At 41.2% G+C, this 72089-nt stretch overlaps 3 protein-coding genes across 3 annotated transcripts in view; 1 reads left to right on the forward strand and 2 right to left on the reverse strand.

Moving 5' to 3' along the window:
- Positions 1-3623: 3623 nt before the first annotated feature.
- On the reverse strand, positions 3624-32073 carry VPS35 (VPS35 retromer complex component). The gene is made up of 17 exons (XM_021705843.1): positions 31971-32073; positions 24993-25091; positions 23652-23748; positions 22095-22218; positions 21330-21512; positions 19436-19649; positions 18364-18447; positions 17207-17316; positions 13618-13714; positions 13363-13511; positions 11432-11639; positions 10864-11019; positions 8823-8945; positions 6635-6814; positions 5890-6129; positions 5255-5398; positions 3624-4593 (listed from the first exon to the last, which is right to left on the reverse strand). The coding sequence occupies exons 1-17, from the start codon at positions 31971-31973 to the stop codon at positions 4414-4416; spliced, it is 2391 nt and encodes a 796-aa protein (XP_021561518.1). The 5' UTR covers positions 31974-32073; the 3' UTR covers positions 3624-4413.
- A 402-nt stretch (positions 32074-32475) lies between these two features.
- On the forward strand, positions 32476-39073 carry ORC6 (origin recognition complex subunit 6). Its single transcript, XM_021705844.2, has 7 exons — positions 32476-32596; positions 33904-34033; positions 35235-35398; positions 35618-35707; positions 37208-37320; positions 37803-37871; positions 38511-39073. The coding sequence occupies exons 1-7, from the start codon at positions 32532-32534 to the stop codon at positions 38636-38638; spliced, it is 759 nt and encodes a 252-aa protein (XP_021561519.1). The 5' UTR covers positions 32476-32531; the 3' UTR covers positions 38639-39073.
- Positions 39074-45519: 6446 nt separating this feature from the next.
- The window catches only part of MYLK3 (myosin light chain kinase 3), a 35254-nt gene continuing 8684 nt past the window's right edge, over positions 45520-72089 (reverse strand). The window contains exons 4-13 of the mRNA XM_021704900.1: positions 68438-68889; positions 66254-66359; positions 65625-65718; positions 65107-65216; positions 64039-64180; positions 57046-57116; positions 49120-49248; positions 47804-47956; positions 46531-46663; positions 45520-45579 (exon numbers count right to left, since the gene is read on the reverse strand). Coding sequence (XP_021560575.1) covers positions 45520-45579; positions 46531-46663; positions 47804-47956; positions 49120-49248; positions 57046-57116; positions 64039-64180; positions 65107-65216; positions 65625-65718; positions 66254-66359; positions 68438-68889 — 1450 coding nt within the window. The remainder of the gene's footprint in view (positions 45580-46530; positions 46664-47803; positions 47957-49119; positions 49249-57045; positions 57117-64038; positions 64181-65106; positions 65217-65624; positions 65719-66253; positions 66360-68437; positions 68890-72089) is intronic.

The following is a 72089-nucleotide window of genomic DNA, read 5'->3' on the forward strand; positions in this document are numbered from 1 at the left end:
TTCAGCCCTTTTTGTTTAAAAAAATACGTTGTATAATCTTTTTTTCACTACAAAATGTCATCTTTATCATAAACTACATTCCCTATATACATGCTCCTAAATTCTGCATTTTGCTTCATTATTATATATTTTGATTCCTGAACCACCTTAACACTCTATTATAATATTTTGATACAGAATAGGACAACTTTCTTCAATCTTTTCTCAAAAATGTCTTGGCTGTTTTTGTGCATTTTCCTTCCCATGTGAACTTTCCTCAACAAACTTGTTGGGATTTAGTTGGGATTGAATTGAATTTATGGATTAATTGAAGAATTTTTTTTTTAAGTAGGCTCCATGCCAAACGTGGAGACCAATGCAGTGTTTGAACTCATGACCCTGAGATCAAGACCTGAGCTGAGATTAAGAGTCAGACTGAGCCACCCAGGCTCTCCTGAATATTTATTTATGTATTTATACTATTGGGTCTTAAAAATGAGGAAACATTTGTCTCTACATGTATTCAGTGGTTCTTCTAAGTCTTTCAATAAAGTTAACATTTTTTCTTCACTATTCTTGCACATTTCTTGTTAGGTTTATTCATAATTATTTGTGGCTTGTGTTGCCATCATAAATTGGATATTTTTTGCAACAAACTTCTAATTGGTTATTGCTAGCATATAACAGAGCTATTGATTCCCATACATTTTTGAGAGGGACAGTCATCTCCCCACTGGCCATGTCTGTCAGCATCAGTCTGGAACCAGTTCTGTTCAACTGTAACTCCCTGGATGTCCTTGATTGAGTCTCTTCCAATTCTGGCCTGTTTCCCCACGTGTAAAATGAGTGGGTTCAACTAGATTAACTAGATTACTGTTTTTCAAATGCAGGTTGAGAGCCAGTTGAGGATCATGAAATAAATGATAATAAGTGATCTGTATTCCATATGGATGTGGGAAAATGTCCAGATTTATTATTTCGTGGGAGAGAAAAAGCAGATTATACGTTAGAACAGCCAAACCCCATTTTTGTTTTTGCAAATATGTGCGGTGTTTTTTGTTTTTCTGTCTAGTTCTGTGGGGGAAGGAAGAGTTGGGGGAGGGGGTTAAAAAAAGAGGTCTGAAGCCTGGAAGGACTTAAACCAAAATGTTCAAAGAGGAAGGAGGAGATATGGTAGAAATTTTACTTCCGATGCCCTCTATATTGTGTTTTACAAGTGCACATGTTACTTTCACGGATAAAACATAAAATATAATGAAACAAAATTATTCCTGTTATGGCGGGGCGGGGTGGGGCGCGGGGCAACAGTAGTAACAACTTACTGGGAAGACAGTTCTCCCCGGCACCCTCCCACCTCCTGCCATCCCCGACTCCTCCCACCTCACTCCCCTAGCAAGGCCCACTCCCAGCAACCCCCTCACCGCCCGCCCGCTGTCCCCAGTCAGGGCGCCCCGCCCCCCGCGTTCCGGACCCGTCCCAACGGCGGTCAGTCAGTGGAGCATCTTGACTCTTGATTTCAGCTCAGGTCATGATCTCAAGGTCCTAAGATTGAGTCCCATGTTGGGCTCCACGCTGAGCATGGAGCCTGCTTAAAATTCTCTCTCTCCCTCTGCCCCTCCCGCCCCCTGCTCATGTGCACTTTCTTTCAGAAAAACCGAAAAACTAGAAAAAATAGGAGGCCAGGGGAGCAGACATACAAAACACGAGCCCTAATTCGTTAGATTCAACAGACATAAAATTGCCAAATTGGTGTTAAGTGTGTCTATTCTTAGTCCACATTTCCTTTGTATTACAAAGGAAACTCCTCATTACAGACAGGTAGGAGTTTAACTTGCTTCAGTCCATGGAACACTCCTGATAGCCTGGCTCCAGCTATAAAATATGGGACTGCAGGTCAAGCATTAGCCTCACAAGGCTAAAAAAAAGGCTGACTGCCTGTGACTTGAAGTCTCATGAGTATTCATAAAACCCTCTCCAGGCTTTACTCCAACACCCCTAACCCCCAAAAGTCCTTCTATGCTCTCCTGGAAATATTATCATATTCTATTACTGCTGGTCTGTCTTCATACTCAAAGCTAGGGACCATATCTTGTTCACCTTTATACCCACTGCCTGTGTCTGGCATAGCAAGTGCTCAAGTTTTGTTCAATAAAGAAATCTGCAAATTAAGATTAGCAGAGCTCTGGTTTAAAAAAAAAAAAATTAGTAGATTTTTGGTTTCTCAAATCTGGTCTCTTCACTTCACCAAAAAAATATGATATACTTTATACCCTGCACTAACATTATTTTACCTCTAAGCTTAAATTCAAGTATTCTCAAGTCACATCTTTACCCTTCCAGCTGTATTTCACAGAACATGTACATAAAATGAACATGTCAACTTCCATTCCACAATCAGGTTTACACAAAGTGACACCTGCAAAGTAAAGAAAGGGTTTGCTAGAATCAGGTTCTACAGAAAAGCTTAGCATACTTGATTTTAATGGTACCAATTCTATAACTTTACAGACACTTGTTCCCATAAAACCTGATGCCTGTTCAGGCTGCCATAACAAAATACCATAGACTGAGTAGCTTATAACAGAAGTTTATTTCTCACAGTTCTAGAAGCTGTTAAGTCCAAGAGCAAGGCACTAGCCTGACTGAGTGAGGGCCCTTCCCCAGGTTGCTTACTGCCAACCTCTGTGTCCTCACGAAGTAAGAAAGGGGCATGCAAACTCTCTGGGGGCTCTTTTATAAAGACACTAATCCCATTCATGAGATTCTACCCTCACGACCTAAGCACCTTCCAAAGGCCCCACCACTCAACATCTTTGGGGGTTAGGATTTCAATATGAATTTGGGGGCCCGGGGGGGGGGGGGGGGGGGGGGGCACAAAAATTTAAACCCAAGTATATAAAAAATGGTAGGGACTTATAAAAGGGGGGGGGGGGAGACAGAGGTGTTAAGTGAGGTGGTCATTTGAAAATGCCCATAAATTTGCAACTTCTCACTTCAAGAGGTGGAGCTGAATTCCTCTTACCATCGAGCATGAGCTAGACTTAGTGACTCCCTTCTAACAGAATAAGGCAAAAACAACAGTATGTCACTTCCAAGGTCAGGTCATAAAAAGGCATGTGGCTGCCTCCTTGCCCTCTCTCGTATGGGTCACTCTGGGGAAGCCAGCTGCTATGTCATGAGGACCCTCAAGCTACCCTTGTAAAGGCCTACAAGGAGAGGAACAGAGGCCTCCAGGTAACGGGCATGTGAATGAGCTTGGAAGCCAGCCTCACTCACACCTTCAGATGGCTATAGCTACAGCCAGAATCGTGAGACACGACGAGCCAGAACCATCAGCTAAGCTGCTCCCAAATTCCTAAGCCAGAAAACCGTGACATAACGGTTTGCTGCTTCAAGACACTAAGTTTTGGGATAATTTGTTAAACGAGCCTTCTGAGAGTTTACGTGGACACCATGCCTAGGAGAACAGGATAAGGCCAAGGAAAGCAGATGGGTATAAACCAAAGAGGAGATGGTGTCTTGCTCAAGAAGTGCTTAAACTGAGAGCTGAACAAGCAAGTGCTGTAACGTAAGTCTATTAAACTCCACAGGCATTCTATTAGTTCCTTCTACACATCTAGTATGAAAGGGTAAAAAGTCCAAAATCGTTAATAGCAACTTTATTGTTCCACTGGTGCAAAAAAAAAAAAAAATCGTAATGATGCATTTCCCCTTAAATTTACAATAATGAAGGTTATACATAAATTATATCGATCACAAATTTTCTATTTTATACTATTTAGAACAAAATTATTTTGATAAATATGCCCAGAGGATAACATAGGTTCTTAATGGATGATTGAGTCCAAATATGCAAAATATAGCTTTTGGTATTGACCATGGTGTTTTAAAATTCTCAAACATGCATTAATATATTCTAGTTTTAGGGAAAATATTACACATGGCCTTATCTTGCATTTAGGGAAAAGCCCAAGCTGAATTTCACATACAGTATCCCTTTCCTCTAAATTAATCTCAAACTGGACTAGAGAACAAAGAGACACACACTTTAAGGTTAGTACTCCCAAGTAATGAAGGAAATTACACAACCAACAAAACGAAATAAAGGAAGAAGAGCTTCATTATTAGCTGAGATAAGTGGTGGTTTGTTTTTGTTTTTTTTTTTTTTTTTTTTTTACAGACCACATGAGTTTTAAATAGCAGATCAATCATGCTACCTGGGGTGATCAGACAGATTGAACACTTATGAAGTGAATAACTTTATTAAGGTCCTGAAGGTGAGTGTCCAGAGGTGCTGGGTAAAACACATCACAGGTAAGAATAGGAAACCTACCTCAGCATTTCTGAAAGGCACAATCTATGGAAGGGAAACCTAGTATAATAAAACCCTCACTGGATGTACATGGAAAAGATTATGGTGAGCCTGTTTCCTTTTTAAAGGATGAGACCTTCATAAATTGGCCCCTCAGATTCTGGTGATTCCCGCCTCAAACGCAAATGCTCCAGTGTGTTATGAAAATGTTTGTTAATCTGCTCTGTTTCTTCACTGGACTCAAGATTTGGGAGATCTTCTCGAATCTTTTGGATAAGCTGGTTCAAAACCTGAATTGTGACCTACAAAAGAACATGTACAGTACAGTTACATAATCAAGCATGCACCATATAAAAAATATAATTCAATAAAAATGTTTTGAGGATCTTGTGTTACTCTCAAGAGTCACCAAAGTAATTATAAAAAAAGAGAGATGAAAACATGATTCCTGGTTTGAGCAACAACTACTGGCAACTCACCAATAAATAAAACAAAACAAAAACAGTAAGGGAAAAAAACCCAAAAAATAAAAAATAGAGCATCATGAACCAATGAAAGAAAAGCAAAATTTTATTTAACCTATAAATCTTGACCAACACTGTATTATTGCTAAAAGGATATTCCATTTAGGAATTATTCTAAACTTGTACCTGATGAGCAATCAGCCTACTATATTTGTAAATTATTCTGTGTTTTTCAACAGTGACTGTTTTTATAAAATATTCATGAACAAAAGAGATGAGAATTTTCTTGCAGATAATGAGTTCTTCCCTTAGAGAGATGCATCTATAGACAGAAAAGGATACTAGGAATGAAAGAGACTAGTAGGTGCATTCTCCAAACTCTGACCCTTATAAACAAAAAAGAAAGTATCAAGATGATAAACTTCTATGTATCAAACCTCTGAAGAGCAGGAAAGGAAAATATTAGTTCACTAACAATATTTTATTATAGTTTACTTACCGCATCATTTTCCTTTTCATAAAAATAGATATATCTGTTCAGGATTTCTATAAAAAGTTGCACTTGTAAAGAGGGGTCCATGCACTGATTTGCTATTTTCAGAGCTTTCTTTAGGCACTCCATTACCCTCTTGCCTCCATGAAGCTAGAATAAAAGGGCGAGGGGATTGGGCGGTGGGGTGGGTGGGTGGAGTATTGAAGAGATTATTGAATTACAAATGTCCCACTTCACACAAGAAATAAACATAACCCTACAGTGGCTCTTAAGGCATACAACAAATTTAAATCCTCTTCATTTTTTTTTTTTTTAAGCAAACAGCTATACTTTACAAATATAATTTGTTTTATATGTTTATATGTAAAATGTTTTATATTTATTATGTATACTTTTTAAAGGCAGTGGTATAAACTTGCTGTATTACAATATCCTCAAAGTGGGGCTTCACCACAGGATGTAACTATACATTACACATTACTGTCCATTTCATTTCTTTTAATAAACAAAGCAATTTTCTTTCTCCAGTGTTTCTTTCTTCCTCCAAACGTTTCACCTCTAGTACGCGAGGGCCATGGCAGCTATTCCCTGCTAACGATCCCCTTTCCTATAACATGGTCAGGAATGACTTCCCTCCTTACCTCCTCCCCATTTTTGTCTGTGTTTCTGCCAGACCAGAAGAGATGTGCACAGGTGCTCACAGCTCGGCCCTGATCGGGTTTCTTCAGAAGTTTGGATGCAGCAAGTGCACACTGAGTCCTCAGAGGTTCATGATTCTCTTCACTGAAGCACTTCATCCTCTCAAAAGTACCAATGATCAAGGTGATGGCAGCCAGCTGTGCTTTGGAATCACTGATTTCATCTTCATACAAAGAAAATGCCTGGTGAACAAGAAGCAGAAGAGACCTTTTCTACCATCTATTGGAGCATTTTCTAAAGTACTTCCCAGCAAAACCCCTATCTTGTGAGATGCTCCATAGTCCCCCTTCAGATCACAACATACTGACCCCTCCCTTGGAGAGCCAAAAGACACAGCTGATACAGGAAAGATATTGACAACTTGCAACAAGGAAGCTTGTTTTATCTTTTGTTTAACCCACAGTTCTCAAACTGAATTAATAAAGGAACTTTTCACTCCATGAAACACTTAGACCAAGACCCACCTGTAAATCTTAAATCTCATTATAGCACCTAGTAACTGATCCATCTTCCTGCTCCAAACCAATCAATGTGACTACAGTATTAAGAAGGAGTTCCAAGATGGTGGGAAAGGGGTAGTCACAAATTCAGTGAAGAGAAAAATCCATGTGCACCACCACCATAACTACAACAGGTGACTGCACATAGCAAAACTGATTAAACACAGAAAGGAGAAAAGACCATCACCTGGGACATAAATTCGTATGCTACTGTTTCATGATTTTCAAAACCAATTTCTCCAGCAGCTAGAGCCCCTTGAAGAAAAAGTCTTAAGGGTAATTCTGCCAGCTCTGCTTTGATCAAAGCACTGATAGTCTGGTGAGCAAATGAAAAAATCTTCTGGCATTTCTTTTCCCATTTGTCATCCTAAAAGAGAAAAAATAGTTTAAATTACCTTACTTTCAAGATTAACTTGCTCAAAAATATTCATTTTATATGAAACTTCTATAGAACAAACAGGGAAAGCAGGAAAGCTGAGCTCAAGGTTCTCCTTTTATTGTCCTCCTCCTCCGTCTCATTTATGAAGCACTCAAGTAAATCAGGCACAGTATCTTCTCAAAACATCCTTTTGTGGTTACTGGCTTTGTAATTTTTGTATATTTGGCATTTTGTTTTTTCTCATGAGAAAATCAACACACACCCCAACTGGACAGAAGTAGGAAAATAAATGAATTTTAAAACCTGAAATCATCCCTAAATCTACCATCCAGCAATAATCACTAATAACATTCTGATGTTAACACCTTCTTTTTTCCTATGCAAACGCGATGAACTGGGATCTCTAGTCTGGTTTTGTTTTCTACTTTATAGTAACTCACCAGAAGAGTTAAAATGGGTTCATGCTGCATATTACTTGCATCAGACTTCTTTTCCTTCACTTATTTTGTCATAACAATTTTCCTCATGATACTAAGCTACTGGAAATCACTTTAATGACTAGAAAATATTCCACACACTGGATGTAGCATAATTTACTTCACTATTTCCTTTTGGACATAATCTGCAATGCCACAATGAATGCTAATGCTCTATACACACAAAGTTTTACTGAATCCCTCATTATTTCCTCAGTATAAATTCTTAGAAGTGGAATTATTAGTTCTTTCAAGGCCCTACTTACATACTGCCTGTTTTTTAGAAAGACTGTAGTATTTTACATGCCCATCATTACTAGATGAGAATGAATTCTCATTACACCACTGCCATCGCAAACCTTTTTCTTTTCTCTTTACCAGTTTGATTTCTAAAACAGAGGTTCACTGTTGTAATTACTAGTGAGGTTAAATATTTTATCCATGTTTGACCATCCAAATTTCTATTAAAGCAATCAGTTCTTTACATTTTTAAAAGACGGTAATCATCACAGACTTGCTACAAGGATTAAATGCAATAATCCAAGTATATAGATAGTCTTTGGCATACTATATGCCACATAGTGAATGCTAGTTGCTATTTCCATTGTTACATTCACCAAAATCTATGCATAGAATGCTGGAAAAGGGACTAAAAGAGCAGGTGTCATAATAAAAACTGGCCAAAAGCTGCTATGTCAGGCTGGCACGTATACTGAATAAATCTTGTTTCTCCACTACTGGAAAAGTAAGTTCACTGAGGTTTATTTGTTAACACTAACCTGACTGTCCAATTTTCAGGTACATCAGATTAAAGTATTTTCTATAAAACTATTGAAGATTTAAGTCATGATTCTGCTTAAGGAATAAGTGCATAAAAAATATACACAATTCATAAAATTATTCGTTTTCAGGCTTTTGGAGAGAGATTATAATGCAATGCTAGGCCTCTTCATGAGGCAAAACTAACTTGAATTAGATCTCACCTGTTATGTACTTGCAACCTCTACATGAAATTACTGTATCACTTTAGAATTGGTAAAGACTCTAAGAAAGTAAAATCATTCTTAAACTAAAGCACTCTGAGCCAATTTTGTCATAAACTTATCAATGTCTCACAAGTAATCTTTATTTTTAAGATTTTTAAAAATTTATTCATTTGAGACACAGAAAGAACAAGTACACGTATGATCAGGGGAGAGGGAGAGGGAGAAGCAGACTTCCCGCTCCACACCCCCTCCCCGACACAGGGCTCGATTCCAGGACCCAAGATCATGACCTGAGCCGAAGGCCCAACCATCTGAGCCATCCAGGTGCCCCTCAAGTAATCTTTAAATACAGGAAAACTTTTGGCATAAATCTAAACTGTTTTTAATCTTTCATTTCTAAGTGTTTTTATGTGATCCCTTAGCTAGTATATGCAATACCATTGTCTATTTTTGTATATGTTTGAAATTTTCTATAATAAAGAACACACACACAGAGAAGGAAAAAAGTAGTGACATACTTAAAAGTAAACCCACCACTTTAGAATTCTCTTTGTAGCGAAATGCCAGCTGGTAAGCTGCAAACACCAAGGGCGGCAGTGTGAAGCGAATCCGCTGATTTCCACCAGCTCCAAAATGTTTTCGTGCTGTGTTTAAAATCTGACAAAAAAAAAAAATCCCCCCAAAACATTAATCTTTCCTGCACTATGATTAATCATTTATAAAATTAAATGAGGGTTCTAATCATGGTCATTGCTACCATTTTTGACTACATCTGATGTACCAGGCTTTATAGTAGATGCTTTACATTATCTCACAGAGTCAATATAATCGACATCACAACCAAGACAGAGAGTAACCCCATTTCAAAAATGAAGAAGGCTGAGGTTCAAAGAGGCTGCATAATGTGCCCAAGGTAACACAACTAGTCAGGGTCAGAGACAGATATTAACATATTTCCACACACATATGTACAAAGTCTGCTATGCTGATAAAGATTGCAGGCTCTGAAGACAGACATATTTAAAAGTAGATTCTAACACCTACTACCTGAGTGACGCTGAGCAAATTATTTACCTTCTCTTAGCTATAAAAGTTTCATTTGAAAAATGCAGTAGTGGTGGTTGTTTTTGTTGGGAAGATCAAGTAATACATGTGAAGAGTTACCAGTACCTGACACAAGGCAAGGGTGCAAGGGCTCAGAAAATGCTGGCTATTACTAGGATGCAAAGCAGCTATGTGCGTATTGCTGGTATGTCTTACCTCCTGATTCAGGAAAAAAAGACCATTAAAGTAAAAGGAAATGGCAATATACTTTAAAAGAGCCACTCTGAAATAAACATCAGGTTGTTTAAGAAAAACCACAAGAATTCATGAAATACTTTTTAATATGTGTGACACAATGTGTGACATATTCAGGTTTTGTGAATTTCTCTGATATAATAGACAGATAAGAGAATGCATTCCCCCTTGGGGAAATCAGAGCTAATGATTCTCCCTTAAAGGTCTCTCGGTGCATAGATATAATCAACTGGCTACATGTGGAAGACATACTTCCTACTAATACATTAGGACTGCAACAAAAAAAAGAAAACACATGTAGGCATGTGTGTTATGTGAGACACAGAAACGTAAGGGAATCAGTTAAAATATTTGAACAATAAGCCAGTCACTGTGTACAGATCACACACAGTGCACCAAGTGTGACACCAGAGTGCCCAGAATGTTTATCAGTAAGGCAAGGCAAAGACTATCACACTGCCAACAGAAGTCAGCTTCTTTTTCACCCTGCTTATGAAGGAGTACAAGAGTGTCAACTATAACAAAGGAAGTCACCAGAAGGAGAAAGTCAGGACTCAACCTCAAATAAAAATGTTCCTCATTATATCAGTCTAACAGCCTATGAATCCAACAACAGTTAAACTACACTTTGCCCAAAGAATAATTAGACTGCCATCTGTGCTACCTTTCATTAAAATAAATCATCCAGATCAGTCACCAACATTCCTACTCAGGCAACATGTTATTCATTTCACAAAGATTTATTGAGACTAATGATAAAGAAAGGGAAAACCTTAACTGATTGTTCTTTGCCATGAAAAAGGGGTTAAAAAAAAGACAATTTGAATTTTAAAGTCTTTTCACATATTTTCAATGTGACAAACACATACAACTTATATTTTCAAACCTTGGAAACAAATATAACTGAAGATAAGGATTGTTGCTTATACTTTAAATTTTATTATGATAAACAACTGGATAATTCTAAAAGCAGCAGCATAGTTCAAAAAGAAAATGAACATGGAATGAGTACTGAACACCCAATAAAGGAATACAGGTTTTCTGCAATTCTTAAGAAGTCTTCAAAGAAACTAGAGCAACCAACTTGTTTCCCATAAGCTCACAATTATGCTTTTCTATATAAAGTTAAAGTCCATGAATGTCACTTAATCTCTTATTCAGATGCAATTTTTTCAAAACCTTCTAAGACCACAGCTGCATCAGACCATTTGAGGCACATCTACATGGGATTTCACTAGGAGCTTTGAAGGTGTATGATAACTGAGTTAACTCATACCAAGTACTGCTGGTCAGGGTCCTCAGACCGCAGAAGATGAATGAATCTGCCCACAAGGCTCTGCTCATCAGCAAAGTCTTCAGGATCAGGGTCTTCTATGGGCTGATCTGGCTGATCCTGAATCAGTGTGGATACCAAATTCATTATGGAATCCACCTGTAACATGAGAGATGCAGAAACCCACTGAAGTGAAACCATCAGCATATAAAGTCACTGTCAAAAGTGTTTCCAGCTGTGTAAAGTTACCAAACAGTATTAACAACATAATTCCTTTTATTTTAAGAAAGTTTATGTATGCTGATACACATATAGATAAGAGTCTGGAAAGAGATGCACCAAAAATTAATTAATAGTAGTTATTCTCTTTCTGGTGGGATTATAGTTTTATAATTTCTTCTTTATAAACCTCTAATTTCTAATTTAGAGTAATGATGAGTAAGCTCATTGTAACCTTTTTTTAGTATTAAATTACCCTCTTCTCCCATTTCATGTGTGAGTCTCAAGATCTAAATCATTACTACGTTGTCTCTGTTTTCCTAATATATATAGCATGTTGGTATGCTCTTACCTGGTCTTGAGAAACAATTTCTGTGTTATAATCCAGAACATTACTAAGCACGTAACAACTCATGCTCTTTCTGGACTCATAGTCAAAGTACTCAAAAAGTGGGTGAAAATGTTTTAATTTCAAGACTGTTAAAATGTTGTTGTAAGTGTCAACAGGTATCTTCAAAAGTCTGGTGAGCTCCTTTGAAACTGCACTACTGGTAGCAATACTACAAAAAGAAAAACAACAGCCCTTTAATGAGTAAAATTAACTTTCTACATATACAAATACACTAATTGCATAAAAACTTGAAAATTTTCATTTGTACATTAAAGGAAATAGGTCAGGTGGATTACACCATCTCAAAATACTCCAATGACCTCTTTCTGAGAAGATAAAGATGCCTAGTTAAATACAAACATGTACTCATCTCTTAATGTTCTATTAATACAAAATAAGATGTAACAACATCGAAAAGGTTGTACAGCTGGAGGTAAAATGACTGTCTAGCATTTGACATTTTTAGGAAAGTATTTTAAGTGGTCGTTAAGTTCCTGGACAGCCAATAAATACTGTATATTCATGATGAAAATAAGTAGGGAGAAAAAAATCTGTGCAAAGCTAGCAACTCCACAAAATAGAAAAAAAAAAACCTGCTTCTTCTCCATCAGATGTTGGTGATCAAGGAAAAGCAGGCTGAATTTAAGGTAGCCTATAGGAGCATTCTGTGGAGATGAGGCATACCTGGGGTATTTATAAGACCTATACAGGTCGGGATTTCTAATTCTTTGTCTAATTTTACTTTAAAACTTACTTGGTGGGGGAAGATACAGATACATAATTTAATTTTCTCTCAAATCTGGAATGTTTTTCAGTTCACAAAAGTGGAAGTAACTAAAAGAAGGGGCGATGGTGAATAAAAAGAGGTAAAGGAAAATAAGAAATCTTCCTGATGCGGCTAAACCACAAGAAGGGAGATGAAAAAGAAAAAGATTATATGAGGTAAAATTATGAATAATAAGGGTAAAGGGAGAGGGGCTGGCTTGACCCCATGTTCAGATGCAGTGCAGGACAGGACAGTAAGGGGACTGCCGGGGAAAAGGTAAAGGGATCAGAATTGCACACAGTGGCCACTAGAGGATGCCACAGACTAGGACAGCACAGTTGAGGCTCCCAGCTAGGCAACAAAATACTTTGATGGTATCAAAATCAAAGCACAAAACAGAAAAATATTTTTAAACAATTTAATTTCCACGCCTTAAATATACATATGCTCCTAACTTTTTACAACTTACTCATCTCTAGGAAACCACTTCCTACGGCAACACTGCTTAATATAAACACAGTTGACCCACGAACATGGATTTGAATTGTGCAGGCTGACTTACACATGGATGTTTTTCTACAAATACAGTACAATAAAATGTATTTTCTCTTCCTGTAATTTTTTAAATAACATTTTTCTCTAGCTTACTTAATTGTAAGAATACAGTATATACTATGTAGAATGTATAAAATATGTGTTAATTAACTGTTATCGGTAAGGCTTCTGGTCAACAGTAGGTTATCAGTAGTTAAGTTTCAGGGAATTAAAAGTTATAAGCAGTTTCTCAATTGCACGGAAGGTCAGTGCCCCAACCCCTGTAACACTGTTCCAAGGTCAACTCTTAATTTCCTTACCAGTATGAAAACTCATTCATATATCAAAGGGGTTTGAAATGGAGAGACTCTGGTCCACAAAGACTACTTATAGTCCATGAGTGCCATGACTTGATCAATGTACACAACCAAGAAATTGGATGCTACTTTCTGCGCTGATTAACACCAAGCATATCAATCTAACAAATGCTTAAGACAAATGCTAACATTTCAAAAAGCAATTAAGAAAAACAAATCTAGGATTAAAAAGAGTGCTTTATGAGGGTTTTTATAAAAATGTAACTTTGACTTACTGTTCAAGGTTGAGCTTATTAAATATTTCCACTGTAGTTTCTAGAACTTTGTCAACATAGTCCACACGATCAGGGTAACACTTCATAGCGAGATTAATGAGAGAGACTTGTAAAGATACAACATCCTCTGAAGGCATATCTTGTCTAGACTGAAATGTTGAGAAAACCACAGAATTTATTTTTAACAATCACAAAAGGATCTACCAGCTGAGAAGTTTCAAAGTTCTGAGAACTTAGGAGAAAAGCCATACAAACCTGTATTACTGTAGCCACCTGCTGTGAAAATATGTCAAAAAGTTTAATATCTGCTGGGATTCCAGGTCCATCTTCACGGTGAGCAAATAAAGCTAATCTGGAAAATAAAATAATCTTTATTTTAACAAATACAGGAATTTTTAGGTAGTGGGATCATGGATGACTTTTTTTTTTTAAAGATTTTATTATTTGACATAGAGAGAGAGACAGAGTGAGCACAAGCAGGGGGAGTGGCAGGCAGAGGCAGAGGGAGAAGCAGGCTCCCAACAGAGAAGGGGGAGCCCGATGTGGGACTTGATCCCAGGACTCTGGGATCATGACCTGAGCCGAAGGCAGTCGCTTAACCAACTGAGCCACCCAGGCGCCCAAGCCCTTGGATGACATTTTATTCTTTATACTTTTCCGTATTTTCTACAAGGTATTTCTCCTAGAACATTAAAAAAGATTTTAAAAAAGGACATGGACTGGAGCCGATCATGCCCTCAATTCATTTTTTGATTTAAGGTTTTAATTCCATTACAGTTGACAGTGTTGTTAGTTTCAGGTGTACAATATAGTGATTCAACACTTCCACACATCACCCAGTGCTCATCATGACAAGTGCACTCCTTAATCCCCATCACCTATTTCCCCCATTCCCCCAACGACCTCCCCTCTGGAAACCATCAGTTTGTTCTCTAGAGTTAAGAGTCTGTTCCTTGGTTTGTCTTTTTTTTCCCCTTTGTTCATTTGCTTCTTAAATTCCACATGAGTGAAATCATCTGGCATTTGTCTTTCTCTGACTTATTTAGCTCAGCATAATACTCTCTAGCTCCATCCATGTCATTGCAAATAGCAAGATTTCATTCTTTTTATGGCTGAATAACATTCCATTATTTATATACCACATCTTCTTTGTCCACTCATCTATCCATAGACACCTGGGCTGCTTCCATAATTTGGCTATTGTAGGTAATGCTGCTATAAACATAAGGTTGCATGTAACCCTCTGAATTAATGTTTTTGTATTTTTTGGGTAGATATCCAGTAGCGTGATTGCTGGATCAGAGGGTAGTTCCATTTTTAAGTTTTTGAGGAACCTCTACACTGTTTTCCACGGCAGCTATACCCGTCTGCATTCTCACCAACAATGTTAAGAGGGTTCCTTTTTCTTCACATCCTCGGCAACACTTGTTTTTCTTGTGTGATTTCCATTTTAGCTGTTCTGACAGGTGTGAGGCGATAACTCATTGCAGTTTTGAGTTGCATTTCCCCTGATGATGAGTGATGTTGAGCATCTTTTCATGTGTCTGTTGGCCATTGGATGTCTTCTTTGGAGAAATGTCTATTCATGTTTTCTCCTCATTTTTAAATTGGATTATTTGGTTTTTGGATGTTGAGTTTTATCAGTTCTCTATATATTTTGGATACTAACCATTTATCAGATATGTCATTTGTAAATACATTCTCTCATTCAGTAGTTTGCCTCTTAGTTTTGTTGACCGCTTCCTTCATTGTGCAGAAACTTTTTATTACGATGTAGTCCCAATAGTTTATTTTTGCTTTTATTTCCCTTGCCTCAGGAGACATATCTAAGAAAATGTAGCTATGGCCAATGTCAGAGAAATTACTGCCTGTGTTCTCTTTTAGGATTTTTATGGTTTCAGGTATCACATTTAGGTCTTTAATCCATTTTGAGTTTACTTTTGTGTATGGTGTAAGTGGTCAATTCATTTTTAACTGAACGGTTTTGTCAATGAGGTCTTATTTCACTGCATTCTTACTATATGCCCTATTTTATACCATATATAAAAAGGTTTTCAACAGCCTGATTCTGCCATATTCTTTGAAGCCTAATCAAGTACATCACAGATAAAAATTAAAGTGACAAATATATTTAACAACCATGATTTTAAAGAGCAATCTTTAAAAGATAAATCCCATTATTAGCTTCCATTAAGAGTATGCCCAATTCGGGGCACCTGGATGACTCAGTTGGTGAAGCGTCTGCCTTTGACTCAGGTCATGATCTCAGGGTGCTGTGATCGAGCCCCACATTGGGGTCTCCACTCAGTGGCGAGTCTGCTTCTCCCTCTCCCTCTGGGATCCCTCTCCCTCCCTGATCACTTTTGCTATCTCTCAAATAAATAAATAAAATCTTTAAAAAAAAAAAGAGTATGCCCAATTCACATATAATTCTTGCTACCCATATCTAAACTGGTGATTTGGAGAATTTGCTACATAAATTCTTAGACTTTAAACTAGTAACTTAGGTATTTAAAATACAAAAAAAAGTATTTGCACAAATAAATCTTTATTTAGGTTCCTCGTTTCATAAGGTCAATGATGTGTAAGCTAACAAGAAGGACACATATCATATACTAGCACTCAGCACAGTTGCCAAGCAGACACTCATTAAAGCCATTATCAAAGACCCAAGTTTTATACTTTTAACCAAGACCAATGTCTAAAGAAGTAAAATCTAAACCTAAACGGGATTTACTAAACATATTTAATACTTCGAAATTCTTCTTTAAAAAAATGTGATGATAGAATGATTACCCGAACATTCTTTTTTTTTTTTTTAATTTTTTAAATTATTTATTTATTTATTTCAGAGAGAGAGAGAGAGTGAGCAAGAGAGAGCACAAGCCAGGGGAGGGGCAGAGGGAGAGGGAGGAGTAGACTCCCCGCTGAGCAGGGAGCCTGATGTGGGGCTCGATTCCAGGACCTTGGGATCATGACCTGAGCTCAGGGTAGACGCTTAACTGACTGAGCCACCCAGGTGCCCTTACCTGAACATTCTTTTTATTTTATTTAGACATAGTGAGTGAGCAAGCGAGAGAACATGAGCGGGAGGAGGGGCAGAGGGAGAGAGAGAAGCAGACTCCCCGTGAGCAGGGAGCCCGACATGGGGCTCAATCCTGGGACTCCAGGATCATGACCCAAGCCAAAGGCAGATGCTTAACTGACTGAGCCACCCAGGCGCCCCCCCCCTTACCTGAACATTCTTAATCATCTATATCTAATGGCTACTTGATAAAAAAAGATTCCAAATCAAATCAGTTCCCACTAAAAGGTAACTTTCATTATTATAAAAAACAAATCTTGTTCTTTGAATTTGTAAGATTTAAATAATGGATCTGTATGACATAGCGGCACCTGGGTGGCTCAGTCGGTTAAGCGCCTGCCTTCGGCTCAGGTCATGATCCCCGAGTCCTAGGATCGAGTCCCATGTTGGGCTCCTTGCTCAGTGGGGAGCCTGCTTCTCTCTCTCCTTCTGCCCCTCCCCCTGCTTGTGCTCTCACTCTCATTATCTCTCCCCTCTGTCAAATAAATAAACCAAATCTATAAAAAAAAAATTTTTTTTAATAAACAAATGTCTAGATTAAAAATATTATTTCCATGCCTCCTGCTAAACCTCTTTCATGCCTAAGCTAGGCAAACACCTGGTACATACTCATACTTACAGAACAAAGCTGTTCATAGTGTAATTGCTTTAAAATCATTAATATAATAAAGATGTAACAGAAATAAGTAATTCACTAAAATGTTTTAAAGTCATTAGTCCCCAGTCAGAACACTGCCCTCCAGTGTTGGAAGCACTTACCTATCAATTAAAGCAATGATTATGTTCTTCACATTTACATTTTGGTGTAACTCAGCACAGGCCCGGAGAAAAGGATTCAAAGTTTGAAGGTGGAATTCATCAGGGAAAACCTAAAAATCAAATAATAATTAATTGACACAAGTAAAAGTATTTCACATTATATTCTGGACTTACGGTAAAGTTCATATTTGTGGAATCAATCGTTTAAATCTTACACAACTAAATTCAAATACATTACTTTTGAGCCTCTTTCAACAAAGTACATCTACAATTAAACTAAAACTAGTAAGAACTAGAGAACTTGGAGGCTACTCTTTCCTACATTTTGGGGGGGGAAAACAGATCAATACAAAGACCACATTATCAGTAAGAGAAAATAATTCTTTACTCAGAACAGCTTATTTTCTTTTCTCTTTTCTTTTTTTTAAAAAGATTTATTTATTGGGGCGCCTGGGTGGCTCAGTCGTTAAGCGTCTGCCTTCGGCTCAGGTCATGGTCCCGGGGTCCTGAGATCGAGCCCCACATCAAGCTCCCTGCTCAGTGGGAGGCCTGCTTCTCCTCTCCCACTCCCCCTGCTTGTGTTCCTGCTCTCGCTATCTCTCTGTCAAATAAATAAATAAATAAAATCTTTAAAAAAAAAAATGTATTTATTTTAGAGAGAGAATGCGGGTGAGCATGTACATGAGTGGGGGGAGGGGCAGAGGGAGAGCGAGACCAGCAGACTCCCCACTGAGCCAGGAGCCCCATGCAGGGCTCGATCCCAGGACCCCCAAGATCATGACCTGAGCCAAAATCAAGAGTCAGATGCTCAACCCATTGACCCACCCAGGTGCCTCAGGATAGTTTATTTCTATTCTATCAAGATTTTTTTTCAAAACAATGAAAATTAATGAAGGATAAAATGAGTCTTTTTTTTTTTTTAAAGATTTTATTTATTTGGCAGAGAGAGAGACAGCAAGAGAAGGAACACAAGCAAGGGGGAGTAGGAGAGGGAGAGGGAGAAGCAGGCTTCCTGCCAAGCAGAGAGCCTGATGTGGGACTCGATCCCAGGACCCTGGGACCATGACCTGGGCCGAAGGTAGACGCTTAACGACTGAGCCACCCAGGCGCCCCTAAAATGAGTCCTTTTAAAAGGTAAAATAAATGTCCTTACTTACCTGAATAATACACTCCATAAGATATTCTTGAGCCAAAGCATCCCTGCAATTCACAACTTGCTCCAATATGCCAGTCAAAACAATCTAAAAGAAAAAGGTAAGAGTTAAAACATTGTTTTTAAATCCTAAGCCACTCCTCTAATAACATATTTAAGCTATTAATTTGAGAATTTTATTTTAGATTTTTCCAACCCATACTTACTTTTTAAATTAAACTTTAACATTTTACAGAAGAATTTTTCAATAAAAATTTAATTCTGGACTTCTACTTAATAAGTCATTTAGGATGAAGTTGATTTTATCAATTTTTTTCCTGATTTGTGCCTTTTGTGTCCTAAGAAATCTTTGTCTAATCCAACATTATAAAGATTTACTTTGTATTTTCTTCTAAAAGTTTTATAGTTTTAGGTTTTATATTTAGGCCTCTGATCCATTTTTTGAGTTTTTCTATATGGTATGAGAATGGGTCATAGTTCAAGGATCTTGTTTGCACACAGATGTCCAACTGTTCCAGAAACATTTGTTGAAAAGGTTACTATTACACTTTTATCAAAAGTAACTTATTACATATGGTGAGCCTATTCTGGACTATCTTTTCCAGGGCTGAGCAAATCTAGCTCAATGTCTGCTTTTGTAAATCACTTCCATATTGTCTGTTGTTGCTTTTCACTACAAGTGCAGAGTTTAGTAGTTGCAGACAACATGGCTTACAAAATCAAACAATCTTTACTATTTGGTCCTTTATAGAAAAAGTCTGTCAATCTCTGCTTTATTCCTCCCATTGATTTATGTGTTTATCTCCTCCACCAATATCACATTCTTAATGCAGCTTTAGAGTCAATCTCAATTTAAGAAAAATTAGTATCTTAATAATATTGAGTCTTCCAATCCACAAACACAAACTGAAAATATATCTTTCAATATACTTGTCTTTAATTTTAAAGTGGTTTTCAATGTAATATTATTTAATAAAAATATTTTAATTGAAAAAAATCAGGCTTCAATTTATATTGACATGTATTGTCATGAAGTCATGACATAAGAAAAGGTGACAAGTAAAAAGGATATACACCTGTTTGTAACGTTCCACATTTACACCTTCCAATTGACTGAGGCGCACCAAATTTGTTCCCACTAAAATTCTCAGTTCTTGTCTTTCTCGTTCTCTTTTTTCTCTATCTCGGCTATGTCCCTGATGCTGCATTCGCACCCAGAGCTTGTTCATCTCTGCAAAGTTAAGTAGTACAAAATCCATGGAATCACTGATATCGCCAGTTGTTTCTTCACTGCAAAGAGAGTTGAAAAAAAATCTTTACATACACTATTTACACTATAGGACCATCTTACTGTTAGCGTTCTCCTTTGTGCGTTTCCTTATCTCTTTAATACATCAATGTTTTATAGAAGAAACTTTCAACTTCATTGGCTTAGTGTTCAATTTCAAGGGAAAGAGACTCAAGAGAAAAAAAAACACCAGGGAGAGGACACAGTACAAGTGTAAAGGAACAAAAAACTTTCCCTCATTCCCTACCCTGGGTCAACTTATTCTCACAGCAACTCCATTAATTCAAAAAAAAAATGATACTTATAATGTACTAACTACGTAATTTTTTTTAAAGATTTTATTTATTTATTTGAGAGAGAGAGAGAGCACGTGTATGAGCGCACAAACAGTGGGGAGGGGCTAAGGGAGAGGGACAGGGACAAGCATACTCGTGCTGAGCACAGAGCCCGATGCGGGACTCAATCCCAGGACCCTGGGATCATGACCTGAGCCAAAGGCAGATGCTTAACCTACTGAGCCACTCAGGCACTCTAACTATATCCTTTTACTGTTGAACATTTTACGTTTTCAACTGGAATATAAGCTTTGTGAGGGAAGAGACCATGTATTTCCTGCTTATTTTTCATCTCGTAGGATAGAGAACATAGTTTTCAAAATTTTTTAATGACTGCCTAATTAAACGCTCAAAATTGACAGTCAAATCATAATAAAACAAATAACCTCACCATCTTCTCAACACCGTTAAATTTTTACCTTTTCTATACCATTTAACTTTATCACAGGCATGGTAAATTTTTATATTTTTTCTCTTAAAAAGGAACTGATACAGATATACTAAAAACTACTGAACTGTACACCTTAGAAATAAATGAATAAATGAACTTAAACAAGGAGTGCGTGACTGGCTCAGTCAGTAGGACATGCGACTCTTGATCTCGGGGTCCTGGGATTGAGCCCCATGTTGGATGTAGAGATTACTTAAAAAAAAATTTTTTTAATAAATAAATAAACTTAAACAAAAGGAATTAAGTTCCTCAATCTAGGAAATCTGCACATAAATAGTTCACCTAACTGGTTGCAGACCACAGCTGGCTGACCATCTACCCCTATGTGGAATTTAAGTGCAATGGACGTGGATACTGGAACACTGGTCACACAAGAGACAGGGCTCTCATTCAAAGGCTTTTGTTTCTTCTGTTTTGACGTTAATATGTAATTCGTGTATAGAGATAATGTAAATCACTTATATCCAGGGTATCTGGCAGTCCATAAATGACAAAAACTGATTAAGACATTCAAGAAACAACACGAAAATTAGCTAGTTCATAGAATAAGTTAAGCATATGTCAGTACTTCATCACAAATATAACTTCAAAATATAATTCATTTAAAAAGTCCCATCGTCAAAGAATACTTAATGTAATGGAAAAATGCTCTCATAAAATTACATTTAATGAAAAAAGCAGGTTCTAATAAGTAATCCACAAACACAATTTTTATAAGAGTATATTTTGCATCATACCACATATGCTGAAGGAAATCTCTACATGAAATGCTACAAGTACTGCCTGTGGGTGGGAGAAATATTGGTATTTGTTTTTTTCTATACACTTGTCTATACTTCTTATATATTCTACAACAAAAAAGTATAACAACTAAATCAAAAAAGAAAATCACTTACTCTGTTGGCTCTCCTTCATCAGGCAAGATGTTTCTGGTACACTGAAGAAGATAGTTCCGAAGAAATAAACCTCTCAAGGGATGCTGCACACCACGACACATTTCTACCAAATCTTTCAAAATATCTTTCCTGGACTGAGGAAATGACTTGACATATACAACTCCAACTGTGATCAACAGATAACTAGGGGAATTATAAGAAAACATTTCATTAAAATATTCATAAATAAATAAAATACTCAAGTCAACAATTTGATTGTCTAAACATACTGAATCCAAACATATTAAGCAAGACAGGGACCAGGTTTTTCTTCTGCACAATGAAAAAATATCTAATTTAAAATATAACAACTCACTGACCTTCCCCCAATCTATACATATATTTACATACAAACTACATACAAATATATTTACAGACATATAAAAATATATGTGTACATATAAGTATATAAATATGTACACACATACATATATACATACATAAGTATCATTATCACCTTTAAACATACTAGTAAGAAAATGTCATATTAATTTTTCTAGTAGCCAAGACATTAAACAAAATAGTATGTCTACTTTTTCTATTTCCAAAATTCTTCAATTATCCATATAGAAATAAAATTATTTATACCTTAAAACTTAAAAATCCAGAATATCTACCAAAATGTTAATTTCAATTTGTCAAGAAATTAAATAACCTTAATATTGGTTTTTAAAAATCAAAGTGGAAAATGCAGATATAAAAACCCTCAGATTCTCAATTACTTACAGCCTTGGGATAATGTTTCCAGCATACTGTACAAGTTCATAGAGATCTGCCACTTTTCTTCCTTTAGCAAATTCATCTGTCAGGTAGACTTCCAAGTAGTGTAGTTCATCAGAAATAGCCATATCTTTTAATTATGATTAAGGACTCAAATAAATCTAAGCCAACCTAAGCAATACTCTGGAACTTGCTGGAGTCATTAAACTATCGGGCAGATACCTTAAACGTTAGTCCTTTAAGAGAACATGTTTAAATGAAGACAGAATTTCAGTTGGACTTTCCTTATTTTAAAATAAGGGTTTTTATTCACTTACATGTAGAATTTAAGAAACAAAACAAATGAGCAAAGAGAAAAAAAAAGAGAGACAGACAAACCAAGAAAGAAAGAGACTCTTAACTAAGAGAACAAACTGATGGTTACCAGAGGGGAGGTGGGTGGGGGAATGGATTATATAGGTGATGGGGATTAAGGAGGGCTCTTGTGATGAACACCACGTGATTCTAATAAAAACTTAAATAAATGAAATAAAATAAAATGCTAGGGATGCCTGGGTGGCTCAGTCGGTTAAGCGTCTGCCTTCGGCTCAGGTCATGATCCCAGGGTCCTGGGATCGAGTCCCACATCGGGCTCCTTGCTGAGCAAGGAGCCTGCTTCTCCCTCTGCCTGCCTCTGTCTCTCTCTCTCTGATAAATAAATAAAATCTTTAAAAAAAATAAAATAAAATGCTAAAAAAAATAAAGTAAGAGTTTTTAAAGATGTCTGGTAAAGCGGGGCACCTGGGTGGCTCAGTTGGTTAAGCAACTGCCTTCGGCTCAGGTCATGATCCTGGAGTCCTGGGATCGAGTCCCACATTGGGCTCCCTGCTCAGTGGGGAGTCTGCTTCTCCCTCTGATCCTACCACTCTCATGCTCTCTCTATCTCATTCTCTCTCTCAAATAAATAAATAAAATCTTAAAAAAAAAAAAAAGATGTCTGGTAAAGCAAAGCAGTAAAAATAAGGATTGCCCATCAGACTACTAGAGGTTTTGAAATGGCAAATCATTGAATTCATTTTCACTTCAGAGTCCTGCATGACAAAATCTAAGCATTAAAGAACCAACTGCCTAATAGCCTCAATATCCTTCATGAAGGGAATAAAAATTGAAATATAGCAACAAAGAAGTTTAAGCATAGAAAGAGGGTTTCTGATACTAAGTTTTTCTTTTTCTCACAAAATTTACATGGAGGAGTACTATTTGGTTAAGACAAAGAAAAATAATGTAATGCCAGAAAAACTTAATAAGAAAAAAACAAAATATGGCCTTATCAAGAAAAAAGTATGGGGTGCCTGGGTGGCTCAGTTGGTTAAGCGACTGCCTTCGGCTCAGGTCATGATCCTGGAGTCCCTGGATCGAGTCCCGCATCGGGCTCTCTGCTCGGCAGGGAGCCTGCTTCTCCCTCTGACCCTCCCCCCTCTCATGTGCTCGCTCTCTCTCATTCTCTCTGTCTCAAATAAATAAATAAAATCTTTAAAAAAAAAAAAAGTATGATCAGAATGGTCTTCAACATTCAAAAGATACAAAGTTCATAGTAGCTCTTTGGTGATAACATAGAAGTCCGGAGTTCACCAAGCATATTAGAAGCATGTTTCAGAGCATCCATAAGCTTGTTTTTGTCCTACAGAAATACCAAGAGAATTGATGGGAATGTTTAATTTAAATAAACATTTAACTTGGATTTGTTACACAGTATATAGCACTTAAATTATTTTAATTACATAACAATCAGGTTTAGTTTCACCTTGCCTTCTCTCTACTGAAATAAAAAGATTCATGGTTCCTCACCTGGACTGCAAAGCTTAGTAAGTCTTATTTAACTAGGACTATAAACTTCCTGGAATAACTCTAATCTTTCCAACTTCTAGTGACTATAAAAGTAGCTCCATTAATTCACATTTACCTGCAATCAGGAGAGCTGGCATATTAATTCTTTTAAAGCAAGCTACTATCCTGACAATGGCTTTGTCATAAAGACAGAGATGTCTGAAATGACCATCCCTTACGCATGCTTTCCTCTGCACAATGCCCATGAGTCCCACTCAACACATATATGCAGACAATGCCTTTAAATACAGGAAACAATACTCATACTCAGAAAGAGACAGAAGCAAGCAATAATCAAGCTCCATACCCACCCATTTTCTCCATTCCAAGACATTTTTTTTTTTGGCAAGGAAAAAATACAATACATATAAACGGTTAAAACAGCATTTAGAAATTGTGAGACACTTTACAAAGGTAAGATATCATCATCAGAGCAACTTATAACTTGAAGTACCAGCCTATTTGGTTCCATTTCTTAAATTTTAATGCAGAGAATCTATAGTTTCTAAATAGATTACTTCCTACCCTGTCTTTCAGAATATGAAAACACAGAAATTGGTGTAAGTATAATTTTCCAGCTGGTTGCTGCAAAAAATATGTATCTATTCAGAATGGAAACAAAAGACTTGTTCAAGATAGAAAAAAAAGATGAATAATCCAAAATGAAAGCATTTAAATACATCTGTTCAACAAATATTTATTAAGCACATTTATTATGTCAAGTACTCCTCAGGTTTGAGGTACAGAACCAATGAGACTAGTAACCAAGGTCAGATATTGGTATCATGATAAAAGGTAGGGTGGTCTCTTGTCCTCGGGAAGCTTCCATTCTGATAGGGAAGACAATCCCAAATCATAGATGTAAATGCAAGTAAACAGCGCTCTCTGCTGGAATTGTTCCATGCAGTGCTTGAGGGAGGTGAGATGGAAGATGTATGCCAGAAGACACTGAAGATTACATTCAGCAGAAGCAGTGGTACTATACAACCTTACAAAACATACAGACGGCAATTTTGCCTCCCATACTGACATTCTTACCAGGCATCTCTTCATTTGGAATGACTGGACCTTCACAGCCTGTATGGCTTCATCCAAGAGCTTTTCCTGCTCATCCTGAGGTGACTGCTGTGTTGTAGGCTGAAAAATAAAAAATACTTCATTAATGTCTCATTAGCACTCTCTTCTAAAAAATCTGTTATTTCTGTAGTTCTAGCCAGAGCCCTTTTCCAAGGCTTTCATAAAAGGCTCCATTCCAGTTCTAGATCTCAAACCTATTTATCTATTTTTGACAACTATTGAACCGAGAGCCATACCCAGTCACCCAAATTAATAGCATAATAATGCTGAAAGGGGGGCGCCTGGGTGGCTCAGTTCGTTAAGCGACTGCCTTCGGCTCAGGTCATGATCCTGGAGTCCTGGGATCGAGTCCTGCATCGGGCTCCCTGCTTGGCAGGGAATCTGCTTCTCCCTCTGACCCTCCTCCCTCTCATGCTGTCTCTCATTTTCTCTCAAATAAATAAATAAAATATTTAAAAAAAAAATGCTGAAAGGGAACAGTAATGGGTAGAGAATCTCTACTCTCTCAGAAAATGACTCAACATTCTTGTAGCAGGTTGGCCTAAAAAAACATGTGGTGTTAGTCTGAATCCAACAACAGAATATAGCCATATAACCAATCTAATCCTTATGATATGTATAGTCTCACCCAAATCTCTAAAAGCCTTTTTCTCCTCTATACTACTTTTCATCTGCATTTTAGTCTAGTCTTAGATCAAGAAACCAGTTTATCAAACAATGACCTTCTCAGGCAATGTGCCACAAGAGACTAAAGAACTCAGAAATAAAATAGCTGAAATTATTATTAGTGACTGATAGTAGACCATAAGGAGTACTCTCCTCAAGTACCGACCTTATCATTTCAAATAGAAAAATCTACAGCTATAATGGACAAAATATATCTAGATACGCCTCCCTTTGTTATCAACAAAACCCTGCTTGCAAAATTAATTAGATCTACTGGTCAAACAGAATTAACCACTCCATCCTTCACATGTATAAACACTGTGTTTACACCTCTACTGCAGTATGCATTATATTGTAATTATAAATAATGGTCATTTTGATGTCCTCGGGACCCAACACATTGCCTGACACATGTTCACTGTATGAACGAATGAGCTGGTTTTAGAATGTTTAGGTTATATATTTAATAAAAAATGGCTAAAGAATCAACAGATGGGGGTGCCTGGGTGGCTCAATCAGTTAAGTATCTACCTTTAGTTCAGGTCATGACCTCAGGGATCAAGCCCCGCATCAGGCTCCCTGCTCCTCTCTGTCCCTCCCCCCCACTCATTCTCTCTCACTCTCAAATAAATAAATAAAATCTTTAAAAAAAGAATCAACAGATGAATGGCTAACTTGTGGTATACACATATATACGTATACTGGAATATTATTCAATCATAAAAAGGAACAAAGTAGTGATATATGTGATGTGAATGACCTAAAAAACATTATGCTAAGTGAAAGAAGCCAGACACAAAAGACCATGTATTGTATGAGTCCATATGAAATATCCAGAACAGGCAAATTATCCATAGAAACAGAAAGCAGACTTGTGGTTACCAGAAGAGAGAATGGGGGAATAACTACTTAATGAATACAGGTTTTCCTTTGGAAGTGATAAAAATGTTTTGGAACTGGACAGAAATGGTGGTTGTATAACACTGCAAATGTATTAAATGCCACTGAATCGTTCACTTTAAAATGGTTAATCTTGGGGGGCGCCTGGGTGGCTCAGTCGTTAAGCGTCTGCCTTCGGCTCAGGTCATGATCCCGGGGTCCTGGGATCGAGCCCCGCATCGGGCTCCCTGCTCCGCGGGAAGCCTGCTTCTCCCTCTCCCACTCCCCCTGCTTGTGTTCCTGCTCTCGCGGTCTCTCTCTCTGTCAAATAAATAAATCTTTAAAAAAAAAAAAAAAAGGTTAATCTTGGGGCACCTGGGTGGCTCAGACGGTTGAGCAGCCAGCTCTTGACTTCAGTTCAGGTCATGATATCAGGGTCCTGGGATCAAGCCCTGAGTTGAGCTCCATGATCAGCGGGGAGTCTGCTTGAAGATTCTCTCTTCCCCTCTGCCCCTCCCCCAATATTCTCTACCTCCTCTAAAATAAATAAATAAATAAATAAAATGGCTAATCTTACGTTATATGAATTTCAACTTAAAAAAATGTTTAAAGGTAAAATGCCTCTTATACAATGAAATGGAAAGGAGGAAGGCAAAGACTTACCCATAAACCTGAAAGTTAAATCTGGTCTGTTTTATTATCTAAGACAAAACAGCACTGAATTTGAGATTAACAAAAACCACATAAAACCCATTTTTTAATTAGAATCACTTACAAAAATGGAAAACTTCTTGGTCTAACTTTGGAAAGAGAAAAAAATTAATAATACGAAATGCCAAGCATCTCTATTTTTTTCCTATAGCAAATCTAGTAACCTGTGCTTCCCTATGACCACGCTTCTTCACAAACATATACAAATTTCAAAGAAAGTTATGACTTTTAAACTAAACTTAAAGGGAACCTTAATTTATACAGCAGAACTATCAAGTGTAAAATGTTGGTTTCAGAGGCAAAGACAACACCAGCATCTGAGGATTCTGACTTAATGAAATTCACTACCCATCCTGGGCTAGTCCTCTGAGAACTTCAGTGACACCAAGCTATGGTTTGGATTTTTTTGGCTTTTTATCTCTAGATGCAATAGATTTAACAATTATTAGAATCAATGGATTTCATTAAGTTCAGATGACCAACTTAGAGATAAATCAGGAAATTTTTATAATTATTGTGGTAAAATATATGTAACATATAATTTGCCATTTTAACCATTTTTAATTTTTATTTTTTTAAAGATTTTTATTTATTTGACAAAGACAGAGGGAACACAAGCAGGGGGAGTGGGAGAGGGAGAAGCAGGCTTCCAGCCGAGCAGGGAGCCTGATGCAGGGCTCGATCCCAGGACCCTGGGATCATTACCTGAGCCGAAGGCAGATGCTTAACGACTGAGCCACCCAGGCGCCCCATTTTAACCATTTTTAAATGTGCAGTTCAGTGGCATTAAGTACATTCACATTGTTGTACGGTCATCACCACCATCCAGCTCCAAGTATTCTTTCATCGTTCCCAAAGGAAACTCTATACCCATAAAACAATAACCCCCCATTATCTACTGCTACCCCAGGCAACTTTGTCTATGAGTCTGTCTCTCTGAGTCTGACTTCTCTAGGTACCTCATACAAGTAGAATCATACTCTTTTGTATCTGGCCATTTCAACTTAGCATAATGTCTTCAAGGTTCATCCATGTTGTAGCATTTGTCAGAATTTCCTTTCTTTTTAAGGCTGAATAATATTCCATCATATCTATATACCATATTTTGTTTATCTATTCTTCTATTGATGGGATACTTGGGTTGCTTCCACCTTTTGGCTATTGTGTATAATAACATTAATATAGCAAATAAAACTGTAGTTACAAAGAGACTACAGAGATGCCTGGGTGGCTCAGTTGGTTAAGCATCTGCCTTCAGCTCAGGTCATGATCCCAGGGTCCTGGGATCGAGTGCCGCATCGGGCTCCTTGCTCAGTGGGGAGCCTACTTCTCCCTCTGCCTGCAGCTCCCCCTGCTTGTGCTCACGTGTTCTCTCTCTCTGGCAAATAAATAAATAAAATCTAAAAAACAAAACAAACAAACAAAAACAAAGAGACTGCAAACAATTCTAAAAATATTTGTATAGAATCCAATAGATTCAGTGATCTATAAACAAAACCTTAGCAGAACTCTATTTTGTATCAACTGGGTTTAAAATAGAAACAAATACAAAATATAGAAAATTACAGACTTATTACAAGGTAGGCTACAAATGAAGAACTAAAGCTATGATAAAGAAATGAATTTTAATTTTTTATTTATTTATTTTTAAATTTTTATTTATTTGACAGAGAGAGCACAAGCAGAGGGAGAGAGAGGGAGAAGCAGGCTCCCTGCTGAGCAAGGAGCCCGATGTGGGAGTCGATCCCAGGACCCTGGGATCATGACCCAAGCCGAAGGCAGCCGCTTAACCAACTGAGCCACCCAGGCGTCCCTAAAGAAATGTATTTTTAGATATCACTCCCAAGACAATGTAGTTATGCAAATGTAGCCATTATGTGGCTATTCTAAGGGAGTGTCTTGATGTCCTTCCTGGGAATTGTCACATAAAGCAAAAACAGTAAGAACTGTTATGAACATGCTATCATTAAACACAAGCCAGGTAATCAACGTCTCCTCACTTATGGAAGTAGTTCTCCATTTACAAATGACTTTGTACTTACCAGTTACATGGATGAGAGAAAAATGGAAACACTAAAGAATCAAGATCAAATTAACATTTGTAACTAGGCTCACTTTAGCTTGAGACCTAGGACAAACAGTCCTCCTAAGTCTATATCATTGTAAGGTTCAGAGAAAGTGATCCATCATGGACAGATCAGTTATAAAACTACTCTCCATTCCAACAATGTGCATTCATTTCCTCTTCTATTAAAAAGGGACAATAAGAGTACTTATATTACTATTATGAGGAATAAACGAAATGACACAGATAGAGCTCAGAACATGCCTAGCACTTAGTAACACTTTATAAGTGTTACCATTATTATTATGCCCCCTCAGATACAATTATCTCCACCCATCCTAGCAACTCATTTGTTGATCCATCTCTTCACTGATATGCTGCAGATGTAATCTAACAACACAATGTAAATCAACTATAAAACAAAAATAACCAATCTCACAAAGACACAGAATTTCATCACATTTAATGAAAATACTATTTTTAAAATTGTAAGCCACAAAATTACAATTGAAGTAGGGAGCATTAAGGATGATGAGGGCTTGGGAACATATAATTTGAACACTAAACTGGCTCCAACTTTATTTACCAATACATCTCCCCAGGAATTCTATGCTGGTACACACCGTGAATATTCAGTTCTCCCAGCTTCATCTACTGGCAACACTTTTTCTTCTCCACCTGGAGAATTTTTTTAATTTTATTTATTTATTTGAGAGAGCGACACAAGCAGGGATAGGGGAAGAGGGAGAAGCAGACTCTCCACTGAGCAGGGAGCCCAACTTAGAGCGCAATCCCAGGACCCCCAGATCACGACCTGAGCCAAAGGCAGATGTTTAAACAACTGAGCCACCTAGGCGCCCCTCCACCTGGAGAATTTCTGCTTATCTTCCTCCCTGTATCAGTTCACATGTTACTTTCTGTAGTCTTTTTCAAGCCCCCTTTCTCCCTCCATGACCCCACAACACTGAGCTGACAGTGCTAATAAAGCAATCCTCAGACTGTATTACATTAAGTTCCACAAGCATATCTCCCCCTTAGACTCTTAAGCATTTGACAGCAAGGACTATGTTTGTTTCTAGTGCCCAGCAGTCCATGATATTAGAAGGCATACAAGATGCTTGATGAATTGAATTGGATCCCAGAATTTTAGGACTGGGAAGTGCCAAAGAAGCAAAAATAAATAAAATCTAAAAAACAAAAAAACTTTCGGATGCAAAAGTGAGACTCAAGACTGAATGACTTGCCCAAGTCATAGAAACAGTGACTGTGACAAGACTGATACCCAAGTTTCCTTTCTCAAAAATGTTCATGAGGACAAGACTGTGTGTCCTGCTCACTGCTCCAAACTGGTTCATCTAGCACAGAACCAAGATGTATAGCAGATCCCCAACTAAGTGCTTTCCATTATAAAACACTGTAAATAACAATTCATAAATGCAGAGAAACAGACAAACCCTAGTTAAATTTTTACACTGTCCTTATATCACTTCCCAATAGTAAAAATTCTGGGAAATAAACAAAATCATCTTGTATGGCAATACAGTATATGAAAGTAGTACATGTCAAACATTTAATCCTACTTTCTGGCATTAACACATCTAAAGTGAAGCCTGTTTCCAGGCTTACAGATTTAAAGAAACCTGTCTACATGAAGTAAATAATGAGAGAATTAAAATTGCCATACAGCACACCAACATTCAAAAACATTATTTATACACTGCAGACTATGTCAAAAGCTAATGAAATGCAAGTGACAACTTGCCTTTGTGAAAACTAGGCACATGGATTCACATTTTGAGGAAGTTCAAGTTTACAGGCCAACAGCCACACCGCGATTTGCTGCCATCACGAAGAGGCGCTAACAAGAACGAAGGCCTACTTCCAGCAAATAAAATACTTGGATTTCATCAATGGGGAGACATGTAAGAGAGCCAGGGTGTCCAATGAACAAATATTAAAGGAAACAAAAAGTCTCCTTTCTCTCTATCAGAATTAATGGATATCAGACAGCATGAGTCCTTCCAGGAAATTCACGTAAGCGAGTCCCTAGAATTCGCTGACAAACACCGCAATGGAACGGGGCTATGAGGCCGAAAAAGAGCAGGGCACCATTTAGACCCTCCAGTAGGTATTTCTTGCACAAGAAAAGGGCATGGGGCCAATAGAGCACTATCAGGCACAAAGGTGGAAACGCACGCCAGAGAAAGAGCAACCTCTGGGCGGGTCCCGACGCCACCCCGAGTCTCAGGCCCTTCGCACGCCCCCGACCCAGCCTGACTCTCAGACCCGTCCCCTCAAGGCGCGGTGGTGGCCGACTCCATCAGAGGCGGCGGCAGGCCTCCACGGAGTTCAGAGCCTACAGGCCGAGACACCCCCTCAGAAAGGCCATCCCATTCCTGGGCAACCGCCGCTATCAGGAGCCACCGCCCACCCCGATCTCGGATCAGCCCGCCTGCGGCCTTCCCCGGCCTGTCCTCAACCCGCAGGCCAAGCCCGGCTGGTCTTAGCCCTGATCGGGCTGCGGGGCACCAACTCCGCCCGCAAGGCTCCAGGGCAGTGGGAAAGCGCAGGGCTTGGGAGAGGGATCGGCCCGGGGCTCGCCGCCCCTCAACACTCACCATGGCGACTCTCCTAAACCTGCAGCAAGCAGCACCCACCCGGCGCGGAGCCTCGCGTGGTCAGGTGACGCTGCGGCCTCTTCAAACCCCGCCCTCTTTAGCCCCGCCCCCGGACCCCCGCAGGCGGCTCCTCGATTGGCCCGCTTCTAGGAACTCAAGTCTCGCGTGTTTATTGGCTCTTGCCACTTATCGGTGGACTGACGGACCTGGGTGCCAGCCAGTTTCTCCACAGCGTGAGAGGGCGGAAAAGTGCAGAGTAGCAGGGTATCTCTTGGTGGTAGGAAGGAGCCAGCAGGAAGTAAAGGCATCGTTTGAGGAATTTGTCAAGACGGGAGAAATGGAAGGAGGGGGAGGAGGACTGTTCACCGGCCCAGGAGTGTGCAGTGGTGGTGCGCATGAGCAAAAGGAAGACGAGGCTTGATTTGTGGAGCGAGAGCGACTTCTCGTCCCAACCAATCCAGATGCAGCAGAGGGGTGGGGTCTGGGCCTCACTGGCGGACGCGGCGTTTGCGCGCGGGTTTCGTCGCGTTGCAGCGGTTCGCGCGAGTCGTCTTCCGCGCCATGGAGTCTGGGCTGATCCGGCGTTTAGCGGCGCGCTTGGGTATTGCCGAGCCAGATGTGCTGAGGTGGGTCTGGTGGCGTACACCTCAGCGGCCTTGGACTGTCCTCAGGCGAGGCCCGCGTGTCGGGCGGCGGCCCCGAGTGAGAGGGGGACGCTGGAGCCGGGTGGCATTAGGCCCTATCTCAAGAACTTCCCAGCAGTGGGCTTATATCAACTGGCAAGACGGGGCGATTGTAGACGTCCTTTGGAACAACTGGCTCTGTGGGATGCACGGTGGTGGGACGGGGAAAGTCGATCTTTGGTCGTTCCGCAGATACTTACTGACGGTCTGTTTACAGCGGTGAACCACACAGGCGGGGTGCAGACCTCCTTGGAGGTCACTGTATGACGGCGAGATCTAGGAGGAAAACGAAACCGTGGTGTGCCGAGTCGAGGGAGGGAGGAGCCCAGAGCGCGCCCTGGCGGCTGCTTTTCATTAAAAACAACAACATCCTAGATACATGTTAACTAACTAGAATTTAAATAAAAATTTGAAAAAAAAAAAATCTTAGAAAGACCTCGGAAGGGCTGTCACTTGTGCTGAGACCCGATTGATAGAACGTGCCAGCCATGGGAAGATGTGGGAAGAGCGGCCCAAACTGAGACAACAGCTTGTGCATAAGCCCTTTGCATAATCCAGGGTTAGAAATAAAGCTATTGTGGCTGAAGTGTGAAGAGCAAGACTAGGCCCAGTGGCTTGCTGCTCAGTTAAGTGAGGGAAGGGAAGGAAAGCACTTGTTGAAAGAGTTGAAGTAAGACCTCCTGAACTCCGTAATCATTTAGAACAGCCATTCTCAAAATGTGGTTCCTGGACCAGCAACATCACTATCGTCTTGGCACTCGTTAAAAATGCAAAAATGCAAATTCTTGGGTCCCACTTCAGGCCTACTGATCAGAAACTCTGAGGATAGGACCCAGCAATCTGTTTTCACAAGCCCCAAGGTGATTGTCTTGTACATTAAAGTTTGGTATCACTGATTTCAAGGAAGGGGTAAAAAGAAGGAACCCTGGTGTAACTGCCAGCGTCTCTGATAAGTTCATGTTTGTCCCAGTAATGGAAGGATGAAAGCAGGTGTGTTTTGTTGTAAGAAATTGAACTTACTTTTGCTTAAAAGTACTTGAGCACAGTGGAGTCTGAAGTCAGGGCTGGTTCTGTCTTAGAAAACATTGTCCCACAACTCCAAAGGATGTGCCTTTCATTCCCACCCCCACATAAACTTGCATAGGAGTTAGGCCCAGAATGAAATCCACTCTGCTGTATTCATTGTTTACCAAAGTGTTGAACAAACTTCTGGAAAAGAGTTTCAATGAGCATGTTGCCTTTATAACCAGGAAAGCAGAGGAGTACTTGCGACTGTCCCAGGTGAACTGTAATGGCCTATCTGCACATACCACAGAAACCAGCAGTGCAGTCATGTGCCTGGACCTTGCAGCTGCCTGTATGAAGTGCCCCTTGGACAGAGTAAGTAGGTCACATTGAATGTCTAAATAATCCTCTACAACATTGAAACTTAATTGTACATTTTAATTTCTGGTTGGACTAGACTCAAAACTTCTGTGTTTTAGAATTTTCCTGGCTATTGTCATATATGATTATTCTAGATGAACTTTAAAATCATTTTTGTCGAGTTGCAGAAAATTTCCTTTACTATCTAGTTTTCTTGGCCACCTCTTTCTTTACTCAAGACCATCTTTTATGCCACTGCTAGCATCCTCCTGAAGTGAATGCTTTAAAACCAATGTGTGTTTTTTTTCTAGTATCACAGTGGTTGAGCGCACAAGCTAGGAGTCAGGAAGAGTTTGATGTTGAGACCAGATTTCAATACCACCAGTTACTAGCTCTGTGAGCTTCGTTTTCTCATTCATAAAGTGGGGATAAGAATATGCATTTCACTAGATTGTGAGGATTAAACCATATACTATATGTAACACACTTAACAGTACGTATCACATAATGATGGTATTAAAAACACCATTAGCTCCCAATGGGTTGGCTCCCCATTACTGTCAAATTCTCCAGCTTCTCTTGAACACTAACCTCAAGCTACACTATTTACTTAACAGACCATTCACTTTAATGATTTACAGCTTTGCAAATGCATTTTTTTTTTACCTGCATTTCTTTTCTGACAAGCTTCTATTTGTCTTACATGACTCTGCCTTGTTGTTATATCCTTTATGAAGCTTTCCTTGACTCTCCCAGGCAGTGTTGCTTTCCCTCAGTTGTTGATCCTCCTGTTTCCCAGTTTCCCTCTCTCCCTTTCCCCCCCACACACTCATCCTTCCCACCTCCACTCCCACTACTTCCCTCCTTCCTTTTCCCAGTGAATTACACATTGGCATTTTCCTTGAAAAACAGGTGACCATGTATGTGTCTCCTGTGTTTTTATTCACAGCTTGGCTATAGTAACACTTGTTGTTTTTTAAATTATCTGTGCTTATGCATGACTGTCTATTGTGAGCCCCTTGAGAGCAGTGCTCAGCTCTGCCTGACGTGATTACTGACTTTTGACTAAATGAAGCTAAACTTTTAGATAGAGCCACTTGCCACAGGATTAATTAATTTTGAAAAGTTGACTTACTAAACAAGTGTTTAAGGGCACCAATATATAGAATGATTATGATTATAATTTTTATGATTAGTGCATTTTTTTCTTTCAAAGGCTTATTTAATTAAACTTTCTGGTTTGAACAAGAAGATGTATCAGAGCTGTCTTAAATCTTTTGAGTGTTTACTGGGCCTGAAATCAAATATTGGAATAAGAGACCTAGCTGTACAGTTTAGCTGTACAGAAGCAGTGAACATGGCTTCAAAGATATTGCAAAGGTATGAAGCATAAAGAACCTTAATTGAAAATTTATACTGATACATAAAGCAGAATTATCTAATGTCCTGTTTTCAGTCTTAAAAAATAACTAATATGGTAAGGTGACATAATGCATTATCTTGTACATTTAAATAGCTTACAAATTCTGATTTACATTTTCAGTCTCTTTGAAATAATATTTTTTAACAAATAATTCTGCAAATACTGCTTTCCCTTAGCTATGAATCCAGTCTTCCACAAACACAGCAGTTGGATCTCGACTTATCCAGGCCACTTTTCACCACTGCTGCATTACTGTCAGCATGCAAGTAAGTGTGCCTTTTAACCTTGAGGAAAGTCCACAATTTACAAATAGATTTCCCATTCCCAAAGAGGGCTTCTAATTACAGTTTATTTCAACTCAGAGCATGTTTTCCCATATAAATAATATTAGAAATAGTGGCCGAGTGACCAGGTTCTGTTTATCCCACAATATAGCTGACAATTTGGAACCCCTATTGCCAGAAGTCTACTTGCCAAATGGCAGCTATATATATAAGCAGGGTATTCTGTTTTCAGGGTCCACCTTTTTTGTTTTGTTTTGTTTTGTTTTAAGTTTTTTATTTTCTTTAGTAATCTATACACCCAACGTAAGGCTCGAACTCACAACCCCGAGATCAAGAGTCACATGCTCTTCATCTGAGCCAGCCAGGCACCCCCAGGCTCCACCTTTTTTAAGTGATGAAATCTGTCATTGAAACTGTGGTTTGTGATTTTTCCAGTCATACATTTTTTTAAAGTACTGATTGCAACTGTTTTTTCAAATAATTTACAAAACACCAATGATAAATGTTTATATCTGGATCTTAAAATTTGGGGTTATCTTTGTACATACCGAAATGTTACCTTGGAATTATTAATAATTGTTATTTTTTTCTAAAGTTGTTTTATCTTGCTGGAAAACTCCTTAATAAAATAAAAGGTGGGGGTGCCTGGGAGGCTCAGAGAGTTAAGCATCTGCCTTCAGCTCAGGTCACGATTCCAGGGTCCTGGGATTGAGCCCCACATCCAGCTCCCTGCTCTGCAGGGAGCCTGCTTCTCCCTCTCCCTCTGCTTGCTGCTCCCCCCTGTTTGTGCTGTCTCTCTCTCTGTCAAATAAATAAATAAAATCTCTAAAAAAAGAAAATAAAATGTAGTTGGCCCTTAAAGACTGGGTTTATTACTACCCAGCCTCTAATTTTGGTTGTTTAGCTCTATTAGTCACATACTTAGGAGCGATTAATTGGCATTCATAGAAAAGGTCCCTTTGATTCAACAAAGATATGTGTATATAGAGAAGGAGTATGGCTGCTATTGGAAAAAACAATATTGACAAGTAACCCCACTTTTGAAACCAAATTACACTGAGCAAAGAAAGGTTTGACTTGATCTATTATCCTAAATAAGAAGTCTGTTTTGTATATTTCATTAGTAGTTGTTATTGAGTGGTAAGTAGTTCAGCAAATCATTAACATCTGAGATTCACTAAGAAAGAATTCTTTGAGGCATGAAGCACTAGAGCTTCAAGAGAAATGTCTTCTATGCGCCCCTTTTATTACATAGCAGATCTCATGTATATTTTGACTCAGTCCAATAAACAACTAAATAGCTTTAAAAGACAAGTTTACATAGTTATAGCTAATAATATATGTTTGGAATAAAGGGAAAACTAAACAGTTGGGAACTCTTCATAAAGCATGAGTGGAAAGGAAATAAGTTAATAATTTGGTTGGCCAGAGAAGATAACTATATTGGTCTTAAAAACAGTAATTTGTCAAATTCTTTTGTAGGATTCTAAAGCTAAAGGTGGATAAAAATAAAATGGTAGCTACATCTGGTGTAAAAAAAGCCATATTTGATCGACTATGTAAACAATTAGAGAAGATTGGGCAGCAGGCTGATAGTGAGTATTCATTCCATATTTCAAGAATGTGTCATCTGAAAATGTAAGCCAGCTGGTAAAAGTCTTAATATTTTCAAACTTGCAAAATGGCCGCTTTCTGAATTCTGTATTTAATGTAAGACCAGGTAAGTTTTTAGTGAGAGATTTTTTTGTTTTTCAAGTAAAGTAGCTTAATAACCTTTAAAACACCTGTGACTGTATGACTCCATGCTTGAAAAAACAGATTCTCTGTTAACATGCTCCAATGTTAAATGCCAGCCTCCATATACATAAACTAGAATAGAAAAGATTCTTAAGTCTGACAAGAGAAACCAAGGAAGAGAAGGGCAAGATCATTTGCCTTCTCCTTATCCTTGTATTTGGTCAGTCAAGGTGTCTAATTTTTTTTTTTTTTTTTTTTTGGTGATCCAAAATAAGCCCAACTACAAAAATTGAGAATAGGAGAAAATTTAGCCCTGATGACACATGTTTTTTTCCTTAAGGAGAGGCTGGAGATTCAGCTGCTCCACCACAGAAGAAAAAGAAGACAATGGCTGAACCTCTAGCAAAGGGTAAGGCGTACCAACACTGGACAGACTTTGAAATTAGTGCAATGGGATTAGGTGTACAGTGGGTTTCCTGCAGTGACTAGTCCTGTGCTACTTGCCTGACAAGAGTCAGGTTTTAAATAAATCAAGACAATCATTTGATAAGACCAGTTTTCCAAGCAGTCATTTACAGAAGTTAACAGAAATACTATGTAAGAAAAAAAAAAAGAAATACTATATAAGTAGGAACACATCTAAAGCCACACTGCTTAGGTTCAAATCCTACTTTACCACCCACTGGCTCCATAACTTAGGAAAGTCACTTAATTTCTGTAAGCCTCATTTCCTAATCTATAAAGTTGTGATTAATATTAGCACCCACTTCATAGAATTGTGGTGAGGGTTGAATGAGATGATGCTATTGAAGTGATTGGTACAGTGCCTCGAAGCACAGGATAAGTGCTTGATAAATGCTAACTACTTACAGGACGTTGTGGAGTGCTTGGAGTATAAGAGCAAAAAACTGATGTGTTAGCTGCTGTTTCCACTTTTCATTTCAGCATGATAGTCCCTATTTTTAATTAACTAATTAGATCCTTCAAACAAGTTTACTTGTTGTCAGCATAAGAATTTTGAAACACTTTTGAAAATTTTCTCTTACAGAAACAGAGAAGGTAGTAGAAAGTTCACATAAACTGCAAGAAGATGACGATCTGACACAGGATTATGAAGAATGGAAAAGGAAAATTTTGGAAAATGCTGCCAAAGCACAAAAGGCTACAACAGAGTGATTGCAGCTTCTAGACTACCTTGGGTTGCAAACCAACAGTACATCTGCCACCTCAATGAAGATGTGAGAGCTTGGGAATTTTGTTTGAACTTTTATAACAAGGATCCTAAGGCTGTTGCCTTAATAGCAAAGAAGCGAGCACTGCAGCTGAGCTCTTGGCGGCAGGCTGGCTGGTGACATGGGCAACAAATTCATTAGGTCAGGCACAGTGCCTGGTTGGCATAGCCTTGGCTCCCCACAGGTATGCATTCCTACAAAATGGAATTGAAGCCATTTTGCTCTTTCGTTTTAAACAAAAGATAGTTTCCTGTCCTATCCAGAATATAAAATTCAGGTTGAATGGAGTCTTAAGGATTTTACTTGGGTTTTTATGTAAGTTTCATGGTTTGACTAAATCAGTGTATGGTACAGCCTAAGTTAATAAATGTTATTTTTATATGCATTCAGGTTGCCCTTGTCATCAGTTTGGGAGTCATTGCTATGCCAAAAACTGTCTACTCTAGTAGAAAAAAGCCATATGCTGAACCATACTGCTCACCAGACCACAAACTCACTCTCAAATCAGACTTCTGGGTTTAAGACCCTGCTCAACCACTTACTACTTGTCAGACCTTGAGCAAATTAATTAACTTCTTTATGCCTCATCTATCTATAAGTAGGACTCAGAATGGTGTCTACTTCACAGAATAATTTGGAGGTATGACTGAGTTGATACATGTAAAACATTTAGCACAGTACCTGGTATAAGTAAGTACTTAGCAAATGTTAGAATATAGAAAAAAATTCACATATAAATGTCTCACGTAATGAATTACACACTAGCAGCATATTAAAAAGTCAGATGGACTGAGGGTTATTTTCTTTGAAATCCACATACTGAAGAATGTAACCTTATTAAATATTCCTTGTTTTAAAACTATAGGAAAGGGCCTTTGTGGAAGATAAGTTGCTAGGGGCTCTGAGGCATCATGCCAGGCATGATTTTAACTAAAATTAAGAATACATACTCTAATTAAATATTTCCATAAAGAATGTAATAAAGAGACTACACCCAAATTTTAAAAACCTTCAGAATGGTATCAGTAATACTAGTGGTTGCATTTTATCTGCTATAAGTAAGGCATAATACCTGCTGCATAGGCCTGGAGTGCTGAAAGAGTGATTTCTCTTCTTCCCCTGACCTTTTTAATTCTAGATACTTAGCAGCTAAGGTGAAAGAAATACCACAATCAAAGGATCCCAACACAAGCTTAATATCCAGCAAGCCCTATGGTAGAGGGGAATGAACGTGAGCTTTGAAAGCAATTACAGTGCATTTAAATTCTGACTCTGCCACTTCTACCCTATGGAAATTTCAAAACCTTAAAGAGCCTCAGTTTCCTCATTTATAAAATAGAGATATTTTCTACCTTGTGAGGATTAAAGGTAATATTTCTAAAGTACATGGCACTTAGAAGGCATTCACTAAACAGTAGCTCTTGTTACTACTTTGATCTAAAATGGATAAGTGAGTTTTTTCCTCATTTTTTTATTAAGATTTTATTTATTTGAGAAAGAGAGTGCAAGTGGTGGGGAGGAGGGTGGCAGGGGGAGGAGCTGAGGGAGAGGAACAAGCAGACTCTTTGTGGATCCCTGAATGGGACCGGGTTAAATCCCACAACCCTGAGATCATGACCTGAGCTGAAATCAAGAGTCGGACGCTTAACCAACTGAGCCACCCAAGCGCCCCTTTTCCTCATTTATTTTAAGAAAGTGTATAATTTTTTTATTTGGTGCCAGGATTTAGATTTCTGGCTTTGGGCCAAAGCAATCTACTCATTACCAAGTAAAATTGGGCACATTCACTTTTTTTTTTAATTGTAAAATGCACCTAACATAAAATTTGCCATCTTAACCATTTTTAAGTGTACAGTTCAGTAGTGTTAAGTACATTCATATTGTTATGCAACCAATCTCTGGAGCTCTTTCATCTTGCATAGCTGTCTGCAGCCATTAAACAACTCTCTGGGGCGCCTGGGTGGCTCAGTTGGTTAAGCGACTGCCTTCGGCTCAGGTCATGATCCTGGAGTCCTGGGATCGAGTCCCGCATCGGGCTCCCTGCTCAGCAGGGAGTCTACTTCTCCCTTTGATCCTTCCCCCTCTCATGCTCTCTCTCTCTGTCTCATTCTCTATCTCAAATAAAAAAAAAACAACAAAAAAAACCAACTCTGTACCTCCCTCCCCCAGCCCCTGGCAATTACCATACTGTTTATGTCTGAATCTGTCTATTCTAGATAGGTACCTCATATGAATGGAATCATACAGTATTTGTCTTTTTTGAGTGGCTTATTCACTTAGCATTATTCCTTGAGGTTCATTCTTGTAGCATGTGTCAGAATTCCCTTCCTTTTTAAGGCTGAATAGTAGTCCATTGTATAGATTCATCTGTAAGCGGACATTTGGGTTGCTTCCACCTTTTGGCTCTTCCACCTGAATAATGCTGCTATGAACATGGGTGTACAATATCTCTTTGAGACTGAGCTTTCAATTCTTTTGGATGGATATATACTCAGAAGTGGGATTGCTGGATCATGTGCTAATGCTATTTTTAAATTTTTGAGGAACCATCACACTGTTTTCCATAGGGGCTACACTATATTATATTCCCACCAACAGTACACAAGAGTTCAATTTCTCCACATCTTTGCCAGCACTTATTTTCTGAACACTTTTTATTTTCTGGTTTTTTTATTCTAATGGGTATGAGGTGGTATCTCATTTTGGTCTTTACTTGCATTTCTGCAATGATTAATGAGCATTTTTTCATGTGCTGCTGGCCATTTGTTTATCATCTATAGAAAAATGCCTACCCAAGTCTTCTGCCCATTTTTGAATCAGGTTGTTTATTTTTTTGTTGCTGAATTGTAGGAATTATTTATATAGTCTAGATAATAACTTCTTAGCAGATCCATGATTTGCAAATATTTTCTCCCACTTCTTAGATTGCCTTTTCACTGTTGATTCCATGCGAGTAAATAAAAGTTATGTTTGTGACTTTTTTTCCCCTTTATGCCTTAAAAGCGGGTGATGGTAATTATTTTGATTATCTGAAACATAGTTATTTCTTATGTGGTTAAGTTAATTGGGGTGGGGGGTGGGGATTGCCTTAAAGCAATTCTTTCGACAACAATTTTCCAACACATTTCCATTCCCAGTGATGGATGCTTACTACCCAGTGAGTATGTTTCAGAACTACTGTAAAGACTTGGTGGAAACTCAGTTCTTTAACACCTCCTCATGGTGTTCATTTAACTGATTTAAAAACTTTTTATATGAAAATTTTCGAATGTGTAGAACAGTATAATGAAACCCTGTACCAATCACTCAGACCCAATAGTTAACAAAGATTTTGCCACATTTGTTTAACTGTATTCATTTTTCCTGAAGCCATTTAACCTACATTATAACCACATTGCCATTATCATAACTCAAAAAATTAATAGAAATTCTATGTATAATTTTTTAAAGATTTATTTATTTTGGAGAGAGCATGAGTGGGAGGGGCAAAGGGAGAGGGAGAGAGAATCTCAAGCAGACTCTGCTGAGAGTGAAGCCTGACACGGGGCTCCGTCCCAGGACCCTGATCATGACCCGAACAGAAACCAAGAGTCAGACACTTAACTGACTGTGCCACGCAGGTACCCCTAAAGTTCTCTGTATTATTAAATATGCAATTTAACATTTTATTTCCCTGGAGGGCTCTAAAATATTCTTTTATTGTTTGTTTGCTCAAATCAAGGTCAAAACAATGTCCACGTGACATTGTGTTGGCTGATTTTTTATTATAAAAGCAATAGATGCTCATTGTAAAAAAAAAAAAAATTTCAATTATTCAGAAAGTTATAAAGTGAAAAGTGGAATTCCCCCCTCCCCATCACCCACACTCCACACCCTACTGTTAAGTTTCTTTCATATCCTAGAAAATTTTAATGCATGTATATGCATATGTCTCTCCACAAATGGGATGATGCTATATATATGTTCTATAATTTTCCTGTAATAAAAGGTGGCTCTCAGTACATCTAGATCTGTTTAACAGCTACAAGGTATTTCCCTATATGGATGTGGCAAAATTTATTTAACTAAAATCATACTGCTAGGCATATGAGGTGGTTTTCATTCAGCCATTAGCAAGAGTGCTACAGTAAACATTTTGCATAAAACTCTGTCCACTTGTTCAAGTATTGCTGAGGGATAAATTTCTAGAAAGGAAATTGCAGGGTAAAAGTGTGGGTATGACTTTTATTTAGATACAGACCCATCAAAAGTGGAAGAATTCCATTTTCCCCACAAGCACACCAATCTAACAGGTAAAAAAAAGTGGGTCCTGACTACTTTTTAGAGTTTCTCTGCTCAGCAGTTTCCAAAGACTATTCATTCAAATGGAAAATCCATTAGAAATAGTTGATGCCAGCACAGTTGTAATCTAAAAATACCAGCAAAGTAGAGAACTGAAAATACCCCAAAATTTAAAGCTTTAAATAAGTTCCCTTGAAGTTCAGATAAGGAAGGTTAAAATCATACTACCTCTCACTTTGTGGGCTTGACCTAAACAAAGCTCTCCTGAGGGGACTCTAGGTAAAGAATAACAGCATACAGGGGAAAAATAAAACAAAATCTGATAGGTAAAGGATTCTCTCTATACCCGCCCTGTCCAATGTAGAAGCCACTAACCACATGTGGCTATTAAGCACTGAAAATGTGGCTAATGCAACTGTAGGACTGAATTCCTATTTTTATTTAATTTAAGTTAAATGTAAAAATGGATACCTAATTATTAGAAAACATTTGAGGTGTTTCAAACAACTTGAGTATGTGAGTATATTTTTCCACAGTAAGTTCCATGAAATCTAAATACAAACTAAGCATGTCTGATGAAAACCTCGTATCTGAATTGAAATGTATTTTAAGTGTAAAATACATATCAGATTTTGGAGATTTGTGTGAAAAAAAAAATAGTTTTTATGATGATTACAAATTGAAGTGTTTTTGATCTTATTGTTAAATTATTAAAATTAATTTCACCAGGGTTTTTTTTAGAGGGGCTATTAGAAATTTTAAAATTATGTATATGGCTCATATAATATTTCTATCACTGCTGCTCTAGATCAAGATAGCTAACTACATTTTTCTGGGGAGAAGATTCATAGCATTCCCAAGAGTCTGAAGCCCTAAAGGAGGACACGGTACCTGACAGAATTATAAGGTCACCTCTCTGGCTCCTTCTGGAGGCTGCCCTCATAAAACCTTTTCAGAGAAGAAATTTGTTTTAAAATAAGGCATTTTACCAAATCACTGTACTCTCCCATGAAAGGGAGGTTTTCAGCACCTATCTCTTCTGATGTTCATCCCCTGGCTGGCCAGCTTGGAGCAGGCCTTACATACGCTGGTACTGAAAAATCTTAGTTCTCGACAAGAGTTAGCCTTCCAGAGAAAAGTTACAGCATGAGAACTGCAGCAGCAGGATTCACCTCGCCACCTTCTGCCTTCCTCCCCACACCCACATCCTCTGCCAAAAAAAGCAGGGTCTTTATTTGAACAAAAATCCTGAAAGGCTGTGAAACTGTTGCATGGCTAATTAAAAGCTAAAAGTAAAAACCAAAAAACTAAGCTAAAAGTAATTAAAACTGCTGACCCGAGAAGTTCATGGGGATAGCACAAAAATCAGGTTAGAGGGCGCCTGGGTGGCTCAGTTGGTTAAGCAACTGCCTTCAGCTCAGGTCATGATCCTGGAGTCCCGGGATCGAGTACCGCATCAGGCTCCCTGCTCAACGAGGAGCCTGCTTCTCCCTCTGACCCTCCCCCCTCTCATGTACTCTCTCGCATTCTCGCTCTCTCAAATAAATAAATAAATAAATTAAAAGCATTCTTTACATCTAAAACTAATGATGTATGGGGATTAACATAAGAATAAAAAAAATTAAAAAAAAAAAAGCATTCTTTACTTTCAAATAATACAATACTTCTTGTTAGTCATTTTATAAGTTAAATGACAACACTGAGAGTGGTATATCCTTAACAAAGCAGTAGCAGAGCATTTTATTGTCTCATGATGTACCATTTGTGTTTCTCTCAGAAAGCTGAACATCATTACACTCTTATCTTTTACATATTGCATATCAGTTCCAGACTTACTAGACCATAAGTTCGTAACTGAGGAAGGGAGGCCAGGAGTGAGACTACCAATGCCAGGACAGGGCCAATTAGGAGAGGGTGGAGGTGTGTATAGATTTAAAAAGCACATTCAAAATAATCATTGTTCTGATTTACCCAGGATAGGTGGTATATTGTGAAGTTTCAAAGAATATTAAAGGATGCATGGTTTGAGTCTCAAAAGGGAGCACAAGTGAAAACAAGTTTGAGGATCATGGCCCTAAGTCCACGTTGCTTTCCACAAGAGCAGGGTAGTACAGTAAAATGTCAGCTCACACTTGAGCAAATCAAAATTCTAAGAATTCTTTGTACTGGAAGGCATAACACTGAATAACATGACCCTGTGTAATAGTCTACTAAGTTCTTTAATCAGAGTAAGTTTGGACTTTAAATTTGACATATACAAAGTAGAAGTTTTCCTACCTACCTAAAGCATGCCTACGCTTATCACCCAAAGTAGGTATACTTGAAAAGTAAACACAGCATTTCAACTTAGTATGATCTTGTAAGGCAGAAAAAAGTCTGTAGGTCACTTTCCTTACAACCACTTTTCATTCACAAGGAAGGCAAGAGCCATAACCTTTCTCTACAAAGTAAGTGGAATCAATGTTAGTACAAGACTGGATTGTTAAAAATCTTGAGTCATCACTTCATCACCATCTGGGCCCATGGGAGCAGCAGAGTTGAGAATTAGGGACAAGTTGGAAATTTCCTTAGCCTGTTGGCAGCAGTCACCACGTAGAAATGTTTCTTGATGTTAAGGAGAGAAAAGAAGAAAAAATATATTTTTAGACCAATTGCTTTAAGAAGAAAAAATAAAAGGACTTAAACAAGTTTAGCCACTTGGGTTTGTTCAAAACTGAGAACCTAATGGAGAAAACAAATTTGTGGCAAAATTCTAGTAGAACAGCCACACAACTCTGGGGCATTCTGGAGCGAGTATGAAGTGAGAAAATACATTATCCTGCCCCTTTCATGTGAAAAATGGAGCCCACTGGAATACTGTCTTTCAAATTGTGATTCACAACCCACCAGTGGGTCATGAAGTCAAATTGGTGGGTTATGACCAGCACTTTTTTGAATGAAAACAAATACCACAGAATAGAAAATATCTGAGTGCATCACACTGTTTAGCAAACGTTGGGATATTTTTATTTCATATGTGTACATATGTATTTGTATCCTTGTATACTGGTTCTCTAGGTAAAGGCTTTTGTTTTTGATTTTTAGTGAGGATCTGAGCAAAATGCTGGAAAGCCACTTTCCTGGAGGACAGATGTTTTTGGGACAGATTTTATGTTCATGGTACCGAAGAGTTCTATTTGTAAACAAAAATATGAAGCTTTTACAACCTAATAGGGTTTTCCCAGCCCCTCTTTCTGAAACATGGAGGAATCAAATCTCAAGCTGCAGGCAGTAAGTTCCAAGCCCTTCACTATTATTGTCATTGAGAACACATGCTCAAACTTCATTCTGTCATTACAGGTGTCCACCTAAGTATGAACTTAACGCCACTTTTATACCAGTTGGTTTTGGTCGGTGGCATTTTTAATCAAGGTAACAGGTTTTGACATAAGATACTTTTTTCTCCTAAATAATCTTTCTATTTAAAATGAAAATATAAGTAAAAACTTAGCTACACTTCTTTCAAAGGACACATTAAAAAGACAAATGCTGCCTTTCCTAAGAAAAAACAGATACCTTCCATTTCCTCTGAGCCATGTATTTCTGCAGTAATAATTGGGATTTGAGACGAACTTTGGATTTTGAAGCTTTGGCAGGCAAATTATTCAACCACTCATGTTTCAGGCACTGTGTGGCACTCATTCTGCAGCTGAGAAAAGAGAAATTGAAACTGTCAGTTAGGGTTGCCTTTTCTGGTTGTCCAGAAGATGGTTCAGCTGGGTAGGAAGCCTGAGTCAGTGGAACGGATTAATCATCTGGCGAGATTCGTGCCACATACTAAAAAGGAACTCCTCATGTCTAAAATTCCCCTCCTTAGAAGTACAAGAAAGTCGGGGCGCCTGGGTGGCTCAGACGGTTGGGCATCTGCCTTCGGCTCAGGTCATGATCCCGAAGTCCTGGGATCGAGTCCCGCATCGGACTCCCTGCTCCTTGGGAGCCTGTTTCTCCCTCTGCTTCTCTCTCTCTCTCTGTCTCTCATGAATAAATAAATAAAATCTTTAAAAAAAAAAAAAAAGAAGTACAAGAAAGTCATCAGCAAAATGTCCCTGCCCTCTGTAGAGGGACTGTATCCCAGTGATTAATCATCTCTTCCAGAGAGCGGGGCATCGAGGCACGGAGTAGCAAGGCCAGCTGGGCCTGGAATTGCTCTTAAGAAGTCAAAGAACATGAGCCTTGAAAGAAGCTTGTCTCTCTTTCCAGAGAAAAATGTCAGTTTTGTTCATCTGAATTAAAAATACTTTTCCTCTCATAACTTTTCACCATCAGAAAGAACAAAATAGTAAAGGCCAGGGAACTGTGGGCTGTCTCAGAGCCCAGACTCTTGGGCCTCACCCTGGGTCGTTTGCAATTATTTCTTTATGTCTGATGAGTATCAGAAAACTCCATGGTTCCAACCATGACTTGGATATGGCTGCTGAAAACAAAGTAGGCTTTCATTCTCAACAAATGAGGTTTTCTGGTCTGTATTCTGGGGAAGAACATCTGCATATCTCAACCTTTTTTCAACATTAACCTATTTAAAGTGATAACTTGGTAGTAGGACTAATTTATATATGTGGTCCTTTCTAAAACTCTGTCTAGATTTTATGCTCCTAATTGTTTATTTTTTAATTGATTTCCTCCATCTCTTTCCCTGCTACTTTTTTTTGCTCTGAAGAGGTAGCGGACTAAGATACCTTGGACAGAGTTGGTCCAGAGGACACCCAGCACCAGCCTGATATTCACAGCACCCAGATGGGTGGTCCCCATCAGAATGGTTTGAGAATGACGAGCAATGAAGGTACGGTACCTCTTCTCTTTGACGAGCAGGCGGGAAACAAAGTCCTTGGCCTCCTCCGACAGCCCTTCAAAGGTGTCAGCGTCAAAATCCCAGCTACAGTTCACAATGAAATTCATGGTCTCTGCATCTGTTTCCCCTAGAAATGGGGACAAACCACTGAGTCTACAGAGGAGAGAAAGGACCGTCAGTCTATAGAAGGCCATTATCTGCCAACACGCGACAACAGGATAGAGGTCTTACAAGGTTCAAGCAACATTAACCAGAACCAAGAGGGTTCAAAAGAAAAGCACCCCATTACTTCTCCACAGGAGATAGTCCAATGTGTTCTGTTAGGGGAAGAAGTGGCAGGACTGAAAATTTAGAGGCATGAAGAGTGTTTGAATAAATCCCCAATCATGCTCACCTATTTTCCTTTTAGCCTGAAGTGAAGAATAAATTGAGATCCAGTCCAATATGTCCACTTATCAGGTTACATATTAATTTAAAAATACCTTAGCATGTCTCTGAGACAGCCTGGCTAGTTTAGAGACTACCCCAGGCCTCAGGGCCCAAAAGAAAACTGGTTTCCATAGGTCCTTCTAGAGTGAGGCCAGAGAGACAGGACAGTCTAACTGGCTGGCCTTGGGCCTCAAACTTCCCCCACCTGATGCGTACACACATACAAAGTGTGGGGACACATGGTAGCAACTGTACCATAATGATAAGTCTGGGAGCAAAGCATGACTTGACTGGGCCTCTGAGGAAAAAGCCAAGGGAAGTCACAGAGAGATGAGGATGCTTCGTCAGTGTACATAGCTCCTCTCAGTGCACCCTAACTCTGCTTCCTCTGTGCAGAGAAAACGGCGCAGGGCAGGAGGGACAAGGTTAGATGATGCAGCAGCCAGTGTCCTGCCCTGTCCATCTCCTCTCCTTACTGCTCTGCTGTACTGCAGCACCTGCATTTCCTGGCTGGAGAACTTTCTCTCCAGGCAAAGCTGCTTTATCCACCCAGAAGTTTCAGGGAACCAGTGCCCTCGGCATCGGCTCACAAGCAATGACTGATAAGAGTTGGTGTATAAATGCCCCAACTCCCTCCCCGCTCAGATAGAATAACTGTTGGAGGGCTGTTCCACGATGGATCCCAGACTTCCCTGCAGGATTCAACTCCACTTGCCCACAGTGGTAAGTGGCTGAATAGCACATGCTTTACTGGTGTCTTCCCCTGTCTCACTTCCCTACTCCTCTGTCACTGTTCCCTGGGAACACCTCTCAAACGACTCACAGGATACCCAAACTAAGACAGATGGCCCCTATTCTCACTGGGAGCCAGGCTCCTGGGCACTCACAGCATGTAGATAATGACTCCCACACTCCACATGTCCGTAGGGAAGGACACAAATTCATAGTTGACAACTTCTGGGGCCAGGAACTCTGGAGTGCCGAAGTTCACCTTCAGCTTCTCCCGAGGCTTGTACCTGGGGAAGAGGGGTGCAAAGGGCTATGGGAGTGAGCCCTGAGAGAAGATGTAGAGGCTGGGACTAATTCCAGGTAGGAGCTAGACATTCCCAACCCTTCCTGTCTGCCATGTTGTCTGGACCTCCCAACCCACCACATGCAGTTTACTGAGGAATCATTATACCCTTGGCCCCAACTTCAGACTTTCCTAAGTCACTAGGAAGAACCAGAAAACCACAGCCCTCTCCCTCCAAGCAATTACAATGTGGAAAGGGGAGATGGTCAATATATCTTATTCAGCATGTAGCCACATGAACACACACAAACAAATTGGATAGCAGCTGTCTGTGGAGGTCTGCTCTTGTGGTGTGAGCAATTTGGTTGGTGAGACGACAGTAAGAATTAGAGAAAGCAAATATGCTCAATATCACTAATTATCAGGAAAATACCAATCAAAACCACAATGAGAAACCACTGCACATCATGACTCCTATAAAACAACCAAACAAACAAAAGACCAGAAAATAGCAAGAGTTGGCTAGGATGTAGAGAAACCCCACCCTTGCTGGTGGGAATGTAATGTGGTGCTGTTGCTATGGAGAACAGTATGGCAGTTCCTCAAAAACATTAAAAATAGAACTACCATATGATCCAGCAATCCCACTTCTGGCTGTATATCCAAAAAAATTGAAAGCAGAATCTTGAGATATTTACATACCCATATTCATAGCAGCATTATTCATAATAGCCAAATGGAGGAAGTAACCCAAGTAGTCATCGGTAGATGACTGCATAAGTAAAATGTGGTAGATACATATAGTGGAATATTATTCAGCCTTACAATATAAGGCAATTCTGACACATGCTGCAATATGGGTGAACCTCCAGGACATTATGCTAAGTGAAAGAAGTCAGTCACAAAAAGACAAATACTGTATGGTTCCACTTTGATAAGGTACCTAGAGTGGTCAAAGTCAGAGACAGAGGGTAGAATGGTAGTTTCCAGGTGCTGGAGGCAGGAGGAAAATGACCAGTTATTGTTTAACCAGTATAGAGTTTCAGTTTTCACAAGATGAGAAGAGTTCTAGAAATTGCTTATTTAACACTACTGAATTAAATTTAAAAATGGTTAAGGGCGCCTGGGTGGGTCAGTTGGTTAAGCGACTGCCTTTGGCTCAGGTCATGATCCCGGAGTCCTGGGATCGAGTCCCACATCGGGCTCCCGGCTCAGCGGGGAGCCTGCTTCTCCCTCTGACCCTATCCCCTCCCATGCTGTTTCTCTCTCTCTCTCAAATAAATTTAAAAATGGTTAAGATGTTAAGTTTTATGTGTATTTTACACAATTACAAAAAGAATAAGAATTAGAAAAAAGGTTCTGGGGCACCTGGGTGGCTCAGTCAGTTAAGTGTCTGCCTTTGGCTCAGGTCATGATCCCAGGGGCTTGGGATTGAGCCCCACGTCGGGCTCCCTGCTCAGCGGGAAGCCTGCTTCTCCCTCTGCCTCTGCCCCTGCTCGTGCTCCCTCTCTCTCTTTCTCTTTCTCTCTCTTAAATAAATCAATAAAAGAGCACATGCTGAGTGAGAGAGAGCATGAGCAGGGGGAGGGGCAGAGGGAGAAGCAGACTCCCCGTTGAGCAGGGAGCCTGACACAGGGCTCGATCCCAGGATGCTGGGATCATGACCTGAGCTAAAGGCAGACATTCAACCAACTGAGCCACCCAGGCGCCCCGGTAAATAAAATCTTAAAAAAAAAAAAAAAAAAGGTTCTGGACAGGAAGATTAATAAAGGTTAGAAAGAGAGTTGATGGCTGAGTGGGCAAGGAGATGACTGAAAAGTGGTTTTTAGAATTTTTAGTCTTTTAGAAAGTCTTTAGCTAAAATGTAATGGGCAACAACTAAGATGTCCTTCGGTAGGTGAGTGGATAAATAAACTGTGGTACATCCAGACAATGGAATACTATTCAGTGCTAAAAAGAAATGAATTATCAAGCCATGAAAAGACATAGAGGAAACAAGTCCACAGTAGTAAGTGAAAGAAGCCAGTCTGAATAGGCTACTGTATGATTCCAACTAGAGATCATTCAAGAAAGGGCAAAACTATGGAGACATAAAAAGATCAGTGGTTGCCAGGGGTTGGGGTGGGGAGAGGAAGGGAGAGATAAATAGGTGGAGAACAGAGGATTTGTAGGCTTAAAAATACTCCATATGGTACCATAACGATGGATACATGTCATTATACATTTGTCCAAACCCATAGAATGTCCAACACCAAGAGTGAACAGTAATGTAAAGTATGGACTTTGAGCGATAATATGTCAGTGTAAGTTCATCTATGGTAACAAAGACTAGCCTGTACCACCCTGGTCGGGGAGGCATGACTGGGAGCAAGGGGTATATGGGAAATCTCTGCGCCTTCCCCTCAATTTCACTGTGAACCTAAGATTGTTCTAAAAAAAAAAAAAGTATTAATTTATAAAATATAATGGGCACTTCCTGTTTGCCAGGCTAGAAGTTTTACATATATATAACCTCTTCTCATTCTTACACAGCCCCATGAAGTCTGTAAGATTACTGTCCCCATCTTACAGACAAGGCAATTGAGAATAAAATGAATATTCTGCCAATGTGCCCTGCTTCCCTTAAGCCAGGGAAGTGACTTGTCAAAGAGCTTTCGCTTCCAAATTTGCTGAGAGCCGGATAAATGCAGACCTGGGCCAACCCAGCCTACATTGATCCAGTGAAGGAGCTACAAGGATCATCATGGTAGCCTTGTTGAGCGGGAAGCAAGGGACCTAGAAGAGAGCAGGAACCCTCCTCTGGCAACATGCGGCTCCCCTACGCTGGCAGCTGACTCAGGGCCAAGGAGCCGAGCTGAAAGGCACAACAAGCAGCCTACTATGCTCAGACAAGTCCCCAGGGAATGCCACAGCCTCTAGCACCTCAGGGCCAATAAGAAGAAGAGGACAATATAGTATTTGATTCATTGTATGAGGAAAAAAAAACCTTTGTTAAGTAAATGGATGCAGAAGCCTTGATGAAGATCTTAATTTTGGTTTTGTTGTAAAATTGTTGTTTTCTTTTGAAAATGTACAAAATATCTATCACTAGATAGTAAGTTAATATTTGTGTAGAAATGAAAATTGGTTTGTGTAAATACACACCTTCCAGCAAATGTATTTGCAAATATGATGTGGTCAGTGCTTTGTGATACAAATGTACTTTTTCAATGTGTACTTTCACTTTTTAAATGCATGTTTCGTGTTTCACAATAAAAGATCTGAAACTTCCCTCCATCCCCCGCAAAAAAGGAGAGAAGACGGAAAAAGGGAGGAGAGAAGACCCAGGCTCTCAGCCCCTGGAAGCCACTTTCCCAGAGGCTGCATGATTGTTCTCACTGCTTCATCTTGCCCCATAGCCACATCCTGTACCACATGACTTCGTAGCTCACTCCGCTAGAGGCAACATACATTGCCCCACCCCGATGACACTGGGCTCGGCCACGGGAGCAGTGGGGGGAGTGACAGCGGGCCCATCCAAGCTAGACTGTAAAAGCCTGCCCTCTAGCGCCTCTGCCATCACCATGAGGAGAGAATGGGAGACGCCTGGAGCAGACCCGTCCTCACTGATCTGCATCCTGGATCCAAGCCCATGTCAGCTCAGTGACTGGGAATCAGTGATTCCGGACCAGTGGCACATGGGTAAATATTTAACAACCAGCCATCTGATTAAAAAAAAAAAAAAGTCCTGATTTGCAGCATTTGCCATTTTCAGTGGTATAAATACTGATTTCACCCTGACTGATTGCAAACTACCATCCTGACATCACTGAATGCAGAGCTGGGAAGGGACTTGCCATAGCACACCGTTCCACGGTCTTCCCACCGTACAGATACAACAGGCACAAATGACCTCAGGAGTAGTGAAATGTAGTAAAATAATTAGGAAGTGGTAACATTTGAAAATAGTAATCTTTGTTTTTAATATAAGTTCGTTAATTGTTAATTAATGGTATATTTTAACAACTGCTTACAAGGTTCTTATCATGAGCTGCTATGAGTTGGGTCCAGCGTACCACTCCCCCAGCTGGCTCGCAAATGGGTGGATGAGAAGAAATGACTGTTTTAAGCCTCTGCAATTTGGGGTGGTTTTTTTTTTTTTTTAAGATTTTATTTATTTGACAGAAAGACAGAGACAGTGAGAGAGGAAACACAAGCAGGGGGAGTGGCAGAGGGAGAAGCAGGCTTCCTGCTGAGCAGAGAGCCTGACGCGGGGCCCCTGGGATCATGACCTGAGAGCCGAAGACGATGCCTAACAACTGAAGCCCCTGGGGTGGTTTGTTACACAGTAGTACTGTGGCAGTAACTAACCCCAAAGCTAGGTCAAAATATCCACCAAGACCCTCTCTCCAAATTCCTAGCATAAGGCCCTCTGTGACCATAGAGTCACATATGAGGTGGCAGCTCCTTGCCCTGCCAAAGGATCTGATGAAACAGGCTTGGATTCCAATCTGAGCACCAGACTGGCAGTTAGGAAGCCAAACCCTGCACCCAACATTCTGGAGACCAAACTTAAGATATTTCCCATCCCGGCCCCATCCTTGACCCTTGACAGGTTCCCTACTTAGACTCACTGAGGGGTCTCACTGCCCAGCCTGGTGTAACGCTGGTCCCTCTTGCTGGATGTCATGGCCTCTGAAGATCTGTGTGTGCCACCCCCCCCACTGGCTCCATGACTGAGGCCATCCCCCCACTGAAAATCTCAGCATCTTCTAATAGCTCCACCTAGAAATACCACTTGACTTTCTACAGTTTGTATTATAGGGGAAAACTGGCTTTTCCTCCTTCTTTACAAACATTTACTACTTCTGGCATATAAAATATGCTCTCTCAACCTGCACATTCCCCCCACAGATTCTTCTTCCTAGAAGGACATGCTTCCCAGGAAGCAGGCCAGTCTGGCAAAATCCAATTTGCTAAATGATCCTTTTGCCCAACGGCCAGGTTGCCGGACTGTTGAGGGTGTTTTTGATGTTTTCCTTTCACCTCGCCACTGGAACCTGGGCCTCCGTCAGCCCAGCTCTGCTGAGTGCGGTTTCCTGAGTATCACATGTTTCAGACACCTGCACTTCCCCAGTGCCCAGCAGTTTCACGCGGGTGGCCTTCTCTTCAATGTGGTTCCCCACGTTTATTTTCTTGAACTTGCCCTCCATCTCTGGGCAAAATTATTGTCATCGATGCCTTTGGCCCAGTTAAGAAATTTATCTGACAGTTTGGGATGGACTGCTGAGAGTCTGGGGATAGATTTTGACTAACGTGCTTGGTAAGCTGGCCCACAGCCCTTTTCACTTCCCCACCAGGTAACTTAGTGGCCTATAGGATAATGTTCCAACATTCAGGACTCCCTATGAACGCCCTCATCTTCACTGTATCTTCTTCCCCCGATCCCACCCCAGTTCCTGCCTTCCCCAAGAGATCCTGTGCATGCGTGGTGTACATCCTATACCAACCCCCAACTTCCACACACCCCCACCACTCCCACCCCCGTATGCTGGAGCCGGTTCTCACCGGTACATGACAGTCAGTTGTGCCCATCTCCTCCCAATCTGCATTCAGTGACATCGTGTTGGTAGGTTGAACTCAGCTAAAATTAGCAAAGGCTACGAGTCAAACCCATTCCCCACCCTGCCCCCAGAGCTGATAAACATGTACCAGCATACTACTGCCTGCAGATAACCACACCCTGTCCATCTCTCCCTTCCAACTGCTCAGAGAAGCCTTCCCAGAACCCAGGAGCCTCAGCTGGCAAATCCTTGCTCTGAATTCACAGTTTGTCACTGTAAATACTCATTTGGCAACTGGACATCTGGCAGTTGGGCGGGTACTACATACACATTTGGGAGGGTGTGCATGCTCAGCGAAGACAGTATTGCCCCACTTAGGTGAGCATTGGTTCTTGGAAGTGCAAAAAAGTCTTAGCTATTACAATGCTTTGTGGCTTTCCAAAGGGCCATGGTACATAAACAGATACAAAGGACAACTGCAGCATTAAATTTCATGAGGAGGGGGCCTGGTGATTAGGAAAGAAATGTCTAAAAAGGCTCTTTGGAAGGTAGGCAATGATAATAAAAAATACATTCAGAGACATTGCTCTAGTGGATAATACATGCAAGTGTATAGGATGTATCCCAACTTTATAACACATTATTTAGGAAAATATTAAGCAATTTTTTACATTATGGATTAAATGTGATTTTGAAGCATTTGGGTTGGGGCTTTGGTATATTGTTCATGAAAAACAGTACACTGTGTAATGGGGATCCTGAAGGTACAGTAGGATTATATGAACTTCCCTCTGCCTTTACTCTCATGACCTCACCCTTGGCCTCCCATCCATCACGTAGGCACTGAAAATGCATTTTTCACCCCTACAAGGAGATAAGTAACAGTACCATTTCACCCAATGGGAGAGGGACCTAGGAAGACTGCCACTGTGGTTTTCACTACTACTTCTGGGAGGCAGGTCTGGACCCCAGAGGCTGAGCTCACGCAAGAGTTTCTGTCTCCACTGTGACAAGGCTGTGCTTTCGTCCCCTTGTGGATGCAGCAGAGGACACCGCTAGGCTTATAAAGTGACAGAAACAACTTCTTTAATTCAGCTCTAGTGTGGAGACCTACCTAGAAAACACGTGATTCCCAGGGAAATGTCATTCCTGGTGGAAATAGAATTCTGGAGGAAGCCTGGAGGATGGGCACACAACTACCCCATATTTGTAGACCGTGGATGCTTGAAGGTTTGGGGGACAGCCCTCCTCAATGCCAAGGGTCTGTTCCTGCCATTGCGAAGAACCCACACCACTGGCTGTGTGTGTCAGGGGCTAGAGTGTTCATCATACATACGACTGGACAGGATCGCAAATCTATCTATGGATAAACTCTCCTTCACTAGGCTTTAGGCATTTTAAGGGACACTTTTAAAGTCATATGTTTACTTTATGCAGTCAAACTTGAGAACCTAGCCACCCTCCTAGGATGGGCCTGCACTGTCAAGGTATTATTCCGTTTAACCTTCAAAACTGCCCCATGTCAGCAGGCATTTCATTTGATCATTTTACCAAGATTTAACCCAGTCTTGAGAGGCCCAGAACCACATAGCCTGACACCACCCTACACTGGCACATATGCACTTTCTTATTTAAACTACTCACTTCCCAGGGGGCAGGGGTGGTTCTGGATACCTCACATAGCTCAGCACATCCTGGCTTCAGGTCTGGGGGATGAATAGAATTGATCTGAGGACCCCCCACGCAGTGGTCCTCCTTTGACCATCACACCCTCTCTGCTCAGACAGGGGGTTTGAAATACAATTAATCCCACAGCCTTTTAAGGGGAAGCAGAGTCCGAAGCATGAAGCCACCCACCCCCACACACACCCCCGGGTAGTAACAAGGCCTATCTGCACAATCAAAGGCTACCAGCCTCTCAGTGATAGAGCTTTCTGTGTCAGTCCCAAAACTCAAAAATAGGCTGAACTGGGGCGCCTGGGTGGCTCAGTTGGTTGAGCGACTGCCTTCAGCTCGGGTCATGATCCCGGAGTCCTGGGATCGAGTCCCACGTCGGGCTCCCTGCTCGGCGGGGAGTCTGCTTCTCCCTCTGACCCTCCTCCCTCTCATGCTCTCTGTCTCTCATTCTCTCTCTCGCAAATAAATAAAATCTTAAAAAAAAAAAAAAAAATAGGCTGAACTGTGGGTAACCACATCCGAAAGAGCCACAAGCAGCCCCCCAGGAGTTTTGTCAAAGTGCCAAAATACAACCCTCTTACCTTCTGGACAGTCCAAAGTCAATGATCTTAATTTGATGTCCTGTCTGATTGACACACAGTATGTTCTCCGGCTGGGAAAGAAAGAGAGGTCTGCTTAGCTCAACCAGCAGCCAAGAAGGGGTGCAACTCCCACACTTATGTCAGCAGGCCTCAGTTTCCCAGCCTCCAAGAGAATGAATGGGTCAGGACAATCCTACAGGGATACTTAGATCACGAAAACAAAGTGGGCTGGCGTGAGACATAAGGAGTGCTATGGATTATAAGGGAACCGGGGGACTTCTGCCCTGTGTAAAGCAGCTCCAGCCTCGGGTCATCATGCCGGAATGCAGGCCCCAGTTGCTCAAGGGAAGCCAGAGTAGACTTTTATGTGAAAGTTCCATGTTTTTAAATATTGGCAACTCGAATTTAAACGTACATCCATGTGTGGGAGTTAAACGGAATACCTCTGTGATGTAGACTTGGCCCACAAGCTGCTTGTTTGAGACTATTGGCTTGGGGTCATGGTTCCAAACCCTGGCTGCCCATTAGAATGATCAGGGGAGCTCTCGAAAGTCCCAGTGTCCAGGCTCCAACCCTGACCAGTTATATCACAGAATCTCAGGGGTGGGAACCAAAGCTTCAGTAGTCTGGTCAAGGAGATCAGAGCTGTTCAATGTCAATCTCCCATTTTGTGGTGACAGCTGTGACCCATGGGATGGAGGTGGTGGTCTTGATATGCTTCTCCTCTCAAGTTCTTCAAATCAGCTCTGAGGCCCAGAGAGAGCCTGGAATGATGCTTGCTGCTTGTGCAAAACAAATTTGGATGGGGTGGGGGGGGGGGGCACGCGGAGGGTTTATGGTAGAACAGCCCTGGAGATCTGAGGCCGGGTGCCTGAGATCTAGGGGTCTATGATCTGGGTCTGTGTCCCTAGGTGAGTCCCTTCCCTTTTCTGAAACCTCAGAGTTTCCATCTATAAAATGGGAATAATAACCACTTCCTGCCTTCCTCCTGGGAAGGTAAGAGGATCAAATCGCATAACATGCATGAAAACATTGTACAGCTTTCAAAGCAAATGTCAGGTACTATTTCTCCCAACAGAAGGTTTTATTCTTATTTATGTTACAATGGAGTCACGCAATTCCTCAGATAGGAGCAGGAGAATGGTGACTTAAAGTCTCCATGTCTTCATTATAAGGTCTAGAACAACACTGTCTGATAGAACTACAATGTGAACTACATATACAATTTAAAATTTTTCTAGCAGCTGATTAAAAAGGTAAAAAGAAATAAGTGAACTTAATTTTTATAACAGCATTATTGAAATATAAATAATAAATATAAACAATAATGATGGTATTATAAAAGTCATCATTTTAAAGTGTACAATTCCATGGATTTTAGTATATTCAGAGTTATGTAATGACTCCAATTTAAGAACATTTTTATCTCTTCCAAAAAAACACAGCTCATACCCATCTGAGGTCATTCTTCATTCTCTCCCACCCCTAAATCTTGTAATCACTAACATATTTTCTGTCTCTTTGGATTTGCCATTTGGACATTTCATAAAATGAATTATACAAATACTGGCCTTTTGCATCTGGCTTCTTTCATTTAGCTTAATGTCCTTGAGCTTCATCCATGTTGTAGTATGTATCAGTACTTCCCTCATTTCTTTTCAGAACTGAATAATATTCCATTGTATGGATATATCATATTTGTGTATCTATTCATCTGTTGGTGAATATTCACGTTGTTTTCACTTTAGGGCTATTATGCATAATGCTGCTAAGAATGTTTATGCACAAGTTTTGGTATTGACTTATGTTTTTGATATTCTTGAGTACATACCTAGAGGTAAAATTACTGGGTCATGTGGTAACTCTGCATTTAACATTTTAGGAACTGCCAAACTGTTTTCTAAAGTGGATGCACAAATTTATAATCTCATCAGCAATATATGAGAGTTCCAATTTCTCCACATCATAGCCAACACTTCTTATTGTCTGTTATTTTTATTTTTTATTTTAGCTTAGTCTAATGGGTGTGAAACAGTATTTCACTGTAGTTTTGATTTGTACTTCTCTAATGACTAATGATGTTGTGAATCTTTTCATGTGCTTATCATCCATTTGTATATCTTTATTGGATAAATGTCTATTCAAATCCTTTGCCCATTCTAAAATTTGTCTTTCAATTATTGAGTTGTAAGATTTATTTACATATTATAGATACAAGTCTCTTATCAGATATATTGTTTGGAAATATTTCTCCCATTCTGTGGGCTGTCATTTCACTTTCATGATGATATACCTTGAAGCATAAAGGTTTTTAATTTTGATAAAATCTAATTTATCTATTTTTCTTTCCTAGCTTTTGCTTTTGAGTCATTTCTAAGAAATCATTGCCTAATAATCCAAGGTCACAAAGATTTACTCCTATGTTTTCTTCTAAGAATTTTATAATCTAAGTCACAATCCATTTTTTGTGTATAGTATGAGTGTATTCTTTTGCATGTGGTTATCAGGCATGGTGTCCATTGAAAAGATTATCCTTTCCTCGTTGATTTGTCATGGCACAGTTATCAAAAAATCAATTGACCACAACTATAAGGGTTTGATTTTGGACTCTCAATTGTATGCCATTGAGCTATCTATTCATCCTCATACACATAACTCATTGTTTTGATTTCTGTAGCTTAGCTGTAAATTTTGAAATTGGGAAATGTGCATCCTTCAACTTTGCTCTTCTTTTTTGAGGTTTGTTTTTGCTATTCTGCATCTCTTAAATTTCCATCTGGATTTTAGGATCAGTGCATTAATTTCTGCAAAGAAGCCAGCTGCAATTTTTTTTTTTTTAGAGAAACTTTTTTTTTTTTTTTTGACAGAGAGAGAGATAGCGAGAGCAGGAACACAAGCAGGGGGAGTGGGAGAGGGAGAAGCAGGCTTCCCGCCGAGCAGGGAGCCGGATGCGGGACTCGATCCCAGGACCCCGGGATCTCGACCTGAGCCGAAGGTAGACGCTTAACGACTGAGCCACCCAGGCGCCCAAGCCAGCTGCAATTTTGATAGAGATTGTATTCAATCTGTAGATCAATTATTGCCATCTTAACAAAATTAAGTCTTCCAATCCATGACCATGGGATGTTTTTCCATTTATAGGTCTTCTTTAAATTCTTCTAATAATTTTCTGCGGTTTTAAGAAAATAAGTCTTGCACTTCATCTGTTAAATTTATTCCAACGTATTTTATTGTTTTTGATATTTCAGTAGTCCCCCCTTCTTCATGGAGGATACATTCCAAGACCCCCAGTGGATGCTTGAAACAACTGACAGTAGCGAACCTTATGTATGCTATGCTTCTTCCTATTTATACATACCTATGATAAACTTATAAATAACCTATAAATTAGGCACAGTAAGAGATTAACAACTAATAACAAAACAATTATAAAATATACTATAATAAAAATTATGTGAATGTGGTCTCTCTCTCTCTTTCTCAAAATATCTTTTTCTACTATACTCACCCTTCTACTTGTGACGACATGAGATGACAAAATGACTATGCGATGAGAAGTGAGGTGAATGACATAGGCATTATGAAATTTTCAAATCTTTTCCTGCATCTATTGAAATGACTCTATTGATACGGCATATTAGATTGATGATTTTCTTATGTTAAGCCAACCTTGCATTCTTAGGATAAATCCCACTTTGTCATGTGTATAATCCTTTTTATATGTTGTTGTATTCAGTTTGCTAAAATTTTATTGATGATTTTTGTATCTATATTCATAAGGGATATTGGCCTATAGTTTTCTTTTCTTGTGATGTTTTTGTCTGGTTTGGGTATCAAGATGAGACTGGCTTCAGGGCACCTGGCTTGCTTAGTAGGTACAGCGTGTGACTCTTGATCTCAGGGTTTCGAGTTCAAGCCCCACATTGAGTGTAGAGATTACTTGAAAATAAAATCTTAAAAAAAAAAAGATGAGACTGGCCTCATAAAATGAGTTAGGAAGTGTCCCCTTATCTTTTATTTTTTGGAAGAGTTTGTGAAGAATTGGTGTTAATTCTTCTTTCAATTAAATCTTCTTTAAATTGGTAGAATTCACCAGTGAAGCCACATGGGCCTCGGCTCTTCTTTGTGGGTAGTTTTTAATACTAATTCCATCTCTCGTTACAGGTCGATTCAGATTTTCTATTCCTTCTTGAGTCAGTTTTCAGTGGTTGTGTCTTCCTGAGAATTTGTTCATTTTATCTAAATTATCTAACTTGTTGGCATACAATTTTTCATATTATTCCTTTATAATCCTTTTTTCTTTCTATAAGGCTAATAGTGATGTCCTTTCTTTCAATCCTGATTTTAGTAATTTGAGTATTTTCTCTTTTTGTCTTGGCCAATATAGCTATAGATTCGACAATTTATTGATCTTTCCAAAGGCCCAACTTTTGGTGTCATTGATTTTCTCTATTGTTTATCTATTCTGTGTTTCATTTATTTCTGCTCTACTCTTTATTATTTCCTTTCTTCTGCTGCTTTGAGTTTAACTTACTCTTCTTTGTTTCATTTCTTAAGGTGGGATCTTAGATTATTGATTCAAGGTATTTCTTCTTATTTAATATTGGTGTTTGCAGCTACAAATTTCCTCCTGCTTTAGATGCATCCCATAAGTTCTAGTATGTTGTGTTTTCATTTTCATTCATCTTAAAATATTTTCTAAAACTTAACTCCAATAATATATTTTCTTTAACCCAGTATGCCTAATATTTTATCATTTCAAGAGGTTATCAATATGGAAAATACTAATGAGATATTTTCCATTCTTTTTTCATACTAAGACTTAGAAATCTAGTGTGTATTTTATATTTACAGCACATCTCAATTCAGATACTAAATTTTCATCAGAAATATTTTAGATGTACTAAGATTTCATGAAATTTATAGTTGAGAAATAAATTCACATATTGAAGTCATTCCAAATATACTTAAAAGTATACTAATATCTAAATAGAGTGTCAGCTTTTAAATTTAAATAAATTAACATCAATAAGATTTAAAATTCAGTTCCTCAGTCACACTAGCCACATTTCAAGTGTTTAATAGACACATGTGGGCTTGTGGATATTGTATTAGATAGCAGCCCTGGGGCTCTTTCTCCATGTGTTTTTGTTTTGTTTTTTGTTTGTTTTTTTTAACATCTAGGGGCACATGGGTAGCTCAGGTGGTTAAGCATCTGCCTTCAGCTCAGGTCATGATCCCAGGGCCCTGGGACCAAGCCCTGCATCGAGCTCCCTGCTCAGCAGGGAATCTGCTTCTCCCCCTCCCTCTGCCTACCACTCTGCCTACTTGTGCTCTCTCTCTGCCAAATAAATAAATAAATCTTTTTAAAAAATAAATAAACATCTGAAGGATTTTTTTTAAAGATTTTATTTATTTATTTGTCAGAGAGAGAGAGCAAGAGTGAGAGAGAGCACAAGCAGGGGGAGCGGCAGGCAGAGGGAGAAGCAGGCTCCTCGCTGAGGAAGGAGCCTGATGCAGGACTCTATCCCAGGACCTGAGCCAAAGGCAGACACTTAGCCAACTGAGCCACCAGGCGTCCCACTTTCTTCATGTTTTAATCCATACAACACCCCTAAGAGGTAGATACTATTGTTCCCCATTTTATAATTGATGAGCTTATGCAAGATCAACCAATAAGATCAAGGAACTTACACAAGATCTCATGGCCAGGAAGGGACTGAACCAACACAAGCCCTGTTCCTGGCTGGGAAATGGGCCTTAGCAATGATCATCTCCTGCTGCAGAGACACAGGGTTGCCCCAAAAGCTTTTTGACCCAGAACCACAGAGGAGAAGCCTGAGCTTCCCTTAACTGCCAACCTCACAGAGCAGCTCATCCAGAAGCTCTGGAATTAGCTCTAGTGATCTAGGAAGGCTGAGGCCAATTCCCCACCATCTCCATCATTTTTCTCAGAACTCCAACCTTAGAGTCTGATGTCAATCAGAAAAGATGGTCAGAAGAAGCAATGTGCACCCACAAAGGTCTTGCCAACCTACCTCCCACCTTCTGTGGGGAGCCACTGAAATTCCTAAAAGGAATTGTAGAGAAACACCCTCCTTTTGGCCCAGCAGCGTGGGAAACCACAGAAACAGCCACCACGTGTCAAGTGCTTATTACCAGCCTGGCACTGCACCCAGTGCATGACACTCCTATGACAATCCTAGTAGACAAAAGAGAGTGTAACACATTCATTCAATGGAATATCACATGGCCCTTAAAGAGAATTAGAAAAGATGTCTACAATGTACTGTTAACTAAAAAAGTAAGTTTAAAAACAGGATGTATAGCATGGTCACCTTTGTGTGTGTTTGTGTATCATGCCAAATGGCTAATAGAGAGGACCTCTTAGCATGGAGACTGGATGGGAAGAAATTTCACTGTGTATTTTACACATTTCTATATTGTCTATATTTGTTATGTTTCTATTTTAATTTTTTAAACTAATCTTAAAATTTTTTTAAGTTTTAAGTTTTTATTTAAATTCCAGCTAGTTAGCAAACAGTGTAATATTAGTTTCAGGTATACAATTTAGTGATTCAACACTTAAACATACAACACCCAATGCTCATCACAAATGTACTCCTAAATACCCATCACCTATTGACCCCATCCTCCTACCCCACCTCCCCTCTGGCAACCATCAGTTTGTTCTCCATAATTAAGAGTCTACTTCTTGGTTTGTCTCTCTCTAAAGATATTTTTAAGGAAAAGAAGGTCATTGTATCATTTAATCTTCAAATAACACTGAACCAACTACCCACATTTTACAGATGAGAGAACTGAGGTTCAGAGAGCCAGCACGACTCATTTACTCCAGAACTAGGAGATGGCAGAGAGATAGGAACGGAAGCCAGGACCGTCTGTTGATAGAGCTCTTTAAGGTAAGAGAGCAGCAGCAGCTCAGGAACCCTGGGCCCCCTCCCCCCAGCACATGCCCAGGTGGAGCCTGACCTTGAGGTCCAGGTGCAAGATGTAGTGTTGATGGAGGTAATGCACAGCCTGGCAGATCTGCTTGGTGAACAAGATCACAGCCAGTTCGGTCAGCTGGTACTTCTCCTCTGTGATCCGGTCAAAGAGTTCACCCCCATCCACACTGCCAGGGCAAAGGGAGAGGCAAACATTGGCCTAAGCGAGGCTCTCAGAGGATTTGTCCACTCTTATCACCAAGAGTCAAAAGAGGCTGACCCAGGTAAGCCTGAGGGTGCCACTGACATCTGGGGTTTTATGGAGATCTTTGTTCTGGCCTGTTCCCAGCTCAGAGTGCAGGTGGTAAAAAGAAATTGATGGGCCAAGAGGAAGACTGGGGATTGTCTTCAGTGTTGATAATCCAGGCTCACTCTGGATACTCTGGGTCAAAGTTATAAACTCATTTGCCTACGGGGGCCAATTAATACTTACATGGCAAGAACCCAAAATGGGCAAAAAAGACCAGATGTGAGACAAGTTTTCATAAAATATAGCCCTTAGTCTATCTTTGTTTTTTCACTCTTGGTAGAGACATGACATGACAAACCCTACCAGAAGGAAAATAGCAACACAAGCACAGAAATAAACGGCCTCTGAGCCCCTGGCCTCAGCTTCAGGGTAGCTGGGAATGGTGGGGACTATGGCAAATGGGAGACTGGTTGCCCTGTCTACAAGGGTCAGCCAGTGGGAGCTCCAGCACACCATTTCCAGCTAGAAATGCAGGTCCAGCTAGATCTTTTACATTTTTAAGAAAAGCAAGATAGCTGGGTTTCAATATGAAATCTCCCAATTTCCAATTGTTAACACCTAAATCAAAATTATTTAAAATTGTGTAGGCCAAGCTGACATATATCTACAGGTCAGTCAGGTTTACTGCTGGTTTATGACAAATGGCTTTGTCCTCCATGCTCCATATTGGAGGTGATGACATTCCCTAGATATCCCAGAGAGGGGAAGGGAAAGGGAGAGTTTTGCCTAGAACCACAGCTCCAAGCCCCAGTCCTGAGTCCTGGCCCACAGAGAAGTCACTGCTCCACCTCCCAAGACACTCACTACTCCATGACGAGGGTAAAGCTGTTCTTGCTCTCAAAGGCGTCATAGAGCTGGATCAGGTTCACATGGCTGAGCTGGTTCATGATGTTGACCTCGTTCTTCACATCCTCCTTGCAGAGTCAGATGGGAGAGGAGTTTCCAAGAAATGGGTCAGGAAGATGAGCCAGCTGCGCCTCCCAAGACACATGCATGCCCACAACCTCCTTTCCTCCTCTCACATCAGGTCTCCAACTCACCACCACCCAAACCAGGTTCTTACAACAAAAGGGACCTTAGTTCAAACCCCCCATTCCACAGATAGGAAACCTGAGGCCCAAGAAGGAAACCTGGAGGTCCAGAGGGACCCTGCCACCCAGGGTGTGAGGTGATATGCTGAGCAGAGTGTGGGAGTCATGGAAAAGAGGCAGGGAAGGTGGCAGGGTTCCTGATCAGCATGCAGGGGCCTGGGGGCCAAGAAGGAAGTATAGGAGCCTTGAACGTGGCCCAAGGTACTGGCTGGCCCAGGGCAGATGCCTCACCCGGTCCTTGGCACTCTTCACTTTGATGATCTTGGCTGCCAGCGAGAGGCCCGTGGACTTCTCCATGCACCTGTGGACCTGGCCAAACCGGCCTCTGCAGAGACATGATGGTACGGCAGGCTGAGAGCCCAAGAGGCTCATCCCATACATGGTGGGCCATCCTGCACCCCGGGCTTTCTGGGCCTGCACTTCGTTCATAGACACCACGGGGGTTACCCTGCACCCTGCAGGTACTGCAGTCATCACCTCCACACCACATGGCTGCTCCTGAAACCTGGAGAAGACCTTCTTCACCCTATCACAAATGGTCTGTGCTGCGCCCCAAGGGACCACCTCCCTCACTCCACACCACCCGGCCTGCCTACCACCTCCAGTGTATGGTTCCCATGCCCATACTGTGCGGGCCTCCTGCACCCTATACTTCGTCCCACACCTTGTGGGCTCTCCTGCACTCACCCACTCTCTGTGGACTATCCAGTCACTAGCATGCTGTGACCTTGACCTCAGGGCCTTGGCTCCTGATCAACCCCCTCCTGAGAAGCATCCAGCAGCACGCCAGCTTAGGTCTCCAGCTGTCTCTGGCCCACCCCTCCTGCTCTTGCCCCTCATCAAGGCAGAAGCCCACCTACCCTCCCAAGACGTCATGCTGGCACACTGTGTAACCTGCTGAGGTCGAGGTCTCCTTGACACTCACCACCCGGTGTTCGAAGGGGGCTGGTGGGGCTGGGCTGTCATCTGTTTGGGAGACAACAGTCTGTGAGCCTCCTAAGCGCAGCCCGCACCTCTCAGCCACCCGCTTGGGTCAAGTGACAAGCCCCTTGCCCTTCCCAGGGATCACCTCATTGGAGTCACCCGTATGGCAGAGGAGTGAGCTGAATTTCAGAGAGGTGTGGTTGACTGGCCCAACGGCACACAGTGAGTCAGTGACAGGTGGGATTCAAACCCAAGTCTCCTATCACCTACAGTGTACGCTTTGCAAGATGGAGAAGTTCTACCCAGTCTGTTCACTGAAGTTGAGAGGGGACCTGGGGTGGAAACGGAAGGCACCCTTGAACAGGGTAATCAAGCAGAATTTAATGATGGACTATGTTTGAAGATACAGGCAGGGGGGCAGATACCAGCCAGGGCGGTGGGACAGGGAGGCGGCTGGAAAACAAACACCCTCCCCCCTCCACTTTCACCCTCTGATCTCCTCACAGAGCAAACAGCCCGCGAGGTAGCCCACAGCGGGTCGGCTTCTGGGGGAGCGCCGGCAGTGGACAGTGGGCCTGGAGGGGAAACAGAGCACACCAGCACTTGGAAAGATAAAAATGGCCTAAGTTTTCGGGAAAAATCTTGCCCTTCAGCAGTTGTGTGACCCTAGAAATGTTGCATGAAATAAAGGAATAAAACAGAACACCAAACACAATGACTTAAGCTGGTTTGCGTATTAAGGGCTGGGAGACTCTGTGGCGGGAAGTCAGAGGCTGGGTTGGGTTTTTCTGGGCTTGTCACGGTTCACTCAGAGTTCCACCACCAACTCATGCCTCTGAAACCATATACCCAGTGCCGCGAAAACACGGCTATTTCCTCTTAGTTCATCTTAATAAGAGCAGCTTTTTGCTCCCCGAAGTAGACGTTTGCCTTGAGAGAATATTGCTCATTCCTGTTTGTATCTGCAAAGGCAAGCCCTGAGCCCCGGACCACAGAGCTAACGAGTATGGTTCCTGCTGCTGCTGTTCTTCTGGGACCCGGAAAGGTCTGAGTGTGTGTCACAGAGATTCCAAATCTAGCATCTGGCTTGACGTTTCCTCTGCTGTGTGCTGCTCCGGGTGGCTGTATAGCGACCAGGCGTGCACGCGCCGTTCCCAAGCCGGGCAGCCAGGGCCAGATCCTGGCTGCGTCCGCACTGTCTCCGTGGCCCTGAGCATGGCCCTTGACCTCTCCTGTGTTTCCATTCATCCCCACTCCACAAGCCCGTGAGGGTAAACGCCGGCACGGAGGCACCCGGCTCGGCACACAGACAGTCCACAGTCCACATGGCCTTTGTCACCACCGCGAGCCTCAGAAAGGCCTCCGGAGTCTCTGCCTGGTTTCAGCAGCGTTTCAGGAATGAAAGGAGGCCTTTAGCCACATGGGGACCAAGTTGTACAGGTGGAGGGGAAGCAGCTGAGATGTCACTAAGACAGGGCAACTGCAGAGCCCAGAAGTGGCAAGGGGCCCCGGAGTGACTGCAGAACACACAGCCCTTCCTCAGGGACTTCCCGGAATTCCAGGGCAGGAAATCCACAAAGGTGGCCTTCCTGCCACCACATGGGATGAGGGCTCAGACCAAGGAGGGTGTGACCCTAAGGGCTGGCAGAGTTGAGGGCGCTTGGGTCACAAGAACACAAGGATGCCCCCCACCACCACTGGGGCAGAGAGCAGGTCAGCAGCCCCCCACACCCTTCTGTACCCCAGGATGGGATCTCACTCACTGGGTGCGGCAGCCAATATTAACACCATTTAATAGATGTTCTTTTTAGCAGAAGCCTTCTCTGGCTGGATCCAGAATGACACCCATGGTGGAGAGCCCAGGCAGGCTGGTGGCTTGAGAAACCCACCCAGCTGGGCCGCATGGGCTCCTTCCTTCCCTACTGCCACAGTCACCCCCAAACTCAGCCTGCTGCAGCTGCAGGCCTTGCTCTCCAGCCCCAGCAGGCACTGGCAGGCCGTTCCAAGTCGCGGACTCCCCCCAGACCCACATTCTCTCTCCCTGGAAGCTGCAGGAAAGCCCCCTGGGAGAAGGCCCCCAACCCCGCTCACCCTGGGGCACCAGCAATGGGTTCACTTACCCAGAACCACGCTGCCAGGCTCCTCTCCAGGGGGCGTCCTCCTTCCTGCTCCATCTCTGCCCGCACCCCCGGCTGTGCGGTCCTCCCCGGGCTCAGCGTTTCCTGCACCCTCGCCTTTGTCCTGCCGCCAGCCCGGGCCTCCGGCATCGGCTCCTTTGTCCCTCCTGGCCCCGCTTGGTCCCGTGGCCGACTCGGCCCCAGGCCCCTGCTTCTCCTCTGCCTTTGCTCCCTCATGGCTGCTCCGTTTCCGCAGTGGGGAAACCTTGCTGGCTCCTTTCGGGATCTGTTTTTCTGACTTGGTTGCAGGGGTCTGGGGCACGGGCCCAGGTGGGTCCTGCTCACCTGGATGGGCAGCTGCCGGAGCCTCCACAGGGGGTGTGGGTCTGAGGCCGCCCCCTCGTGTCACAAGCAGCTCCCCGGGGGTGTCCGTCTCCTGCACATGGATGGAGATCCTGGGGCAGAGAGAAAACACGGCCTTAAAAGCAAGGACTCGCGAGTCACCACAGACCTGGGTTCAAATGCCTGCTGCCGCCATTCAAGGATCACAGCCTATTGGCCTCCGTTTCTCATCCAGAAAAAGGGACCTTGCAGTTATTATAATAGTAAGGTAGATTGTGTTTAGAACCAGCAGACCCCAACCCCTGACTACCTCTGCCCAGACAGGACACCAGGGAGAGGCTGGGTTCAGTGAGATGGTACCATCCACTCTGAGGACTCCAGTGGATGAGCGGCCAAGGAAGGCTGAAGTACCTGAGATGGACACTGGCAGGCATCTGATGCCCCCGAAGGCCTTAGAAACCTGCTTCTGCCCCAGGAGGCAGGAGACCTGGGCTCTCCTCTCTAGGCCTCAGTCTCCCTTTCAGTTAAATGAAGAAAGGGTGAGCCAAGTCAAATATCCCACTGGAAACCCCAGGTCAGACATATTTTATTGAAATCAGACAACTGCGGGGCGCCTGGGTGGCTCAGTCGGTTAAACATCCAACTCTTGCTTTTAGCTCAGGTCATGATCTCAGGGTTGTGGGATCAAGGCCCATGTGAGGCTCCCTTGCTCAGTGGGGAGTCTGTTTGAAATACTCTCCCTCTGCCCCTGCCCGCACTCTCTCTCCCTCCCAGATAAATAAAAAAAATATTTTTAAAAAAATCAGGCAACTGCTCATACAGACTGGACTCCTCGTTCCCCTTGGACACGTAGGTCTGGCTGTGCTGGGCATGTCTGCATAGCTGAGAAGCAGCTCCCCCTCCTGACAGACCCTGCTGCACCCTGGCAATGCCACTGGGCCCACTTTGCGTCCATCTCCATTACCCAGACCTTGCGACATCAGGTTTGGGACCCCAGCTAGAGGTCAGGAAGGCCCTCTGAGCCCTGACGATGTTCAGAGGGAAGGACCTGACCCCGGGAGCCATGACCCCCAAGGGTTCGACCCTCCCTCTCAGAGTTGCCCTGCTCTGACTACTCTTCACAACCCCACTGCTGGGGGTCTATGTGTGTAGGGGTGGGGTGAGGAGGTGAGTGTCTGGCATGGACTGAGTCTCAGGAGGGAGCCCAGCAGCCTCCTCTCTGGTCTTAGCTCTGGACGACGTTGCTGGACAACTTTGGACAAGGCCGGGATCAGCTCCCTTTTCTGTCAAACAGAGACATTGATACCTCACAGAAGTGCTGAGAGTCCACGGAGCGGAGAAAGCCCCAGGGGTCCCAAAATGAGGCTCAAGAGGGTACAGCTACTGTGGAAAACAGGATGGTGGTTCCTCAAAAATTTAAAAATAGGACTACCTTATGACCCAACAATTTCACTTCTTTTTTTTTTTTTAAAGATTTTATTTATTTATTTGACAGAGAGAGACACAGCGAGAGAGGGAACACAAGCAGGGGGAGTGGGAGAGGGAGAAGCAGGCCTCCCACGGAGCAGGGAGCCCGATGCGGGACTCGATTCCAGGACCCTGGGATCATGACCTGAGCTGAAGGCGGATGCTTAACGACTGAGCCACCCAGGCGCCCAGCAATTTCACTTCTTAAAACGTATCCAAAAGAATTTAAAACAGAGTGTCAAAGAGATATTTGTACACCTGTGTTCATAGCAGCATTATTCACAACAACCAAATGTGGAAGCACCCCAAGTGTCCATCGAGGATGAATGGATAAGCAAAATGTATAATATCCATACAAAGGAATATTGTTTGATCTTAAAGAGGAAGGAAATCCTGTTACATGCTGCTACCTGGGTGAACCTCGAGGACGTTATGCTAAGTGAAATAAGCCAGTCACAAAAAAAACTGATTCCACATGTATAATTCCACTTATATTCAGTACCTACAGTAGTCAAATTCAGAGACAGAAAGTGCAATGGTGGTGGCCATGATCTGGGGGGTGGGCAAAATGGGAGTTGTTTGATGGTTACAGAGTTTCAGATTTGCAAGATGGAAATGTTCTGGAGATCTGTGTCACAACAACCTGAATATACTTAACACTCCGGCATTGTACGCTTACAAATGGTTCAGTTGGTAAATGTTATGTGTTTTTTCACCATAATGAAAAAAAGTGAGGCTTTTCCCCAGCAGTTGAAGGCCCAGCCCCCTCCCTGAGCTGCAGCGGGTCCTCTGAAAGCTGCGCCAGTTCCTGGATGCACCTGACTCGGTACAAGGCTGTCCACAGCCAGCCTCAGGCGGGAGGCAGCCGAAGACCCCCCAGCCCCAGGCCCCTCGGGAGGAGTGAGTGTGGGTTGGTGATGACAGGGGAGGGTGCGAAGGGTGGCATCCGAGCCTGGCCCGGGCCTTGTCTCCACTGAGGGCCACGGGAACTGCAGGAAGCCCGTTGCTGGAAGAGCATCCAGGTGGTCAGGTGGCCAGCTGATAAAGCCAAGAGTCACTGCTGTCCCACTTGGAGTTCACAGCGAGCAGGGCATGGGATGACCCCAACGCACTGCCACACATTCGCATGGCGCTGAGTGCCCAAGGCTTTCCCTCCGGCTGCCCCAGGCTGATCAATTACAGCCCTGTGTTCCTCCAGCTCCAGCTGGGGCCTCAGTATCCTCTGTACGGGCAGCCACTACTAGCTGGGGAAGGGCAGGGAGTGATCTCTCCACTTCCTGAGCCCCAAGGCAGGTCTAGTGTGCCTGAAATTCAGCTCAGGGCTGAAACGGACATAGAGACCTTTCCCCTCATGCAGAATCTTTTGGGGGCCCCTAGCAAGTTCATGGAAAGTCCACCCCGTCCCTAGATTCCATATTTACAGCGCTGGCCAGGATCCAGGGAAGCCCTCCTTTTAGCTGGTTAAGATCTCCCACAGACTCTCATTTCCTTCCAGAACAAAGGCAGACCAACGATCTGGGCTTTCTGCTGGTCACCATAGCACACAGACACCAGCTCCCCTCCCTGCACCAGGCCTAGGGAAGGGAGGGGGCTCTGTTACAAAAAAGGACAACCTGGGGCAGGTGCAGGAGGGCACCAGACCCCCTTAAGACAGGGAAGCACAACACACTTCAGTGGGCCGCCCTGGGGGCCGGGATGCACTGTTCCACAGGGCTGGGAACACAGGGCTAGGGAGAGCGTGGCAGCCAGCAGCTTCTGGCTCTTCATTATCCTGCACTGTGTCTGCTGAGGGCCGAGGGCTGGTCCTGAGGCGGTGTTCTGAGGACACAACCCCACCTTCAGGACC

The sequence above is a fragment of the Neomonachus schauinslandi genome, chromosome 16 (assembly GCF_002201575.2).
Source record: "Neomonachus schauinslandi chromosome 16, ASM220157v2, whole genome shotgun sequence".
Taxonomy (NCBI): domain Eukaryota; kingdom Metazoa; phylum Chordata; class Mammalia; order Carnivora; family Phocidae; genus Neomonachus; species Neomonachus schauinslandi.

Bases quoted from the DNA above. Each gene is read 5' to 3' on its own strand.
- VPS35 (XM_021705843.1), bottom strand. The intron at 11,020-11,431 runs GTAAGAGCATAC...CTCATGTTACAG, and splicing joins AAATTGTTTCTCAAGACCAG to GTGGATTCCATAATGAATTT. The intron at 4,594-5,254 runs GTAAGTAAACTA...GTTCTTTTGTAG, and splicing joins ATGAAAAGGAAAATGATGCG to GTCACAATTCAGGTTTTGAA.
- ORC6 (XM_021705844.2), top strand. From the start codon at position 32,532: ATGGAGTCTGGGCTGATCCGGCGTTTAGCGGCGCGCTTGGGTATTGCC. The intron at 32,597-33,903 runs GTGGGTCTGGTG...CTTTATAACCAG, and splicing joins GCCGAGCCAGATGTGCTGAG to GAAAGCAGAGGAGTACTTGC. The intron at 37,321-37,802 runs GTGAGTATTCAT...TTTTTCCTTAAG, and splicing joins GATTGGGCAGCAGGCTGATA to GAGAGGCTGGAGATTCAGCT.